Raw genomic sequence first — 72,089 nt, forward strand, 5'->3', positions numbered from 1 at the left:
TCGTAGATGACTGAGCATCTCACCATCGATATTTATTCCTTTATTATCCCATTCCAGTGATTTCAAAGCATGTTCAAGTACAGTAATGAACAACTTAGGCGACATAGTATCTCCCTGTCGAATACCTCTCCTGATATATATCTTATTGGTAGGACCGTGCAGATTTATAGTTGTAGCATTTCTGTATATATTTTCTATAATATTGGTGTACCTATTATCAATTCAACACTCTTCCAATGCCTTAAGTAGTGCGGGTAATTCGATAGTATCAAACGCTTTATGGAAGTCTATAAACGTTAGAACTAGAGGTCTATTGTATTCAATTGATTTTTCAATCAAGACTTTGATGCACTGTAGGTGGTCATTTGTACCGTAGTTGGGGCGAAAACCAGCCTGTTCTTTTGGTTGGTACAGCTCAAATTTTGCTTCCAATCGATTGGTTATTATTCTGGTGTACAGTTTGTATAAATGGTTGAGTAGAGAAATTGGCCTGTAATTCTCTAGGTTCATGTTGTCACCCTTTTTATGCATAAGAATTGTAATTGAGTTATTCCAAGCTATAGGAATTTTTTGACTATACAAGCAGATATTGAAGAGGTCTTGTATTTTTTTCAGAAGAGAAGTTCCGCCAAGTTTTATAGCTTCTGTAACTATTCCATCATCTCCCGGAGCCTTGTTGTTTTTCATTTTTTGGAGTGCATATTGTATCTCATCTTGAGTAATTTCTGGAATATCCTCAGATCCCTGGTTTTGTACCTTGTGTCTATTTTCTGGATTTATGACATTGTTAACTTGGTTTGTGTATATAGTGTAGAACTCTTCGACTATTCCTAGTATTTTCTGTCTGTCTGTTGCTATCTCACCATTTTTATCCCTAAGCTGGAAAATTTCTTTTATACTTGTGGTCATTTTTCGTCTCATTACCTTCATGCTCCGGTTTTGCCCTATAGTCTGTACTATTTTTTCATGTTTAAATTTCCTAATATCTCTTCTCACAGCTTTCGATATGTCTTTATTGAGTGCCCTAATGGTTTGTGGATCAATCTCCCTTTCACTTTTTAACTGTCTTCTTTCTGTTATTTTGTGTTGTGTTTCTAAAGTGATCTTTTCATCTCGTTTGGTCTTTGGGCAAAAACGTGCTTGTGCCAGTTTAAGTGTATCAACTATTTGTTTGTTCAATTCATCGACATCGTTTGATATTATGGTGTGATCAAGAGTGTTATTAATGTAGTTGGTTCTATACTTTATCCCAACTCTGTATTATTTATTTATAATAAATTCAGTGCTCGATGTCTGTGTTTTATTTCCATAAAATTCATACATTCGAGCATTCAACCATTTCTTATTTTTTGAATGAAGAAGAACCGAGAGGTACTGACCACCATCACCATCAAATCTCGAAGGCTACAATAATTCGGACACATTATGAGAAATGGATCCAGATATTGCTTTCTGCAAGGAAAAATATTTAGAAAGCGAGAAGAAGAACGAAGAAGCGAGGTCCAGCAAGAAGAAGAACATCCTGGTTAAAGAACTTCAGAACCTGCGCAATTTTTTCGGGCTACTACAGAAAAAGATTGCCATGATTATCGCCAACATTCGTCACGGATAGGCACATCAAGAAGAAGAATCTGTCTAATTTGATGATACATACATACTGCATACTACTCGTCTACATACTACATGTAAATGAATCGTCTAACTATTGTATTCTACTTGGATTTGTATGGTTGAAAAAATCTCATAAATAACACATAAAGTAAAATAATCTGAGTGAAAGCTAAGAAAGTAAATACAAAAACAAACAATACGGCACAAAGTAGGTATAAGCACATAAGCATTGATTATAAACAATGGTATAATAGACCAGGGCGCATCTGTAAAAATATTAGTACATTTGGACTTTGAGAGGTGACTCAAATTTTTTTGAAGAAATTGCTTGAAAATGTGTAACTGAAATAATAATATTTAACTTATCCTCCCTCTCAAAAAGGTCCGGAACATTGTTTAAATAATCAAAATGTCAAAAAATGAAGGAAAAATTCGATTTTTTTCTTCGTTTTTTGATTATAACTTTAAAAGTATTCATTTTCGAGAAAAGTTGTACTGACATAAAAGTTGCGTAATTGAATTTCCTACAATATAAAATTGGTTAAAAATTTAAAACCTAGTCACCCTTGTTGCAGAATAGCAATAATTGCGAAAAAACCATACAAAAACAAGTATTCGCATTTTATGTTTTTTAACCATTTATGCTACACTTAGGGCCTTTATATTTCACCCAGAAACTTTATTGTTACATTAAAACAATACTGCTTTCGTTAATAGCCCAATAAATGACCGTTTTGGAGTGTAATTTCCAGGGGCAACTCCGAATTGCATGAAAATTTGGATTTAGGTTCTACTTACCCTCCACTTCAAAGTTGAATTTGTGCCGTTGGTTGCCTTTACTTGGGGGGTGACATTTACCCCTTCTCGGGGGGTGAAACACGCGTTTTTAAAATAATGTCGGAAATGGATCAACTGACTTATTTTAAGCACCTTTTGTTCTATAAAGTTTTTTACGTAAGTCAATACTTTTCCAGTTATTCGCGATTTAAAATTATGATTTTTCGACAAAAAAACTACGTTTTCAGTCCGTTTTTCCCAAATAACTCAAAAAGTAAATATTTTATCGAAAAAAATATTTTTAGCAAAAGTGTAGCCTACAGAAAAACGAAAAAAATGGTGTACCAGTAAAGTCTACAAATTGAGTAGAAGCAAAGTTGTAGCTCATGAAAAATACATTCTTATTCGTCTAATTCCAAATCGAATAATTCAACACGAAATCACCGAAGAAAGAAGCGTTTTTCGGGAAAACCTTATTAACATTTTTAAATTATCGAAAAAGGCTTATTATTTGTTTTTTACAAAAGTTTACAGCATCAAAAATAAACGAGTTACACTGAAGAAAAAGTTGGCCCTTTTTTTTGGTAAAAAAAATCGTGAAATCCTCCCTATATTTAGCACCCTAAATGAAATTAATCGTTTGGCTTTACAATTTATTTTAACTGTATGTGTATTGTTTATATGATCTGTAAGTTTGATTGGTTTGAAGGGCTTATTTTTGAAAACATTTGGTTTTATAATAAAATAAAATTTTCTAAAAATTTTTGAAAAATTTAATTTTTTCAAAATAACTTAAAATGTATTAGTGATAAGAAAAATCTTAAAGAGTAAAAAAACGTAGAATTTGCTATTATAAATATGCTAGTTTTATTTTGTTTCTCCGTAAGACAAAAATTGGTTACGATATAGCTGTTCAAAATGTGCATATGCTCGTGATTAGTGACCCATTCAAGCTTTCTCAATTATAACCCTTTCAAAAATAAACACTTTAAACCGGTGAGACTGACAGATCATGTAAAAAATAAATAGGAACGTAAATTGTTTGTAAAGTGGTAGCGATTAATTTCATTTGGGGAGCTAAACACGGAGAGATTTTCATGATGTTTTACAAAAAAAAAGAGGGCCAACTTTATTTTGAGCTTAACTCGCTTATTTTTAATGCTAAAACTTTTCTTTAAAAATTACAACAAAGCTTTTTATAAACACTTTAAAAAAGTTTAAATGGGTTTTTCCCGAAACGTGCTTAATATTTCGGTGATTTCACCTTGAAATATTCGATTTGGAATAAGACGAATAAGAATGTATTTTTCATGAGCTACAACTTTGTTTTTATTTGATTGATAGACTTTACTGATACACCATTTTTTGGGGATTTTTATAAGCTACACTTTTTCTAAGGACATTTTTTCGATTAAATATTTACTTTTTGAGTTATTTGCGAAAAACCGTCTGAAAACGTAGTTTTTTTGTCGAAAAATCAACATTTTCAATGGCAAATAACTCGAAAAGTATTGACTTAAGTAAAAAGCTCTATAGAACAAAAGTTGCTTAAAATCAGTCAGTTTATCCATTTCCGGTCTTATCTTGAACGTATGTTTTTTCACCCCCGAGAAGGGGTGACTGTCACCCCCCAAGTACAAGCAACCAACGACACAATTTCAACTTTGAAGTGGAGGGTAAGTAGAACCTAAATCCAAATTTTCATGCAATTCGGAGTTGCCCCTGAAAATTAAACGGTATCGCCGAATTTCCCGTTCATTTACTGGGCTATAAGATCGGTTTAATAGATTTTGCAAAATAAATTTTGCAATCCAGCTTTCGCAAAAAAAATTCATTTTTTCAAAATGTTACAAGACTGAAAATAAAGCAGATAGCACGTTGAAATTTTTTTTCCTTATATAATTGTACTGTGCCTTTCATTTGCAATTTGCATAAGTAAAATCGATTAACTACCACGGCGTCAGGAATTTTTTTAAATAAACATTAATTATTGGTGCTATGCGCAGGATAGCGGATAGTTTGCTCTGATTGGGCATTCCAACGACCTTTGATAATGATTGATACATTTTAATTTTTATTACATTTCGATATAAATAAATAAATGTGTTTATTGCAAAATAAAAACACATACTCTATTCTTTGAAATAACACTTTTTTAGCAAAAACTTTCTTTGTTCATATATTTTAACTTAGAGAATAAAAGTTTATTATTTTTAAACATATGCAATTGTGTAAACAATATTTCACAAACAATAATAAAATTAGTTTGATTTTTGTGGAATTAAAATAATAAAATACAACAAAATATAGAGTAAGAAAATAATATATTAGATAAAGATTGGAAGAAATTTTGGTGGAAATTAACTTGTGTGAATCGAACACCGCTGTCCCGCGCGTAGCACTAAAAATTATTGTTTATTTAAAAAATTTCCTGACGCCGTGGTAATTAATAGATTTTAATTTTGCAAATTGCAAATGAAGGGTACAGTACACTACTATAAGCAAAACAAAATTTAACTTGCTATCTGCTTTATTTTAAGTCCTACAACATTTTGAAAAAATGAATTTCTTTTTGCGAAAGCTGGATTGAAAAATTTATTTTTTAAAATCTGTTAAACCGATCTTAATGAGATTTACTGTGTTATTTTACTACATCATAAAGTTTTTCTTGGTAAAACATGAAGGTCCTAAGTGTAGCATAAATGGTTGAAAAACGTAAAATGCGAATAGTTGTTTTTGTATGTTTTTTTTCGCAATTATTGCTATTTTGCAACAAGGGTGACCATTTCTTAAATTTTTAACCAATTTTATATTGTAGGAACTTTAATTATACAACTTTTATGGCAGTACAATTTTTGTCAGAAATAAATAGTTTTAAAGTTGGTTATAATAAAAAAACCAATATAAAAATCGAATTTCTCCTTCATATTTTGATTATTTAAACAATGTTCCGGACCATTTTGAGTGGGAGGATAACTCAAACATTATTATTTGAGTTATTGAGTCACCTCTCAACGTCCATCTCAAAACAGATGCGCCCTGGACTATAAGTATAAAGATTTCTGGAAATGATAAATTATGCAAAAACTTCTATGGAAAAAACTATCTTTTTCAGAACTAGGTAACTTTACAATAAATCCTATACCTGCAATATTCTTTATTATTCTTATCTACATCTAAGTATTCCTTATCTAGGTACTTACATCCTTAATGACTATTCTACCTTCGGCCAACAATAGAACATAGAACAAACAAACAAATTTTTATTAATTCCATTTTTTAAATAGTATTTAGGGGAGTGCATATAGATTTTCACTTCGGAAAAAATCAAACAAGATAGAACTTTTTGTAATTTCATTAAGAAATGTTTAATAAACAACATATCAAAAAGTTCTACTAGAGAAGTGGGTGCTTCATTTTTTATTAAACAAATGAACTGCGAAATTAGATGTTTTTTTAAATAACTCCGAAAATATAAATTTTAGAAAAAAACTGACTTGACCATTGAAAAATTCAGAAAATTTTACAAAATAAACCTTATATAAAGATTTTTCGAAAATTAAATCTGTAGCTTCTATGATTTTTTATTTATAAAGCTAAAGTCACCCTTCTCACAAACATTGGCGCACTGTAAACTAGCGTACGGCGAAGTGCACGGTTGAGTTATTTTAATGTAATTCTTTAACTGATCAATCAAATGAAATTTTAGAAATTGGACATGAAAGAAGAATAATTAAGCTATCTTATGGTTATAATAAAAAGAAATAAAATGTATGGGCATAAATACGGTGTGGGCTGAAAGTGAGACTTACATGAATTTTGTTTAAAAATGATTTAAAAATGTGTAACTAATACAATTTTTCTTACAAAACTCTCAATTATGCACAACTTACCTTTCAAATATATACTACTAAACGGTGATTCATTAAAAAAAATCTCAAAAATGTAATTCAAATGATACGACATCTCAAAAAATGTAATTTTTGAAAGCTTCATAGTTTTACAGAATTAACACCATTTTAAGACGGTATTACTCTAGTTTGAACAGGTCTATTACAGTTTTATAGGTTTTTTTTAAGCTTAGGATGTAGTCTTTAAAACGCACTAAATTATTTTACTTTAAAAATGAAATACACTATTTCTATTTGAGAAAATTAAGAAAGATAACAAAAATGTAATACAAAAACCGAAAATTACCTGCTAAAAAAATGTTTTTATACAAAGTGATCAAAACTTTTTTCTGTAAAACTTACCTAAAATACATTTAATAATAAGCTTCAACAATAATAAATGTTCAACAAAAAAATTTTTTTTTAGCTCTTATACAGTATGTTTGCGTAACTTGGAACCTATTGATAACTTTTTTATTATCAGTCTTACAAAAAAAGTTATTCTTTATAAAATACTCTGCATCTTATATGATCTACGATGCAACCATCAAATATAAAATTTTTTAAATTTTATACGTGGTATGTCAAAAAATATGAATTTCACTCAAGAGTAAAGTATCTTTACAATTCACAATATCGAAAATTGTTATAAAGAAAAGTTGTTTGGAATTAAAAAATATGTTTCAGTGTTCAATTACATCCTTCTAATTGTGAATAATAAAGGCACTTAACTCAAGAAAAATTCATATTTTTTACATACCTCGTACAAAACTAAAAAAGTTTGATATCTGATGGTTGTATCTTATATTGTAGACCAGGTAGAGCATTTTATGAGGATTAACTTTTTTTCGTAAAATTGATAATAACATAGTTACAATAATTGAAATAAAATGATGATGGGTATTCGTAATTTGATAAATAATTGAATTTTTTTTTCGATTAGAATGATGTAATTGTATATTAAAATATAGTTTTCAATTTCAAACAACTTTTCATAATAGCATTTTTTGATATTCTGGAATATAAAGGTACTTTACTCTTTAAAGAATTCATATTTTTGATTTTGACATAACTCGTATAAAATTGATAAAATTTAATATCTGATGGTTGAGTTTTAGATTTTTGACTATCCAGTATATTTTATGAAGAATAACTTTTTTCCGTAAAATTGATAATAAAATAGTTTTCCATGTGGTTCCTAGCTACGCAAACATACTGTATAAGAGCTTCTGTATAAGAATTTTCAAATTGTAATGCCATATTCGGATTCAGTATAACCAAAAACAAAATAGAAACATATTTGATCAAAATAAAATGATGAATTCAACGATATTTTTAAAATTATTTATACAAAACAATTGTTATTGTTTAAACAATTAATAAACAATTAGCGGCCAAATTTGCGAGTAGAACTTTTTACTTTAACATGTAAAAAGTTTTAGAAAAATATAAGCTTATTTGAATTATTCCGAAACACTGCATGTTTTCGTTCTAATTGCACTCCCCTAAATCTCAAAAATAAACTCATAAACATCTTGAAAAAAGTAGATGATAGAGACTTGAGAATCATATACAATTTGTATTAAAACAAAACTGCCAATATTAAAGTGGATGACCAATAATTGGCAGAGGCAGTCTCCATAGATAGAGGAGTGAGGCAAGGATGCATCCTGTCCCCGGTGCTGTTTAATATATACTCTGAATGTATCTTCGAGCAAGCGCTGGGATAACTACAGGAAGGCGTATTAATCAATGGAGTGCGTCTGAACAACATTAGATATGCCGACGACGCTGTAGTTTTTGCAGACAGTCTAGAGTCTAGATGGTTTGCAAAGAATAATGTCGCGCATATCAGATATAATAAAGTAGAGAATACGGACTTGATCTCAATACGAAAAAAACAAAGTACATGGTAGTCAGTAAGCGCGAAATATTAAGGTGATACAGTAGCCATCAACAGGTAGCAAAAACGCGTTCCAAGATTGCGGCTGTAATTTTGAATATTTTTTCGAGATATTTGGCACACGTATTCGTACTATAATAAAGAATGGCGGTACAGAGCCCAATTTGAAAAAATATATTAATATGTGGAAATTACTCTGTAATTAAATACAATATTAAAAAAGCGAGCCTGTACCGCCATTAAGAAGAACAAAAAAATATACTTTCTTCAAATAAACTTTTTTATCCGATGCCTAGATTTTGTGTCATTTTGGAACTACTAAAATTTTTTATTGTGTCATTTTGGAACTACTAAAATTTTTTATTTCATTAGTAGTTCCAAAATGACACAAAATCTAGGCATCGGATAAAAAAGTTTATTTGAAGAAACTGTATTTTTTTGTTCTTCTTAATGGCGGTACAGGCTCGTTTTTTTAATATTGTATTTAATTACAGAGTAATTTGCACATACTAACATATTTCTGAAATTGGGCTCTGTACCGCCATTCTTTATTATATTAAGAATAAGTGTGCCAAATATCTCGAAAAAATATTCAAAATTACAGCCGCAGTCTTAGAACGCGTTTTCACTACCTGTTGATCGCTACTGTTTCCTCTTAAATACACAGCTATATTGGTTAACCAACAACTAATTGACAGGGTCGACAGCTACACATACCTTGGTATCAACATAAACAGCCACTGGGACCACTCAAGTGAAATAAAACAACGCATAGGAAAAGAGAGATCAGCGTTCATAATGATGAAGTCTCTTTTCAGACGCCACGATTTACCAATTTTCTTGTTACCTGTAGAGGTCTGGAGTAGAGGCCTGGACACTTTCCGAGGTTTCTTTGAGAAAACTCGAGTCATTCGAGATGTGGTGTTACAGGCGCATTTTGAAAATTTCGTGGGTGGATCGTGTGACTAATGTTGAGTTTCTGCGTAGAATAGGCAAGGAATGCGAGATTATTAACACAATCAAAGAGCGCAAACTAGAATATCTTGGCCATGTTATGAGGAATGAACGGAGATATGGCTTGTTGCAACTCATTCTTCATGGCAAGGTATTTGGAAAGAGAGGACCAGGGAGAAGAAGAATATCTTGGCTTCAAAACCTGAGAAAGTGGTTTAATACATCGACAACCGGACTATTCAAAATAGCAGCAAGCAAAGTTAGGATAGTCATGCTGATCGCCAACATCCGGAACGGATAGGCACCTTAAGAAGAGAAGAAGATTCTCAAAAAGATTTCTGTTATTTGTAAAAAACAGTAGATACCTATAACAGCAATCCAATTTACTACAGTAGGTATATATCCGAATTAAAATTGATGATAAATTTTTGAATACTCTTCTTCCTACGTTACCACCCAGTATGTTAACAATATGCAAATACCTACATGTACATACATTGTGTAATGCGTCTTAACGTTATGAAAAGACGGCCAGGAAATTATTATCTTACGATTTGTGCAATTGCCCTTCGACCTTAGTAAAGGACACACATTTCCCTCGCAACATCCCCTACGGGTCCGGGATGGCCCGGAGCAAGTCGGTTGCGCAACCACCTTGCGCATCCACGCCCCCGGTCATCAAGATCGTCATCTGTTTCTCCTAGGCGACGCCGCAATCTCAGCCAACTCAGTTATTAGTGCATCGTTTAAGTGTCGAGTTTGTCGAGTAGTCCACGATGATGGCATCTTCGGTTCCACTACATCAGTATCATCAAGGTGGCACGGCGCAGCCGCATCAGGTGCGTGATTTTAATCATAGTAATCTTGGAAACGGAATAACCCCTCATTAGTGTGTTGTTTATTGTTGGTTTATTTTGTTCTTTGATTAACATTTGAAGGGATTCGGTCAGAAGGTGGTTGTTGATTTCGTTCAGTAGCTGTTCCGACTTGTTGCGTGCGCTTTGACTTACCAAAAAAAAAACAATAATTATTATAATTTGTTGATTAATTGACACACACTTCACTATACCGTATAAGTAATCATGTTAATTAACTCCAATTTCCAAAAACTTTACTTTTTACTGTACTTATAGGTAACTTATATATTATCATCTCTACATGGCTAAGTTGAGTAAACCGTGATTACTATTCTTTTTATTTTTAATCTTAATTCTTGTGTTTTTTCTTGTGATCTTATTGTTTTTAGCCACCCTTTTCTTGTGCCGGATTTTAAGAAACATATTTAATTTTATTTCTCTTTTCTTGTTTTATTTGAATGTTTAAAAAGGTCTAATCTAATTAAAAAATATTAGGTATAGATAAATTCGTAATTATCGACGTTTTTAATGATTTTTTAATTTCCCGTTGCTTAAGCATTTTTTGTTTTGCCTATAGCATTCTAGTTTTAGTTACTAAAAAAGGAACTTAGCTGTTTTTAAGATGACTGCATATCTACTTTAACTATGAATGACGCTTATAATATAACTTATACTTACTTAATATTATTTATCATTGTGTAGTTTAAACATGTTTATCCCTTGAATTGTTAATTAATTGCTTTTTCTTAAATTTGCTCAAGTTTGTCTCGTGGAGGTATATTGTTTGCAAGAAGTCGATTGACGGTATTTGATGCAATTTTTGCTTCAATCTGAATTGGGATTCATTTTTCAGTTCAGTACGTCTCTAATTTCTTCTAAAGAGCAACTTAGAGTTTTCGATTGTAATCTATCACGCATCTAGACATTGTTTTGTATAATTTTGAATATGTGAGGTTTTTATCTTTTTGTGATTTTTATTTCGAATATTATATGCGAGGGTTTGAAGTTGAATAAACGAATACTTTATTTTCCTAACACGTTCGCTGCCCATCTTGAACAAGTGCCACTTGGCTGGTACCACGTACTTAAATCGGTCTATTAGGTATGTCTTCATCTCATGTCTGTTTTGGTCTTTCCTCTTTCTGTGTTTCAATAATTTTGCTTCCCACACTCTTCTCACTTGTATGGTATCTTCATCCAGTGCAAATGACTTCACCAACTCAGCTGTCTCTGTTCTATAAACTCCAATGTGGATTGTATTCTATTTTGGTAGGACCTTTAACTCTTTTTAAAAACCTTATCTCTGTAGCCTGTATCTGGTTCTTTTGATATTCCGTTAGTATCCATGATTCGATGCCAAAAGTTAGAACAGATCTGAAAACTTTCAGTTTTGTATTCCTTGATATTTTTTTCTACATATAGAGTTTTTGTTCATTGTATGATACAGTTGTAGCATTTTCTCTATTGTGCTATTGATTTCTGCTTCTAAAGATCCTGTTTTTTATATTATTACTCCTAACTATGTAATAACTTATTCTATTTTTGTTCCTTAAATTTCTCGTGGTTCATCTATCTGCATAACTTTTGTTTTATTAACATTTATCTCCATTCCGTTTTCGGTGAGCACTTGTTTCCATATTTCCAAATTATGTTCTTTTTCAGTTTTTGTAATAAGCACCAAATCGTCTGCAAATACTCCTTCCGAGATTTCAACTATTTGTATTTCTATATCCTACATTCTGCTTTTTACTCCTTGTTGTGCATGCATTAATAATTTCGTCCACAAATGTTAGGAAATAATGTTGGGCTAAATAACACTTCCTCACTTTTATTATTAATTATCCATGTTTTCTATGTTGATAACGATGTCCCACGTGGAAATTGAACTATCAAAAAAACTTAATTTTAAAGTAATATTGTGGATTATTCCTACCAAAAATAGTAAATTGCTTTAAGATCCCACAAGAAAATAGCTTCAGAACAATATTAAAAATAACGTTAGGTGTAAATATTGTTTTCGCATATTCATTTAAAATGTTAATACATTTTGTTTAATCAACTACTTTTTAACATCAACATATTGTAGATGTAACATTAGACCTGGATCCCGCGTACCAAAAAAGTTGATTAATAGCAAGCTGGAAATTTGTTAATAGCTTAATGGCGTCTAGTCGGACAAACTTTGATGTACAAAAACACTGGAACACGTTCCATGTATTTTGTTGGACAGAACTTCCAATTGATTTGTTACCATTTCATTAAACTTTCATGCAAAAATCAGACTGGTGTTTATCACCAACTGGGCATTTTAATGAGTGGAACACGAAGAACATGTTAAATGACAGGAATCATGTTGGTTAGTAATAGCAGTCTGTCTTGCATGAGAGTTTAATGAAAGGGTAACAAATCAATTGGATGTTATGTCCGTCAAAATACATGGGACGTTTTCGTAATCTGACGTTCCAAATTTTTTAAATTATTCCACAATTAAAACTTCCCCTGTTCCAGTGTTTCCGTACATCGAAGTTTGTCCGACTAGGCACCGTTAAGGTATTAACAAATTTTCAGCTTGCTATTAATCAACTTTTTTTTGGTACGCAGGATCCAGGCCTATATCGCTTAAACCTTAAAATACTCTAATTCAGCATCAACTTTTTTTACTCTTGGTCTGTTGTCAATTCAGATATTTTATATTCATTTGTTTTCTGTTTTCGTTTTTTCATTTGGAAAACCTGAGTAGGTACATATCAGGTTAATATTACTGTTTTTTATTTTTCCCAAAAGAATGAAAAATTAGACAAGATCAACCCTAACTTCCGTGTATTTAGCAGTCGAGCCTTTGTATGAATCTTTCTTGTGACTTCCACACCGTTTATTAATAGGTATGGATATGGAGAAAGTCTGAAAGAAATTAACCAATTGTATGGAGGCAAACACTTACTGAACTGGTTATCTTTTTAAAACCTTTTTATATACTTGGCTTGGTTGGTGTCACGGACTCCGCAAATTTTGTAATCCATTTTAAAAATAGTTCTAGGCTACCTAGACACCTGAAATTTTCAAGGTAGTTTAGAACTAGCTAACAATGCAATATTTAAGTGCTATTATACAGGGTGATTAATTAGTGGGGTGAAGAAGCTCCGTAGATTCGTTATAGTAATGTATAGCGATAAAACTTAATAACAAAAATTGTAGCGAACTTTGAGCTTCATATTACAAAATTAGTTAGAATGTTACAGGGTGTTCGATAACATAGTGGCAGACCAAACTTATGTTTTTTTTAAATAGAACACCCTGTATTTTATTTTATATTCGAAATCTTCGTAACTTTTCGATTACAAAAATATAAAGGTTTGGTACGTTATACGGGGTATTTACAAAGTTATAACCAATTTTATATGAAAATCGTCACAACAAGTTTAACTACCTGTATAAATAAAAGCAAGCACAAGGTCAATGGTTTGTTGACGTCATATTTTTTTATTTATTGTTAAAATTTTCGTAAATGTTTGTTTTGCTAATTTTCTTTGTATTGAATACACAGTGAGTCAAAACGCAAGTACATTATTTTCTCAGTAATTTTAAATAGAACACCCTGTATTTTATATCAATATTGAAAAGTACCATTGCCATACTATAATTTTTGTTTAACATTCTCTATGTGTAAATTTACTAGTTTTCGAGATATTTTCATTTTTCAGAGCAAAATTATTAACAATTACGGGTCTAAATCTTTCCAAATTTTAAGTAAGCCATGACTGAATAATTGTCTAAAACTTACAATTTACGATTACTGATTATCAATCTGTAATCAAAGTTGGCTACAATTTTTGTTATTAACTTTTATTACTATCTATTACTTATAACGGATCTACAAAGCTTTACCCCATTGACCAATCACACTGTATGGATTAATCGATTTTTTTTTAATTTCAAACTATTTTAAAAATGTGACTAACGCAATGATATTTTAATGTACGTTAATAAATCGATATCTACAAATTGATGGTGCCTCAGTGGCATTAGACTGCAGATCGAGAGGTCCCCAGTTGGAACCCGGCTGTTGCGTATCTTTTTTTAATTGTTTTCATAAATAATTAAGTTTATATACTTAAAATTATATATACCATTTTAAGCAACCGTGGTATTATAAAAAATACTATTTTATACTAGTGTAATTTTTGGAATCATAATTATAAATAACAGTTAATACACCTACTAAAAATTCATATTTTATAAGTTAATTATTCTTTCTAAACATGTTGTGTCCTACATAATGTACATGTACAATAACAAAACCGTGATATTATAAAAAGTACTTTATCTACTCTATGTCATATTATGTATAAGTTTTTAGTTTGTGAAAACTGTCAGTATAGATAGCAGTGCGTGAAGAGTGAAGAAAGGCATGGATGACAGAAGAAATTCTTAATTTAATGGATGAGAGACGTGCCTATAAGAACAAAAACAAACAACAATATGATGCAATAAATCGAACCATAAAGAGAATGATCAAAGAGGAAAAAGAAAAGTGGCTGTCAGAACAATGCAAGGATATTGAGGAATGTGAGAGAAAGTACGATAGTTTCGGCATGCATAAGAAGATCAGAGAAATGACTGGTACAAAGAAGAAGACTCATAGTGGAATGGTGAATGATTCAGAAGGCAAGATTATAATAGATTTCAAACAAAAACTCACAAGATGGAAAGAATACGTAAAAGAACTTTTTGACGACGAAAGAGAATTAATAACAGTGAAACGAGAAGAAATGAAGGGTTTAAGGATACTTAAACAAGAACTGGAATATGCTTTAAAAAACACCAAGGATGGTAAGACACCAGGGCCTGATGAAATACCGGTTGAAGTATTAAAACTTATTGATGGAGAAGTGATGAACATGATACTCGAGTTATTTAACAACATATATGATACTGGAATAATACCACAAGACTGGTTAAGGTCCACATTCATTTTAATACCTAAAAAATCAAATGTAAAAGAGTGCTCGGATTACAGAACGATTGCCTTGATGAGTCATATGCTTAAAGTTTTTCTAAAAATCATTCATAATAGAATTTTCCGCAAACTTGAAGAAGATATAAGTGAAACACAAATGGGCTTCAGGAACGGCCTTGGTACGAGGGAAGCGCTCTTTGGTGTGGGCGTACTATTTCAACGGTGTTTGGATATCAATCAGGATGTATACGCCTGCTTTATAGACTTTGAGAAGGCCTTCGATAGAGTCCGACACGACCGACTGAGACAACTTCTAGTCGAAAAGAACATTGATGAAAAAGATATTAGAATAATAACTAATTTGTATTGGAATCAAACAGCAAGAGTCAAGGTAGATGATGAAATGACTGAGGAGATCAAAATATGTAGAGGAGTAAGACAGGGGTGTATTCTGTCTCCTCTTTTGTTTAATTTTTATAGCGAAGTCATATTTAAAGAAGCTCTGTCGGACGTTAGTTGTGGTGTAGTGATCAACGGAAATACAATCAATAATTTGAGATACGCTGACGACACAGTGATATTAGCAGACAATCTTACAGATCTGCAACGACTGATGGAACGCACTAACCACTACTGCAACAGCTACGGACTTACATTAAACCTCAGAAAAACTAAATGGATGGTAATAACAAAAGATCCACACGCCAGGAATGATTTGGTTGTCAATAACACGGTTATAGAAAGGGTATCCTCCTATAAATACCTTGGAGCTTGCCTGGATCATACAGGCGATCAAACAAAAGAAATAAGAGCAAGAATAGAAATAGCTAGATCAGCATTTAACAAGATGAAAATATTTCTCTGTAGTCGTGACATAAATCTTGATCTGAGAGTGCGTATGCTGCGGTGTTATATCTTCTCCACTTTATTATACGGAGTTGAGTCATGGACCATCAAGATGGGCAGCATTAAAAACATTGAAGCTTTTGAGATGTGGTGTTACCGTAGAATGCTACGTGTATCTTGGGTGGACCACGTGACGAATGCCGAAATTTTACGTCGGATCGGAAAAGGATGTGAAGTTGTACTTACTGTTAAAAGAAGAAAGCTTGAATACTTTGGCCATGTTATGAGAGGTGACAAATACTCGCTGCTGAGACTGATCATTCAGGGTAAAATCAGGGGTAAGAGAAGTATCGGTAGGCGCAGAATATCTTGGTTAAGAAATCTGAGGGAATGGTTCGGCTGCAGTTTCATCGACCTATTTAGGGCAGCCGCCAGTAAAATAAGAATAGCTGTGATGATTTCCAACCTCCGATAGGAGACGGACTTGAAGAAGAAGAAGAGTTTAAAGTGTGCGTGAAGTAACAATGTATTTTAAATGTGATTTACTTTTTCGCACACTTTCAATGGGTTTTTGGCACACTTTCATATAATCAAATATCCTTAACTTTCGCGTTGTTATGGTGATGACAATATGAGCAATGACTTACAACAAAATTTTTGACAGTTTTGTGGTTTGAAAGTAGTTAGGATTTTTAAATGTCAAAGTTCTAAAAATTGTAGAATAGAAATTAATTCCAATGACGAAGAGTTACAGTTTTTATATTTGTTTATCGTAGATAAAATATTGTATGAAACTGTGCGTGAAGTACTTTTTGCGAACTTACGCGATGTATAGCATTCGCTCCGTTGTGGCTCGTGCTCTAAAAATCGCGTGCGTTCGCAAAAAGCATACTTCACGAACTGTTTCATAAATAACTATTTTTATTAGAGTGTAATTTTTGGAATAATTTTAAGCATTTTATCGTTTATCGTTAAATTATTTTATATTCTTTCGTATAAATAATAAAAAGGTTTTATTATAAAAAAGTTCTTTTTTATAAAAGTGTAATTATTACTATTTTTACTGGGATCTTACCACAATTTTAGCTGAAAATATGTTTATTTTGACATAGTGATGACATATTGTGATGTCACAGGAAACAAGGTATAGATTCAGATTATGGTTTTTTTTTGTTTGATCTTTTGCTAATTCCTTTTTGTTTTGTGCATTAATCTATGGTTTGAGGGAATGTGTGCGTGTGTGTTTTTATTTGTTATTTTTTACCGTGATCTATTAGTTCGTTATATCTATATTGGTTTCGTTTAAATGACAATGTTTATTTTTTCAAATAGTCAATCAGTAATTTAATTATTCTCATGTCATGGAAACTATTATACCGGCATGTTTTTTGCCCATATAAATACCACTTCCGTTTTGGACAAATTAATTTGTATATTAAGTATATAAAATTGTAGATTTTTTTATTTAGCTTAATGCCTCGACAACTATGGCATGGTTTATTTATACAGTTGATTTTGCAGATACCCAGTGTAGTGTGTCTGTTGAGAAAATGTCTTATTACTTTGGAAGGTCGACTTCATTGTCTTTACAAAGAGACGCTAATCGCATACAAACGTTTGCTGTCCTTTCGGTGAGTACCGATCCCACAAGGATAGAAACTATTTTCATTTATTATTTTTAATAAATAAATAGGCGGAGACAAGACCTGACACATCTAAACGAGACGACTACCAGAATCGACAGAGATGAAAATACTTCGACAAATATCAGGGAAAAGTTCGTTGAATAGGGAGAGAAGCGAAAATATAAGAATATCATGGAACAACGGAAACAGGAGTGGAACGAACATATTAGTAGAATGGCAGAGGATAAGGATAGTACGAATAGCACGACATGTCACCAAATGGACGAAGAAGTATTGGCAGACCAGGAAAAAGATGGTGCGATAATTTAAACAATTTAGGAGGCTCAATATTGAAGAAGAAACAGGCTTTTTAACGCCTATATACAAGAAGGAAGAAGAAAAAGATTTTTAATAAATGGTAAATTTCCTACCCAGCTGAGATTCGAACTCACGACCCCTGAATCCAAAGGTAGGCTCTCTTACAACTGAGCTACAGAAGGGGAAATTGTAGATTTGTACGAACTGAAATTTATGTTTTTAATTGCATATCTATTATTTTGGAGATCTTGAAACCTGGATCGAATGTGATTTTTCGTTTATTTATCCGCTTAATGTACCTACTAGCTCTGTGTTGTTAGATGTTTTACAAAATATTGTTTGAAGTTTAACTGATTTTCCCAACACCTCTCGTCCTTCTGAAAGCCATATTTTTCTTTTTGATTATTTTCTCTCATTGTAAAATTACAATATTAAAATTAGAAATTTCCTTTCACTTCTTGGTAGGTATTATCGCATATACCTAGCTTTAAGTGATTTATATGTGATATATATCGATACACTCACCTACTAACTATAATTTTGTAATTAAAAATTTGATTTGTGGCATAACACTGCTGACGTGAGTGCCAGGAGAAATTATAAAAGTAGTAGTCAATTATAAAATACATCCTTTCTCACTTATCACTTTTATAGATACACATAAATCAATAATCTCAGATTACAAAGTAGATATTATTCTTAAGAAGGCCGCACCTACATTGGATCCGATTTTCTCCGATCAGATCAGATCCGACGTCGGCCGACGTCGGAATAGAAAATAAACCCATAGTATTAAATGGGGGTGCCTACATTGGATCCGTTTTTCTCCGATCCGATCAGATCAGATCAGATCCGACGTCGGCCGACGTCGGAATAAAAAATAAACCCATAGTTTTAAATGGGAGTGCCTACATTGGATCCGTTTTTCTCCGATCCGATCAGATCAGATCAGATCCGATATCGGCCGACGTCGGGAGTAGCTTCTCCTATTCTCATCGAGAAGTGTTTGGTTTCATTCCGATTGGTTGCAAGTCGAGTTGCAATTTTAGTTGCAAGTTGGTTGCAAGTTGGTTGCAAATTGGTTGCAAATTGGTTGCAAGTTGGTTGCAAACTGGTTGCAAGTTGGTTGCAAACTGGTTGCATACTGGTTTCAAACTGGTTGCAAACTGGTTTCAAACTGGTTGCAAACTGGTTGCAAGTTGGGGGTTGCAAGCTAACATGTTTAAATATACTCAATTCATCATCTCCTTAACACATCTTCATCGGAACTCATTGTCGGTGGTCGGTGGTCGGAAGATTACTGAACCAATGTAGGCACCCTCGCCGGAAAACCGGTCTGATCGGATCTGATCTGATCGGAGAAAGACGGATCCAATGTAGGCACCGCCTGTCGGATCGGATCGGATCTGATCTGATCTGATCTGATCGGAGAAAATCGGATCCAATGTAGGTGTGCACTAATATGTAAATATTTTTGTGACATGTATAGTTAGCTGCTGTCGTTCCTGTTCATTGAAACTAAGGCCGCACCTACATTGGATCCGATTTTCTCCGATCAGATCAGATCCGACGTCGGCCGACGTCGGAATAGAAAATAAACCCATAGTATTAAATGGGGGTGCCTACATTGGATCCGTTTTTCTCCGATCCGATCAGATCAGATCAGATCCGACGTCGGCCGACGTCGGAATAAAAAATAAACCCATAGTATTAAATGGGAGTGCCTACATTGGATCCGTTTTTCTCCGATCCGATCAGATCCGATATCGGCCGACGTCGGGAGTAGCTTCTCCTATTCTCATCGAGAAGTGTTTGGTTTCATTCCGATTGGTTGCAAGTTGAGTTGCAATTTTAGTTGCAAGTTGGTTGCAAGTTGGTTGCAAACTGGTTGCAAACTGGTTGCAAACTGGTTGCAAACTGGTTTCAAACTGGTTTCAAACTGGTTTCAAACTGGTTTCAAACTGGTTGCAAACTGGTTGCAAGTTGGGGGTTGCAAGCTAACATGTTTAAATATATTCAATTATTCATCATCTCAACACATCTTCATCGGAACTCATTGTCGGTGGTCGGTGGTCGGAAGATTACTGAACCAATGTAGGCACCCTCGCCGGAAAACCGGTCTGATCGGATCTGATCTAATCGGAGAAAGACGGATCCAATGTAGGCACCGCCTGTCGGATCGGATCGGATCTGATCTGATCTGATCTGATCGGAGAAAATCGGATCCAATGTAGGTGTGCACTTAAATGGGAGTGCCTACATTGGATCCGTTTTTCTCCGATCCGATCAGATCAGATCAGATCCGATATCGGCCGACGTTGGGAGTAGCTTCTCCTATTCTCATCGAGAAGTGTTTGGTTTCATTCCGATTGGTTGCAAGTTGAGTTGCAATTTTAGTTGCAAGTTGGTTGCAAGTTGGTTGCAAATTGGTTGCAAGTTGGTTGCAAAATGGTTGCAAAATGGTTGCAAACTGGTTGCAAACTGGTTGCAAACCGGTTTCAAACTGGTTTCAAACTGGTTGCAAGTTGGGGGTTGCAAGCTAACATGTTTAAATATATTAAATTCATCATCTCCTTAACACATCTTCATCGGAACTCATTGTCGGTGGTCGGTGGTCGGAAGATTACTGAACCAATGTAGGCACCCTCGCCGGAAAACCGGTCTGATCGGATCTGATCTGATCGGAGAAAGACGGATCCAATGTAGGCACCGCCTGTCGGATCGGATCGGATCTGGTCTGATCTGATCTGATCGGAGAAAATCGGATCCAATGTAGGTGTGCACTAAGTCCGATTAAAATAAACATGCACACACCGCAAAGCAGAGATGGGGGAGGTAGGTATATTATATCCCAATATGTACTGAGTAAAACACAAGAAGGAAGAAGATATGATAACATTATGGTAATGGATTTTGGGAAGAGCTAAGACCTTGAAAATTTCACATAAACATAAACTACGTACTAAATCGGCTTAATTCATAGCCCTTGGCAAAATCCAATACCTTAAGGGGGTATTAGTACGCTATGGTCAAAATAGGTGGCCAATTTTTAAACTAACGTTTAACAGTTCTTTGAATAGATGGCAGCACGTACATATATTTTATTATTAAATTTAGTTCTCTGAACGACACCGCATTGATGCCATGTATTGCAACTTAGGCTCGGCACATCTCGATCTTAATCGTACTTTGTATTTACAGACGACAGTTGTTAATCCTTTCTTTACCTGCCTAGGGAAATTCTCATTAATAGATACTAAACGTTCATTCATTTGGATATAGTTTATTATTTAATATTGTATTATACGGCAATTCGTAATTCTTTACCTGCTCAAAAGGATTTATTTCAAACTAAAGAAATTTGCAATTATTTGAAATACAAGTAAGGCCGATGCCACATTATGCGTTTTGACCGGATGCAGTGAAAACGCATCCGTTTCCAACGCAACCGGACCGACCTGTCACACTATGCGTTTAGTCGGGTGCAGTTTGTAAGCGCGTACCGATGACTCAAAACGCATCCGTTTCCAACGCAACCGGACCGATCTGTCACACTATGCGTTTTCACCGGATGCGGCGGAAACGCATCCGGTCAAAACGCATAATGTGGCATCGGCCTAAGTGCCTATCTAAATGACCAAAAAAGAATTATGCTAATTCTCAGAATGAAGATCGAGTATAAAATTAGTATTTTTAATAAATGTAAAATACGTAAGTCAATTGAAAAACAGGGTCACTACAATAACTTTTTTCATATTGAATGTTTTTTCAACAGGGACAGTTTTTTCCTCGGAAAATTTAACATTTTCATTTCATTTCTCATTTCAACATGCGAGGCAGAATAATAATTAGCCTAATGAACCACTTACTTAAAACATTTTTAAAAGTAATATACTGCAGAATACCTATATAAAAAATGCGAAGAACAAGTATCACGGACAAAGATTTGATTCCGCAATGCCTTGCCCTTAGGCACCCGAGAGGCTCTATTGACTGTCTAAGTGCTATATATTTGTTTTATCGACTACAAAAAGGCATTTGATAGAGTACAACATGATAAGCTGCACATACTCATAAATTATCTTGGAGGAAACTGGATTAGATGATAGATCTAAACAACATTAGATATGCCGACGACGCAGTAGTTTTTGCAGATAGCCTAGATGATTTGCAAAGAATAATGTCGCGCATATAAGACATAAGTAGTGAACATGGAATTTCAATACGAAAAAAAAAGAAAGTAATGGTAGTCATTAAGAGCGAAATATATTACATATACGGCTTTTGGTTAACCAACAACCAATTGGCAGAGTGGACAGCTACACATACCTTGGTACCTACATAAACAGTCAATGAGACCACTCTAGTGAAATAAAACAGCGCATAGGAAAAGCGAGATCAGCGTTCATAATGATGAAGTCTCGTTTCAGGAGTCACATTTACCACTTGTTAACAAAATTTCTATTATCAGATCCTATGTATTTTCTAGATTATTATACTGAGTAGAAGCCTGGACTCTTTCCGAAACTTCTTTAAGAAAACTCAAGGCATTCAAGATGTGGTATTACAGTCGCATTTTAAGAATTTCGTGGATGGGTCGTGTGACTAATGTTGAGGTCTTACGTAGAATGGGCAAGGAATGCGAGATTATTAACACACATTATTATCAAAGAGCGCAAAGTAGAATATCTTGGCCATGTTATGAGGAATGAATAGAGATTGCCGCTACTCATTCTTCAGGGCAAGGTATTGGGAAGAGAGGACCAGGGAGAAGAAGAATATATCTGAGAAACTGGTTCAATACCTACATCGACAAACAGACTATTCCGAATAGCAGCATGCAAAGTTAGGATAGCCATGCTGATCGCCAACATTCGGAACGAATAAGCACCGTGAGAAGAAGAATATCTCATTTTAAATTCTTCTTCTTCTTCTTCATGTGCCTCGTCCGTTGCGGACATTGGCACGTTAGTCCAAACCATTGGCGTAGTTTTGAAGCCATGAGTGTCTTCTTCTTCTGGGTCCACATTTGCTCTCTATTTTACTCTGTATTGTCAGTGGCAGTATACGATATTTATCATGTCTCATAATATGATCGAGGTATTCAGGTTTCCGTTTCTATTGTGAAACAGATTTCTCATTTTTGTTTTCTCCTCAGCGCAATACCTCTACGTTGGTAGTGTGAGTCGTCCAGGACATTTTGAGGATAAGTCGGTACACCCACATTTCGAATACCTCTAGCCTTTTCGATAATGTTTCCGTTATTGTCCAGGTCTCTGCTCCATACAACAAGACTGGAAATACATAGCATTTTAGCAGCCGTATTTTTAGTGGGACAGATATGTCGCAATGATTGAATATATTTCTCATGTTAAATGTAGCTCTGGCCTTTTCAATTCTACATCGTATTTCGGTTGTTTGATCCCATTTCTAGTTGACGACTGTTCCAAGGTATACATATACTTCTACGTGTTGAATTGGTTTTTTATTTTCAATTGTCTGGCAGGTTTTTGAGTTTTGCTCACCAGTGTCCATTTTTGTTTTATTTATGTTGATGGTTAAAATCTCTTTTTTCACTCGCTCTTTGTAGGTACCCGGGTATGACAGGCCTGTCGATACTGCTAGCAACCACAACTGTATCGTCTGCATATCGGTTTATCTAATTATTACTCCAGTAAATTTCAATATTTTTTTTCACTTACGGAAATATTTGACATAAATTAATCAATGATTATACAATATTGTTTTGTCTACAATTTTTTTATTAGGATAATGCCTCAACAAATACTAATGGCCATTGGCATGTGTAATGTGTGTAAAAATGTCGACGTCATCGTCTTTACAAAGAGACGCTAATTGTATCCGAACAATGCATTATTTATTGCGGCCCTATAAAAATTAAATTTGCCAGAAAGTTAATAAAACTGAAATTGTTTTTAGATCCGCCCCACCTAACATACTAGAGCTTACTTATGTTATTTATGTATTATGTCAAAACTAGTATAATCCCCCAGTAAACACTTTGAGTCATTTTGAACCTCGTTTAACTTTCAACCATTCGTATAACGTCACGGTTTCAAGCATAAAAAATGTATATTTGTATTGTTAAGACACTGTGACGTTATACAATCATGATTGAAAGTGAAAGTCAAACAAGGTCAAAATGCGTACTGGGAGGGGGTGGGGCCACTTTTCTAAACAAAACCGCGTGATTCATCGTATTTCCATGGTTACAAAACTCGTTTTCAATTGTTTGTAGATTTTCTTAAAATCCGGCAAACGCGCATCTGTCTCCATTTAATACATCACTGCTGCCATCTACTAAATGACACGTGAACTCATCTTCTCATCTATGAAGTGACAGCGGAACTAATTTATCACTAGAAAAATGCCAACTTATTGCTGTAATTTCAACAAAATCCCCAGATTGCAGCTTTTAACTAAAATTTTTACTTTTAGGTACAGTTAATTTAAAAATTATGGCAGTATGGACAATGAAATTTTGTTTAAAATAAAGCTTTTTGCATAGTTAATCGTTTCTGGTAGTTATTTTCCACCCAAGTTCAAAAATTATTATGCAAAACGAATTTTTATAGCAAGTTACTAAGTAAGTTATAACATGGACTCCTTTAAGTACAGTTATAAAAAATATACTGCTTTCTTTGGAAATTTTAACTAGATACTATTAAAATAGAAAGTCTACAGTTCACGTACATACCCCTAAGTTGAAGATTGGTTTTGAAATAGTGACGGTAACTGTACCTAAAAACTATATAAATTTTAACATTGTGTCATACCACCTTAATAATACATATAACTAAATATTTTCGATTCTAAAATATTGTAAAAGACTTTTTTTTTCTTTTCCTTACATTACGCATCAACCACGCAGGGTTATTAGCGTGTATGGATTGTGTTACAAAATTATAACTTAAAAATAGATTTTAAACATAACAATAAGAAATTATAAAAAGCTCTAAATCTATACAAAGTAAAGTAAAATACTATATTTTTGGTAAGAGGTTACAGTCTTTGAGGAATGTGAAGATGCTTTTTGTGTCACTGTCTTTTCCGAGTGCATTATTTAATGTTGGTGGTATTACTTTTTTCGTTGCACTTTATACTTCGGACACTGCAATAAACAATGCTTTACGGTAATGACACTTCTACACAAATCACACACAGGTTGATCGGCACGTTGGAGTATGTAGTCATGGGTTAATCGAGTATGGCCAATCCGGAGACGAGTGAAGATTACTTGCTCTCTTCTGTTTTTGAATTGTGGAATTTGATTGTGGTTAATGTCAACTTCGTATAGCTTGGTTGATGAGTCCCTCCATGTATCCTGCCATATTTTAAAAGTATTTACTTTGAAATATGCTTTCAGGTCGGTGTGTAGGGTTTTCATGTTCTCTTCTGCGTTTGGGTTATTAGGTGCATTCTTTGCTATTTTGTCCACAACCTCGTTACCTTCGATTCCAGTATGAGATGGTACCCAAATAAAATTAACTTTAATATTCATATTTTCTGCAATTTCAGTTCCTTTTTAATGAAAAGTAGTAGTGGATGATCAGAATAGAGTTGTTTTAATGCCAATATTGAGCTGAGAGAGTCTGTGATAATGATGTTTCTCTTATTATTTTTGTTAACTATCAGAGCCAATGCTTTTAGAATAGCAAACAGTTCAGCGGAGAACGTTGTTTTATATGAAGGTAACTTATAAGCTGCTGTGTAATCTGACGAGTAGATTGCTGCGCCAGTTCCGTCTTGGTTTTTGGAGGCATCGGTGTAAACTTTGAAGCAGCTACCATATTTGCTTAATATTTTAAGATGTAAAAGACTTTAAAAAGTCTGAGTAAGAAAAGAAATATTTCGATATATTCTTTATTCTTTAAGACATTTTCAAGGTCATAGCTCTTCCCAAAATCCATTACCAATACTTCGGATCCATTTTTCATTGTTTTGTCGTGCTATTACATTGTAATAGCATGAGAGTTGTTAGACATTTTTGAGTAGGTATTTTAGGCAACCTGAAAATTTTTCAGGTAACTCTTCCATGATAGTCTAATACAAAAATGCTGGTTTGGCTGGAAGGTAGCGGTTATTTTCCCCAAAAATCCCCCCAAATTTAAAAAAAGGGTAAAAATTATTGTTATTTCAAAAAATATCATTGACATGACTAAAGTAAATTTAAATATTAAGATATAAAAAAATAAACAGGCCATGCGATTTGCGAGAAACTTTAACTCTGCAAGATGCTTGCATAGGCGCCCCAGTATTATTTTCAGGGGGTGCATCTGAACTTCAGAAGATTGCATCTGAATCTGTACATACTATTAACCAGTATAAAATATACAACAATCCATGCATAGCTATGTACTTTATTTTCGGACAGGGGGGTGCAATTGGTATTTTGACAGGGTATTTTTTAATATTAAAAATAACTATTCTAAATTACGCGTGCATGTGAATAAAACGCGCTATAGGTAAGCAGCAGTGTGAGAAAGAGCGTATATCGATAGCTGTTTGCGTCCCTTATCGGAGCGAGTCCGTTCGCCCGAGCAAAATCACGTGACCTGGCGATACTAATGGTGTTGTGCCTCAAAACACTGGCGGATCCAGGGGGGATGTCACGGGGGTCATGACCCCCCCCCCCATAATTGTATACCCACGTATCCTAGGGTTGGTAAGACTAAGTGACCTTGCATCAGAGATAGGTAATTAAATCACCCTCAAGACCCATGACCCCCCCAAACAAAATTTCTGGATCCGCCACTGCCTCAAAATGTTAGAGTAATTATTATATATTTAAGATTTCTAAATAACCTTTTATTAATTAAAGCAAAATAAGACGTACTATATATACTCTTTTGCAAATATGACAGAAAAAAATAAATTTATTATTATAAATATATAGGCAGAAAAGTATAGAATATAAACTAAATTAATTCTGTGTCCGAATCTTGTATTTCTTAATATTCATTTTCTTCTTCTTCGCCAGACTCCCCTCGAGACTCAGATTCCTCTTCTATGTGATCTGTAAATAGTTGTAATATGTATGTGTTTAGAATTAATTAATTAATAAATAATCAATTGAATTATTATAGTAGGGGAGCCCAAGCGGGGATTTTTGCAGTTACTCGAGCGCGTCAGATTATCATATGGGGAGAAACGTGGTACCCTGCAGATGTACCTCTGCCATATATTGGCTCTTAACACAGGGGAGTTCGTTTAGGGGGGCCCGAAAAAAAAAATCTATACTTAAAAATACTCGAAATTGTCAGATTAAGATAAGGTAAGTTAAGTACATGCAAAACAGTGTATATTTAAAAAATCTGACGATTTGAGCGGGGCGTAAGGGAATTGGTGAGTCACAAAGTTTCACAAGAAAAAGGCGAATATTTCGCGAAATGAACGTCAGATCGAAAAACTAAAAACTACACGTTCAATATTTTTTAAAGATCTATCGATAGATACCAAACACGACACCTCACAGAGAGGGGTGGGGGGTAAATTTAAAATTTTAAATACAAATCCCGCGATATTTAGCAAAATAAACATCAGATCGAAAAACTGCAAAATACACTTATTTAATATTTTTGAAAAATATATCGAATGGTATCAAACGCGACCCACCACGGAGGTGGGGTGGGGGGTTACTTTAAAATATTAAATGGGAGCCCCCATTTTTTATTGCAGATTTGAATTCTCTGCATAAAAATAAGCAACTTTTATTCGAAACATTTTTTCGAATTATGGATAGATGGCGCTATATTCGGAAAAAACGATTAATGGAAATGGAAAATTAAATTAAAAAATGGCAAGCGCCCGCTAAAATGGAAAATTTTACTTAACTTTTTTTGGTTTTAGGACTTAATAATCACAACCCAATAGGTCCCCAAAGCGCTCGAGTGACTGCACATTTAGCATACTTTGCTCCCCTACCATTACGTATTCTCTGTCCTTTTATACGGAGTCTTAGCCTGGACAATCACGGACGCAACTGAAAAAAGACTGGCGTTTTTTTGAGATGTGGTGTTATCGAAGAATGTAAAACATATCATGGACACAACACGTAACAAACACGGAAACATTAAGAAAGATGAAAAAGGCAAAAGAAATACTCAGCACTATGAAAGAAGAAAAATGAGCTGCTTTGGTCACATACTAAAAAATACGAAACGTGATGTGATTGGTTATATAAGGAAAAGTGCAAGAAATAAGAGAACCGGGAAAACGATGCATATCCTGGTTGAAAAATTTAAAGTAATAGAGTGTTAAAACAACAATAAATCTCCTCAGAACCGCTGCAGACAGAACAAAACGGGCCGTGATGATCGCCAGTGTCCTGAAACGAAGCATACGAAGAAGAAGAAAATTGAATTAATTCAATAAACACATATAACTATTTATAGATCCTATAGAGAAATCCGAGTGTCGAAGGGAGTCTGAAGAAAATGAGTATTTTAGGTCAGATGAAGAGTTTGAAGAAGAAGTACAAGATTCGGATATATTTTTATACTTTTAAACCTTTATATTTAGAATAATAAATTTATCTTTTTACTGTCCTTTTTCGAATATTTATTTTGAATATTAAAAAATACCCTGGCAAAATAACAATTTCACCCCCCTGTCAGGAAAGAAAGTACATAGCTATGCATGTATAATTGAATATTGTATACTGGTTAATAGTATGTACAGATTCAGATGCAATCTCCTGAAGTTCAGATGCACCCCCTGAAAATAATCCTGGGCGCCCATGCAAGCATCTTGCAGAGTTAAAATCTTTGGCAAATTGCCTGACCTGTTTATTTTCTTTATATTTAAATTCACTTTAAAGTCACGTCAATGATATTTTTTGTAATAACAATTTTTACCCTTTTTAAACTTTGGGTGGATTTTTGGGGAAAATAACCGCTACCCTTCAGCCAGACCGGCATTTTTGTATTAGGCTATCGTGGAAGAGTCATCTGAAACATTTTCAGATTGCCTAAAATACCTACTCAAAAATGTCTAACAGCTCTCGGACCATAATTTTTGACAGTAAATTTTGATTGTCTGTGATTAAATTAGTCTTGCTGATGTTGGGTACATTAGATACTGCTTCCAGATTACACTACTGATAAAGTTACTGATAATTGTAGTGAAACACTATGTAGGGCAAATCCGAAAGACGATTTGCTTTGCTATCGTTGGAGAAGTTTACGTTATTGTCTTATTTTTCTGTAGTTATTCTGTTATGATATATAATGGAAATTTAATCTTAGTTTAATCAAAAAAAGATTTCCGAACTTTCAAATAATCATATAGATACCTATTGGATAAATATAGGTACTGAGATCGTTTAAAAAAGGACCTACCCCCATTTAAAAAATGCGGAATATTGGATAGAAATGCCGAGATAGATAATAATGGTAGTGGAGCCCAAGCGGGGATTTTTGCAGTAACTCGAGCGCGTCAGATTATCATATGGGGAGAACGCTGGTACCCTGTAGATGTACCTCTACCATATATTGGCTCTAAACACAGGGGAGTTCGTTAAGGGGGGGCCGAAAAAAATATATCCTTAGAAAAACTCGAAATCCTCAGATTAAGATAAGGTAAGTTAAGTACAGTGAATCAGGACATATTTGCTTTATAAATTTTAAAAAGCTTTTGACAGAGTTCATCATGAAAAGCTTTTAAGTATTCTTAATACCAAAAACATAGATAGTAGAGATCTATAAATTATATCGAATCTGTATCAAAATCAGAAAGCAAGAGTAAGAGTCGAAGGAGAACTGACAGAGGAAGTAAGTATACTTAGAGGAGTTCGACAAGGGTGCATACTTTCACCACTCTTATTCAACGTCTACAGTGAAGTGATATTTCAAGAAGCTTTATTGGATATTGTGGAAGGTATTTTGGTCAACGGAAATCACATTAATACTATTAGATATGCATATGCGGACGATACGGTCATATTTGCAAGTGACATGGAAGATCTACAGTACATAATTCAACATGTATACAATGCATGTGAAAGGTACGGACTGCAAATGAATCTCAAGAAAACGAAATCAATGATATTCTCAAAAAAACCACAAAATGTAGATAACCTGATCATCAATAATACAACGATCGAAAGAGTAACAACATATAAATATTTAGGAACATGGCTAACCGAAGATGGAGATCAAACAAAAGAAATCAGATCTAGAATAGAAATGGCAAGAAACACGTTGATAAAATTGAAGAACTTACTTTGCAACCGTAACCTTAATCTAGAGATCCGCCCAAGAATGCTACGTTGTTACGTTTTTCTACTTTACAATACGGCATGGAAGCGTGGACAATAAAACAGTCTGAAATCAAAAAATTAAACTCCTTTGAGATGTGGTGCTACAGGAGAATCCACATAATATCGTGGACTGAAAAAGTAACTAATATAGAGGTGTTACAAAGAATGAAGAAAGAATGTGAAATCATAAAAACTGTTAAAATTAGAAAGATTCAATATCTGGGTCATATAATGAGGGGCGAGAAGTACGTATTACTTAGGTTAATTATGCAAGGGAGGAGAAACCCAGGACTACGCAAAATACTCTGGCTAAGAAATTTGAGAGAGTGGTTCGGAAGTGCGGCCAATAAAATTAAGATAGCGATGATGATTTCCAACCTCCGATAGAGGAAGGAACCTGAAGAAGAAGAAGTTAAGTACATGCAAAACAGTGTATATTTCAAAAATCTGACGATTTGGGCAGTAATCTAACGATTTGGGGTAAGGAGATGGGTGAGTCACAAAGTTTCACAAGAAAAAAGCAAATATTTCGCGAAATGAACGATAGATCTAAGAACTACAAATACGTGCTCAATATTTGTCAAAAATCTATCGAACGATATCAAACGCGACTGCCCACGGAGAGGGGTGGGGGGTTTATTTAAAATTTTAAATACGAATTCCGCGATATTTCGCGAAATGAACATCAGATCGAAAAACTGAAAAATACACTTATTCAATATGTTTGAAAAATCTATCGAATGGCACCAAACACGACCCCCACGGAGGTGGGGTGGGGGGTTACTTAAAAATTTTAAATAGGAGCCCCCATTTTTATTGCAGATTCGGATTCTTTACGTAAAAATAAGTAACTTTTATTTGAAAATTTTTTTCGAATTATGGATAGATCACGCTATAATCGAAAAAAACGATTGTTGGAAATGGAAAATTAAATTAAAAATAGAAAGTCCCCACTAAAATGGAAAACTTTACTTAACTTTTTTTGGTTTTAGAACCTACTCTTCACAACCCAATAGGTCCCCAAAGCGCTCGAGTGACTGCACATTTAGCGTTCTTTCCTCCCCTACTATAACAACTTTGATGACATCACCATGACACCCATTTGTTTGTTTTAATGTAAACCAATAAGTTTGTTCTAGCATCAGTTTCAAACAGAGACATGTAAAGAAAATAGACTTGCTAGGGATATGCAACTCAATGCATGGGGGTGTAACGTCGATATCAAGTACGGTGGTCTGGCTATCTTTGTCTGTCGTGCGAGTGTGAGCGTATCTACCAAGAGGTGGGAGTAACGGAACGACAGTGACACAGAGGCGGCAGCCATCATATGCTAGAGAGAGAAACTTAAGCGCCGGTAGAGAGAGATAGATAGACAACCGACCAGAACTGCTCCGCGTTACGCTATTTTTCGGAGTTGGCCAAATCTAGGTGTATAAGATCTTTAATAAACAATTAGTTTCAAGAAGCTGTGTAATTACATTTTTGTTTATGCTGTTAAAAATTAAACATACTTTTTTGAAACTGTTGAACTAATTATTTGATTTTTAACGCCTTGTATATCACACACTACTAACTTTAGGGCAGTGGTTCACAATGTTTTTGAGTCATGTATCAGAAAATTCTTTTTGTTATTTTTGGTACCACCTAACTGAAATACTTATGTAGCTAAGTAATCTAATTAACTATAATAGTGGTGTTGATTTTGGCTGTTTTTGCGTTTTGTGTACCACCGCAAATAATGATATGTACCACCAGTGGTAACTACATGTACCACATATTGAGAACCGCTGCTTTAGGGCATTAGTGATACCCACGGTTATTAGACTTTATACGGTTGCCTTGACCGACGGTGGTGGGGAGACTTATATTTTTGACTTTACGTCACAAGAGTACACAATCCCGTATTTTTAAATGATTTTCGATCATTGAATGTGTGTTATTGTGTATATATGTGTATTATTTGTGTTATTGTTAAATAATATGACAAATAATACACATTTTATCTTATACCGGGTGGTGAATCGTAAAACGGGCCATAGGAAACTCAATGTAAAATTCTAAATTGTTGAATTCCTGCTTTCCTAATTATTTTACATCAAAAGTCATGAAAGAATACTTGTAGAGAATTGAAATCTGTATTAAAATCAAAAGTTAAAATTGGTCTACGATTTAAATGCATTCCAAAATTTTGAAAAATATGATACATTTGCCACAATAGGTGTGCGTGTAAAAGTTAGGCCACACGTTACTATTTAACTGACAGTGCTCACACCATTCACTGAATATAAAATCTTTATTATTACTTTCTCCGCAACTGAGGGTATCTTATCATCTGTATTGTTTTTAAACAATAAATGATAAAATAAAAATATTGACAGTTCAAAAATGTGAACATTATTGTGTGCGGCCTAATTTTGGGCTGAAAAACTGAAATGTATTACACTTTTACAAAATTTTGGAATAGGTATGTCTAATTCGTAGACCAACTTTAACAGTTGTTTTCAATACAGATTTCAATCCTCTACAAATAGTTTCTAATGTCTTTTGATGTAAAATAATTAGGGAAACTGGAATTCAACAGTTAAGAATTTTACATTGAGTTAATGAAAAATTTTGACGCATGTCAAAATTCTCAAAATTGTATTCATTTTTTTCTAATCCTGAGAAAACTAATAAATATTTTTGAAAAATTTAAACTCAGAATGAAAGACTACATTATTACCGAGAGCCGAAAGTCCCTGAAAACTTCTATAATCTTTATTTTAATAAGTTATAGGGCTGAAAATAAAAGAGAAGTGTGATATTTAATTTCAAATATTTCATTCAATAGAAACTGCTTGTTTATTCTAAGGGGCTTTCCACCCTCGGTAATAATGTAATATTTCATCCTGCGTTTAAATTTTTCTAAAATACTTAGTTTTCTCAGGATTAAAAAAAAAATCATATTACGATTCAAATCACAGTACACTCTAGTGACGTAATCGCACCCTTAATGTTCATTGGTTAGTCGATCTAGGCAACCATAGTAATGTCTAAGAACCGTGAGTGATACCTACATATTGACGTTCTTAGAGTTCATTGTCTATTTAATTTTGACAGAAAAATGTAGGTTTTCTATTAAAAAATAGGATGACGTCATCACAGTTGTCATTATGCAAAATTAAAGTAAAACTAAATTTAAAAATCGACTTTTTTCGCCATTTCTTTCTATATGCTATATTTCTGAAATGAGTTTTTCTATACTTTGGCGGATTCGCCAGATGCACTACTTCGCTTATTTTCTATTGGTGATATAACGTTTTAAGATGGAATTTGGTTTTGGAATATAATAATTTATATTATGATATTAATAATAGTGTATACTGTATAGGATGTATTAGAAAAACATACACTGTATTTTCAAAAAACTTCTTTATGTTTTACCTAGTATAAAAGTGTTGAATAGATCTATTCTGATATTTTTCTTGTGAAAAATTGATTATTTCAACTATAGTCCTTTAAATATTAAATGGGTATATCTTTTATTCTATCTATTATACTTGTACTTACAACGTTTTTGTTTAATTCATTCTTTAAAATTGTCATGAAATTTTTAGTGTAGGTAATCTGAATTTACTCATTTCATTTTTCATTCATTTTAATCTGTATTTCCAAAAACAATATTTTATAAGGTAAAATAACATCAGCTCATTAAATATGTGTTTAAACTCTTCGTCTTTTTTCTCTTCTTCTTCTTTTTGTATAAACATGACTCTGTTTTTTCAATGTGCCTCCAGTTTTCTCTCCTCTCGTTTTCGTGGTCTTCCCACTGATCATCTTCGTATTGGAAAACCGTCCTTCGCCGTCTTTACAATATTTGTTGGCATTCGCCTTATTTGGACATTCCATTCTACTCTTCTCTTTTTCACCCAATTATTAATGTTGTCCACCTTGCATGTCCGTCGTATGTCTATCTGTACTTCTAGCTCTGTCCCATAGTGTCTTACCATCGATTTTTCGAAGGGCTTTTATCTCTGCTGTTTCTAGCATTCTTTTTGTCCTGTCTGTGTTAGGTCGTGTTTCTGCCGCATATACCATTATTGGCCTGATGAATGTATTGTAAATTATGCCTTTCCCGTTATTTTTATTCCTCTATATTGTTGTATTCATACAATCTGCGGCTCTGTTAGCTCTATTAACTTGATCTTCCCATTCTGTTTCCAGCTTTCCGGAACTAGATATAGACGAGGCAACGAAGCATTAAACCTAGGAATTTTGTGCAGTAAGATGAATCGTCATGCAACTTTTTGCATTCGATTCGTGAGAGTGTCAGGCAATTTTGTAAACTAAATTGATCTACGGCAAAAAAATTTGTGCATGAGAAAAAGCATTTTTAAAGTGCATTTCGAAGAGATGGAAAATAAAAAATTTAGGACTCTGGAAATATTGACGAAAATGAGTTCAATTTTTATACTTGGGTGTTTAGGAGGTCATTGAACACGAATTTCATGACGGCGATGGTCTCCGAGGTATTCTTTTCGTCAAGATATAAGAAATTTGACCTGACGCTGGTGGGATGTCCCTACCGATTTAGTATCATAATAAATAGTTGACGTTACTAATCCCTCAATTGTCTTTGCGACGGGTGGCAATAGTTTTGGAACAGCTACTAGGGCCGTACTTTATATTATTTACAGAACTGACTCGTTACCTATCAATGCCAATAAATTATTAAAATTAAAATTTCTAGACAATGTATTAAAAATTTTGTTTACTGTAGACGAATTCGTTTAGTCATCTGAAATTAACTTGCTTGGAATCAATTACAAACGATCATAAACAATTTTTATGTCAAATGCGCTCATTACGTGAATTTTATGGAGTTAGATTATAATGTGTTTTATATCGTTTTCACTTTAAACAAAATGGACTTCAGATAATGCAGATTTCTATCTTTAAATAAAAAAATTAAAGAATCATTAGAAAGAGCATTAGTTAAAGATAAGATATACCTCTAATTATTATTCTATAGCTTTACACATAATTCTCGTGCTTATAGGTATTTAGGTAAAATTAAGTATCATTTATTTATCCAGAAAACATACATTATGGAACATTATGAAAGGGGGGCAAACATATTTAAGTTTGACATTTGCACATTCAGGCAGTTATTTTCTTGCATTTAGATGGAAGGTTAGATCGCGAGTATTCAAGTAAAATGTCTGAAGTCGGTGAAGCTAGTGCTAGTCGGTGAAGTGTAAAACACGTGTACATTTATCTGATAATGCCAAAGAAATTATTAGGAATGTTTATCAAACTGTGAAAGAAGATAATCCAAATGCAGAAGACGGTAAATTCCTCATCAAGACAACATCTCGAATGACAAGGATGCCATATACAACAGTGTGGAAAATTGTTACGAATAGAATTCAACCTCGTAAAAAGCGGAGTGACTTTTCTACACATAAAGCAGTAAATGAAAAAGATGCTGAGGTAATTAGAAGAGCAATTTACAATTTCTATTCAAATAACCTAGTTCCAACGCTTAGTTATGATCTACGATCAACTTGTTAAAGACTATTCCATTACGTATTCGCCTTCAACTTTATCAAGATTTTTGAATCACATTGGTTTTCGATACAAGAAAATTAATAAGCGATCATCAATAATGGATTCTCCTCGTCTAATTAAATGGAGAAATGAATACTTGGATACTATATTTAAATTTAGAGATGAAGGAAGACCGATATTTTATCTAGATGAAACATGGTTCGATACCCACGATACTGCTCAAAAAGGTTGGACAGACGATTCTATTAAATGTGCACCCAATTATCCAATTAATAGAGGCCAGCGAATAATTATTCTGAACATTGGATCCAAAAATGGCTGGCCTGGAGGGGAAAGTTTTTTACTATCGACAAAAAACATTAAAGATTCAAAGCTGGACTACCATGAAAATATGACGAGTAGCTTGTTTAAGGAATGGTTTGAAAAGAAGGTGTTGCCAAATTTGCCTCCAAAAAGTGTAATTGTAATGGATGACGCAACGTATCACAGCGAACAAATTAGAAAAATCCCCGGTGTAGGTTCGACAAAAAAACAAATATCTGATTTTTTGTATGACAATGATTTGTACTTTGAAGAAACATATACAAAAAAAGAAATGTTGGAAGTTCTTCACACAAAAGTGTTTGAGAAACAATTTGTTATAGACGAATTAGCCAAACGTGATGGTCATAATGTATTGCGATTGCCTCCTTACTACTGTGTCTTCAACCCCATTGAATTAATCTGGAGCCAACTTAAGGAAAGTTTACGGCGAAACAACTGCTGTCCCAAATTTAGTCGCGAATTGGTGTCGCATGTTGTAGAAGAAATAAAAAAGATTTCCCCAACACTGTGGCAAAATTGTGTTTCACATGTTATAAAAACGCAAGATCATTACAGAACATTAACCTCACATATTAAACCAATAATTATAACATTAGATAACGATTCTAGCGAAGATGACAGCGATAGTGACATAGAGTTGTAATTTGTATTTATTTTTTTCCGTCTTAAACTTCAAATTTTATTTTTCTATGTTATTTTCTATGTTATTTTTTATTATGTTATCTTTTTAATTCTAATTTTGGCTACCACTCTTTTAATCTTTTATTGTTATTATCATTAATTTCCTTAATTTCTTTAATTTGTTCATTTCTCTTATTTTATTGTACATAATAATATACCTATAACTACATAGATATAAATACGTAATAAATATAATGATATGATATTTAAATTTATATTTATTATTCCAACCCCATTAAAATATTATATCTACTTGAAGACTTGATTTTTTTTTGTTAAGGGGATGGGTACGAACTTTCGGCTTTAAGCCGTTACGTTATTACCGAGGGCCGAAAGTCCCTGAAAACTTCTATAATGTTTATTTTAATTAGTTACAGGGGTGAAAAACTAAGAGAAAATTTAGTGTGATTTTTAATTTCAAATATCTCATTCAAAAGAAACTTTTAATTCATTCCAAGGGACTTTCGGCCCTCGGTAATAAAGTAATTTTTCATTCTGCGTTTAAATTTTTCAAAAATACTTACATATTAGTTTTCTCAGGATTCGAAAAAAATGATTACATTTAAAACACATTGAAAATTTTGACAGGCGTCAAAATTTTGCATTTGTTCCTTTCCCCTTAATTTTAGCGAATCCGCTCCTGGAGGGTTTGTTGTTTGTTATTATGATACTAAATCGGTAGGGACATCCCACCAGCGCCAGGCCAAATTTCTTATATCTTGACGCAAAGAATACCTGGTGCCCAGGGTGGAACTCGTCGCCTGGGACGACCGAATAATTAGTGGGACGATCGAATAATTCGCGAAATGAAGATTGGATCGAAAAATTGAAAAATAAGTGTTTAATATTTTTCAAAAATCTATCGAATGACATTAAACACGACCACCCCACTCCATCCCTTGGAGGTGGGGTGGGGGTAACTTTAAAACCTTAAATAGAAACCCCATTTGTTATTGCAGGTTTGGATTTCTTACGTAAAAGTAAGCAACTCTTATTCGAGACATTTTTTAGAATTGTGGATAGATGGCAATATAATGGGAAAAACGATTTTTTCGTGCTACCATAGGTAAATTATAGAAACGGTCTAATTACTCGAGAAATACACTTCCAAATAAAAAACCAAAAAATACGTCTTATATTTTTTAAGAACCTATCGAATAACATAAAACACGACCCTCCACTCCACCCCTGGAGGTGGAATAAGGTGTAACTTTAAAATCATAAATAGGAGCCCCCATTTTTTATTGCAGATTTGGATTCCTTACTTAAAAATAAGTAACTTTTATTTGAGACATTTTTTAGAATTATGGTTAGATGGCGCTATAATCGGAAAAACACTATTTATTAGCGCCATCTATTAACAATTCTAAAAAATGTTATGAATAAATATTACTTATTTTTTTATGAGGAATCCAAATCTGCAATAAAACATGCGTATTCCGATTTAAGATTTTAAAGTTAACCCCCACCCCACCTCCAGGTGTTGGAGTGGAGAGTCGTGTTTGATGTTATTCGACAGGTTCTTGAAAAATATTAAATACGTATTTTTTAGTCTTTTATTTGGAAGTGCATTTCTCGAGATATTAGACCGTTTCTATAATTTACCTATGGTATCACGATAAATCGTTTTTCCGATTATAGCGCCATCTATCCACAATTCGAAAAATTTTCTCGAATAAAAGTTGCTTATTTTTACGTAAGCAATCCAAATCTGTAATAACAAATGGGCGTTTTCGTTTAAGATTTTAAAGTTACCCCCACCCCACCTCCTGGGGATGGAGTGGGAGGTCGTGTTTAGTGTCATTTGATAGATTTTTAAAAAATATTAAACGCGCATTTTTCAGTTTTTCGATCCAATCTTCATTTCGCGAATTATTCGATCGTCCCAGGCGACGAGCTCCACCCTGGGCACCAGGTACCTTGGAGACCATCGCCGTCATGAAATTTGTATTTACTGACCTCCCAAAATAAAAATTGAACTCATTTCCGTCAATATTTCAAAATTTTTCATTTTCCACCTCTTCGAGATTCACTTTGAAAATGCATTTTCTCATGCACAACATTTTTTACCGGAGATCAATTTAGTTTACAAAATTGCCTGACACTCTCTCGAATTGAATGCAAAAAGTTGCATGACGATTAATCTTACTGCACAAAATTCCTAGGTTTTGGGCTTTTTAGTGCTGCGATGCTTCGTCTAATAGTGCAATGTCTAGATATTTAAACTTAACCACTTGTTCCACTCTGTCCATCTAGCTCTAAAATTTACATATTAGTAGATTTGCTGTTATCACTATGCACTTTGTCTTTTTTGGAGAAATAAAATGTTAAATTTTCTGGAGGTTTTATTAAATTGGTGTAGCAAATCATGTCCACTTTTAGAGATTAGTATTGCATTGTTTGCATAGCAGATCATTTAAAGTTGTTTTTCTCCTATTTGGTATTCCTTTTAGTGCTTACTTTTTTATAATTTCATCCACGATCATGTTAAGCAATAGAGGACTCAGGGAATCTAATGGTCTTATCCCATTGGCAGCTTCAATTAGGCAGTTAGTTCTTCTTCCACTTTTATTTTCATTGTGTTGTTCTGGTAAATATTTTTGATGGTTTTTATTATTCCTAGAGGTATCTTCTTTGCGTACAGTAATTTCATAAAGTCCTTTAATTTATACCTGTCAAATGCCTTCTAGAGGTCCACGAAACGTAAATATGACAGTTTGTCGTATTTTAATGATTTCTCTTGCACTTACCTCATTATAAATATAGCGTTGCTGCATGATCTTCTCGGCCTTGTCAACCCTTGTTGTTCTCTGTGAACTATTAACCTATAATATACCTTTAATAATATGTAAATATTTTAATTCTTTTTTTTTGTTGCAGATAAATCCACTTAATCTTCTGGCAGCTACCTGTAATCGAATATACACCCACCAAACTTACCCACACACGCAGCTTTCTCCTGCCTCCACAACATCATGCAGCAGCGATGGCTACGTTTCTCAAATCCCTATGGAACCCTCTCGATCTCCATTGGAGTATTCTCCGCATTACCAGCCAAGTTATACTCATGCTTACAGCAACCAATATTGGTTCCAACATTCTCCTCCACACGGCGATATTGCAACCAGTGGGTATCAACCGAATCATCAAAGTATTAATCAGCAGTACCAGTGGCCGCCGCAGACTAATTATATGCCATTCACGTCCAAGATGATGGTGAAACCCGAGATAGGATTTTCCTCCAAGGCCAGGCGGTGTATCAAGTGTCAGTGTCCTAATTGTATAAACGAAGAAAATGGACTTAAGAAACCCAGTGCTAAGAAGGTTCATATTTGCCATTACCCCGGCTGTGATAAAGTATACGGAAAAACGTCACACCTTCAAGCACATTTAAGATGGCATACAGGAGAACGGCCTTTTGTGTGCAATTGGTTGTTTTGTGGTAAAAGGTTTACACGATCAGACGAACTTCAAAGACATTTGCGAACACATACCGGTGAGAAAAGATTCGCTTGTTCTATTTGTTCCAAACGGTTTATGCGATCAGACCATTTAACTAAGCACGTAAAGACACATAAAAATGGTACTTCTCCTACAACCAAGAAGGGCGAAAAGGAATCATCTAAAGAAGAAACAGAGTTAAAGTCTGAACCAGAACCACAGTTCAAACTCCAGTCAGTGTCCAGTGTACCTCCAGTTCAAATTTCACATTACGAAGCTCAGGTAGTGCATCATCCCATGCCTCCATCGTATAGTAATAACATGTATCTACATAATTACAACGAACAATGATAATAGTGATTTTTATATTAGCTGTATCATATTAGGGACCATTGTAGTTATTTTGTATATATGTATATAATTGAAAAATTGTAAATTTTATTTTTATTAATAAATGCCATATTATTTATAGTAAATATTAGGTTTTAAATTATTTTTTCTTGTTTTTACTTGCTGCGGGCAGGTACCCAAATAGGGTATTACCGAAATATACACACAGCCAAATTCGTAAAAAAATTATAGCGCTGGAGGAGATCTGGATGAGTACTTACGCTTTGAACCGAGGCTGAAAACCTATATAAACTCCGCGACAGCTTCAACCTCTACAGGAAAATTAAGGATATCTTCAACAAAAAACACGTCACTGGTATACATGATGACCAAGATGAACTAATAATGGAACTTTATGATATACTGAATACTTGGAAAATGTACACAGCTAATTTGTTCAACGATCACAGGTAGGGGAACCCAAGCGGGGATTTTTGCAGTTACTCGAGTGCGTCAGATTACTACATGGGAAGAAACCTTGTACAATGGAACCCCGATAAGTCGGCCCCCGATAACCCGGAAGTCCGGCTAACCCGGACCGATTTTCATCAGACAAAAATTTAACAAATAAACAATTTAACAATTTTATCAAATAAAAATGTATGTAGGCCAAATAATATTTCAGAGATAATGTGTATTTGTGTAATTTGAACACATAAGTACAATAGTAAAAATGATTCATGCACACGGCGGCAGCCAGAGCGACCGTCTCAGCTTATCGGAAAGAACAGACACCTGTCTGTATTCCTTTTTCTTTATTTATGTCAAACTGTCTTAGCATTGTTTAAAAAAGACGTGACTATTTAAAAATTCTTGTATTGTGTGTAGTACAGCCTATTAATCACTTCCGTTCTGTAATGTAATCGTGCTTCAGATTGTGTTTGCTTTGTCTACGTAATGGTAACAAAACGTAAAAATGTTGCAGTGACAATGGAAAAGAAACTAGAAACATTAGGTAGGATTGATAAAGACGAATCTTTAAAATAAATTTATTGCAGCATCATAATATGATATTATGCTACCATAGGTCTGGATCCCGCGTATGAAAAAAAAGTTGATTAATAGCAAGCTAAAAATTTATTAATAGCTTAAGGGTGTCTAGTCGGATAAACTTTGATATATGAGAACACTGGAACAGGGGCAGTTTTAATTGTGGAACAGGTCAAAAATTTGGAACGGTCAGAACACGAAAATGGCACATTTGTTTTGTCCGACAGAACAGACATAAACTCTCCGAACAGAGATTAAACTCTCATGCAAAAATCAGACTGCTATTTATCACCTGTCATAATTCCTGTCATTTGACATATTCTACATGTTCCACTCATTAAAACGCCAATTTGGTGATAAATAGCAGTCTGATTTTTGCATGAGAGTTTAATCTCTGTTCGGAGAGTTTAAGTCTGTTCTGTCGGAAAAAATACATGTGCCGTTTTCGTGGTCTGACCGTTCCAAATTTTTAACCTGTTCCACAGTTAAAACTTCCCCTGTTCCAGTGTTCCCATATATTAATGTTTGTCCGACTAGACACCCTTAAGCTAATAACAAATTTTCAGCTTGCTATTTATCAATTTTTTTTTGTACGCAGGATCCAGACCTACCATATTATGGTGTCGGTACATCTCTACAGTATGACTGAGTTTTTTACCAAGAAATGAACAAAACTCTACACTCTATACAACTATACGTAATTTAGATGTGTACTGTGCATATGTGTTTCATGTTTTTGTAATTGTAATGGAGGTTATTTATTAATTTTTACTATATTCTCCGTCTAACCCGGATTTTCGATAACCCGGATCGGCCGCGGTCCCGATTAATCCGAGTTATCGAGGTTCCACTGTACCTTGAAAATCTACCTCTACCATATATTGGTTCTTAATACAGGGGGTTCATTAAGGTGGGCCGAAAAAAAATTATCCTTAGAAAAACTCGAAATCATCAGATTAATATAATGTAAGTTAAGTACATGCAAAACAATGTATATTTCACTAAGGACGTAAGGAAATGAGTGAATCGCAAAGTTTCACAAGAAGATAGCGAAAATTTCGCGAAATGAATGACAGATCAAAAAACTAAAAAATACGTGCTCAATATTTTTTAAAAATCTATCGAATGATACCAAACACGACTTCCCACAGAGAGGGGTTGGGGGTAAATTTTAAATACGAATCCCGCGATATTTCGCGAAATGAACATCAGATCGAAAAACTGAAAAATACACCTATGTATTCAATATTTTTGAAAAATCTATCGAATGGCATCAAACCGACCCCACACGGAGGTGGGTGGAGGGAGGGTTACTTTAAAATCTTAAATGGGAGCCCGGACTTTTTATTGCAGATTTGGATTCCTTACGTAAACATAAGTAACATTTATTCGACAGATTTTTTCGAATTATGGATATATGGCGCTATAATCTAAAAAAAACATTGTTGGAAATGGAAAATTAGATTAAAAATGGAAAGTCCCACTAAAATGGAAAACTTTATTTAACTTTTTTTGGTTTTAGGACCTACTCGTCCCAACCAAATAGGTCCTCATAACGCTCGAGTGACTGCACGTTTAGCATACTTTGCTCCCCTACCAAATTGTATGGCCCAAATATTTTGAAACATGACGTTGTACATGCTTCAAACTATTAAAACGGAACAAAGCCATAGAACTATGTAGATGACATCTATGCAGAAATAATCAAGATACTAAATAAAGAAAAAAGTAAATCTAGACATTATTGTGAAGCTCTTTAACGACATCTACGACACAAGCCAGATTCCAAAAGATTGGCTTCGCTCTACATTTATCGCCCTACTCAAAACACCTCGTGCTAATTTCTGCAAGAAGCACTGACTAATAAGCGTAATGAGCCACTTTTTAAAACTTTTTTTGAGAATACGACACACAAGATTATTTGAGAAATGTGAAGAGGTCAGTTGCTGAAGTTAGTTTATTTTCAAAAATGTACTTGGCACTAGAGAAGCGATCTTTAGATTAGAAAAATTAATACAAGATAGTGAACTTGCACATTTTTGTTTTATTACATATACATAATAATAATGTTCAGTTCCGTTTAAAAAGAAGATTTCCAAAATTTCAAGCCTAGAAACCTCATAATAACTTAACTCGAAAAATCATAATAAGTACATATATACAAATTTAAAATCTGTGTATTATAAGCAGAGATAAAAAAAGAAAATACAACGAAGAAAAACTCAAAGTGATAGAGGAGAAAAGAGGAAAAATGGAAAAAGGATATCAGAAGCATAACCCATATATGAAAAATGAGGAAGGAATATTAATAAATGTACCAGGGGAAATATTTAAAAATTGGCAAACTTACTTTACACAACTTCTAAACAAAAACGAAGAAAGGAAAACAATCCAGGAAATTGAAGATGACCATATAGTAATACCCACGAAGGAAGAAATAGAAAATAGTCTAGTAAAATAAGATTACACTACATGTAAATCAAAATACAGGTTGGAACAAATTTTATATCAAAGTTTAGGTGAGTACAAAAGATATTTTCTAAAAAGTATCCAAATCATATAAGGGGATCATTGTTTAAATAATTAAAAAGGGGTCATTTTTTAACTGCTGAGAAAATTTACATTTTCATGAAGGTCTTTAGGGTCTTTTTTCTACAAAGCTGAGGGACAAAACTTTCACCTAAGACTTACTAGATTAAATTTGACCCCCTCTTTTATTTAAATAATTATATATGAAATTTAAAAATCAAATTTGCAAAAAAAATTTACGTTTTAAATAAACACTATAAATTATTTTATTTAATAGGAGAAGTTGCGCTATATTACCAGTATTAAGCAAAAAAAATTGGTTAAAAAATATTTAATAATTTATTAGATATTTAATTTGTTTATTAAATGTTACTATATTTTCAATTGCAAAAACGCCGTTGTTACCAAAAGAATATAAACCTGTTTAAAATATCATTATTTTTATTTTATGTATGTTTTCCATAAATGTTTTTTTTTCTCTGATTCTGGCTTTGGTTTAGAACTAGAACCTTTAGCCACGTAATTGTATAACTTATCACTAAGTCAGTGGAGTAATGTGTAGTGTGTGTGTTAAGTAAGTGTCTTGTTACTTTGCAAAGTCGACGTCATTGTCTTTGCAAAGAGACGCTAATTGTATCCGAACGTCTGCGGCCCCTCCGGTGAGTATTTCCATAAATGTATTGATAAATTTAAATTTCAATTTAACTCCCCTCTAAAATGACATTTGAAAATTGTTCTAACTTGTTTATAATTTGTTATTTTTAATAACGTCGCGGGGATTAAACATTTTGAAATGCTATTCCGATAATCAGGTTACTGGAAATTTTTCAGTAGATAATTAACAAATTTTTTTGTTGTTTCTTCTTCTTCTTTTTTTTCCTTATAGTAAAAAATATAGTGTTGCTTATAGAGGGGATTTCATTAAGAATGTCCAATCTCTGAGTTGTCGATTCTAGACCTCAAAATATTAAGATTTAACCAAAATCACTTGAAAATAAATTGAGTGCTCCTTATTGAGTTATATTTAAAAATTATTTTTGCTCAGTATTTTAAAACGATTCGACGTATCCCTTCATACTTGGTAGAAAGTGTAGGTACTATACACCCTATGAAATTATGTTAAATACAGGTTTCCGGCTATTACCAGAGGCGTACGACAGGGGAAAGCAAATAGTTGACCCTTCCCAAATTCTACGTCACTGGCGAAATTACTATTCTAGCGCAATTTTTAGATTCTCCAATACTCTCTATGTAAATAACTTATTCCTCACTCGTAACGGTAAAGTCATTAGTTTTCGAGATATTTGAAGTGTGATGTTGGGGGTTGCTGGACGAAGACACTCCCGAACAAACAAACTTAAACTTTTTACATATCTTTATTCTTACAAGGTTAAAGGTACAGTTACAACTACGTCGACCGACATTATAGTTAGGATAGGTCAAGGTGACCCATATCTCGGTAACTATATCCCCTGACCACGCGCCAGCAGAGTTCAGCGAACACACTGATACAACAATGAATGTCTCAGGTACTCGACCTTCCCACTTATATCTTATTATATTAAAAACAATGCCCATATGTATTACCATATATGGTTATGCTATACGTATTTCAATAATGACGTGTGCTGTGTTTGCAGTCTTGCGAATGAGTTGAATACTTTGAACTTTGCTACTATCGTAATAAATTATACAAATTGCAACTATAATATTGACCTTATTCTTATAACAAATAAATTAGGAAAATTCCGTGAGGGTTGTCGTGTACCATCACATCTCTCTGGGCGGGGAAAAGATGAAAGGGAATTTCAGTAACAATTTCCTTTCATCTCTATTTTATATTATTTATGCTGACTGACGTCTCTCCTTTATAAGAAAATTAAACAAACATATTAAAGAAAATGAGAAAAGAAAAAAAATGAGATATATAAATATTTACACTGAACCTTAAGTACTAGTAAAAGTCTTATGGTGGACTATTATTACACTTTTACACTATAACACTTTTCAGTACTTATTCTTTTTATATATTATACAGCTTAACGTTATTCTTATGTATGACTACTTGTTTACCCTTTTTCTCAATAATTACGTTAGGCGTTTCATCTTTAATTACGGTATATGGACCCGAAAACAAACAGTTAAGTTTTGTGTTTGGCTCATTTTTTATTAATATCTTATCTCCTGGTTTATAAGTTATTTTACTCGTTTTGGCATCATATATTTTTTTTCTGCTGTGTTTTGTATGTGTTAGTGTTTCTCTGGCCTCCTTTGCGGCTACTTGTAGTCTGTATTTCAGTTCCATGGGATAGTCGTCAAAATTATACAGGGGTTCTATTTCGTTTTGAACATTTGTCGGCAGTCTACATATTTTTCCGAACACTAATTCGAACGGAGTATAACCCGTTGCTGAGTGTACTGAAATGTTATACGAAAAACAGAAATATTGCACCCATGTACTCCAATTTGTAGGGAATTTTGATAGTTGTATCCTAAGGTACGCATTTAAATGTTTGTGAGTATTTTCTAAAGCTCCTATTGTTTCGTGGTGATATGCTGTTGAGTTTAGTTTCTCTATTTGCAATAATGAGCATGTTTCCTTAAATGTTCTTGCCATAAACTCTGAGCCTTGGTCTGTGACTATTTTTCTGGGTACTCCATACCTCAGAATAAAATTTTCTACCAATGCCTTGGCTACTGTTTCGGCTTCTTTGTTCTTTATTACATATCCTTCTATGTATTTACTTAGCTCACATTGCAGTGTCAATATATATCTATTCCCACTGTCATCCATCTCAAATGGTCCTACTAGATCTATAAATATTGTGTCGAATGCGCAGGTGGCAGTCGATGTGATAGTTAGAGGTTGTTTGGTTATGATAGAATGCTTATGTCTTTGACAATCGTCGCATCTCTTCACAAATTCCTCGATATCTTTTCGTAAACTATTCCAAAAATAATATTTCCTTATATTTTTGTACATTCTATTTATTCCGGCATGCCCTCCTGTTGGTAACATGTGAAAATCATTAATTATAATTCTTCTTAATTTTTCATCTGCTATATTCTGTTTGTCTTGTACTATACATATTTTGATATCTCTTTCTTTAAATATTTTAGGATCCTTTCTTATCTCTTCAATAATTGGCTGATTCTTATTATTCTTTACTAGTACTAGTTCCTTTATATTCTTTTGTGCGCACATTTGAATCAAGGCTCTCAACGATGCTCGTAGCGCAGACGTTGATCGAGGTTCTTGATATGTCGAGTTTCTCAACGACGCTCGTAGTGCAGACGTTGATCGAAAATCTCGAATCAGATAAATAATATCGTCTTCTTCATTGTACAATATACTACTATTTGTATTTTCTTCAGCCGAATCTAGCTTCATTGTTTTGCAATCGTCCTTGTCTATCAGTTTTACCTCTACCGCACTTTTCGGGAATTTCAACAATTCGACTACGTCTGGTTGATCAGTCCATTCGTTCTTCGAATCGGTGATTTCCTCCTGCTTTTTCGTTTGTGCTCTCGTCATCACTAATATACTTTTCTCTGAGTCCTTATTTAGTTGCTTTAGTTCTTCTGATGTAACTTCTATTCGTGATAAGGCGTCAGCTGTTACATTTTCAGCTCCTTTCACGTATTTAATTGTAAAGTCGTATTCTTCTAACTTCAATCTAAATTTGGTTAATCTGCTGGAAGGGTTTGTCATACCAAATAGGTACACCAATGGTCGGTGGTCTGTCAAAATAATAAATTCTTTCTGTAGAAGGTAATGTCTCCATTTAGCAATGCTCCATACTATTGCCAGTAATTCTTTTTCTATCGTAGGATAATTCATTTCCGCTTTATTAAGTGTTCTACTGGCATATGCTACCGGTTTGTCATTCCCGTTTGACAAAGTTGCTCCTAGTGCGATGCCAGATGCATCTGTCCGTAGAATAAACGTGTTCTCCTCCGATAAATCTGGGAATTCCATTACGGGGGGGTTTGATAATGACGTCTTGAGGCTTTCAAAAGCTTTTTGGCATTCTGTTGTCCACTCAAATTTTACATTTTTCCTTGATAGTCTATTTAGAGGTGCGGCTATTTCTGCAAAATGATTGATATGTTTTCTGTAATAATTTGCAAAGGCTACGAATCTTTTTGCTTCTTTTGCATTTTGTGGTATTGGATATTGTTCCAATGCGGTGATCTTTTCCGGATCTGGTGCTACACCTTTATTCGAAATCTTGTGTCCTAAATATAATAGTTCTTTTTTCATAAACTCGCATTTAATTGGATTTAATTTCAGATTTACTTTCCTTAGTCTCTCTAATACCTTCACTAAATTCTGATTATGCTGTTGTAGACTGTTGCCAAAGACTATCAAATCATCAAGATATATAAACATGTTTTCATAATTTAAACCTGACATTGCCATAGTCATGGCTCGTGAGAAACATCCTGGGCTTGTCTTTAACCCCATCGGAAGTCGTGTCATTTGATATTGACCTCTATCGGTTGCGAATGCTGTGTACGGTCTGGACTTAGAATCGAGTTCTATTTGGTAATATCCTTGGTATAAATCTAAATGTGAAAAATATGTTGCTCCTGATAAAGCGTCTAGGATTTCTTCTATGCATGGTAATGGAAATCTGTCATTCTCAATTTTGTTGTTTAGTTGTCTGTAATCTATCACAACTCTCCATTTCTTGTTTCCATTTTCATCGTTTTTCTTTGGCACTATAAGTAGTGGAGATGAGAATTCTGATATTGCATTTTCAATAATCCCGTCTTTTAACATTTTGTCTACTTGTCTATTTATTTCCGTTTTTTGTCCGTGTGGTAATCTATACGGTTTTGTATAAGCAGGTGATACTCCTTTTTGCAATTTTATTTTTGCTTTGTATACGTCCGTCGTTGTGTATGGATCGTTTTCTAAGAAAAACACATCGGAATATTTTACACATATTTTTTCTATTGCTCTTTTTTCCTCTAGCGATAAATTTTTTGTGTTTATTATATTCAAAAGTCTTTCGGCACGACTCACCGATTGTTTTGATTCTCCCATGTGGAAAACGTCGAACTTGTCTAATCTTTTGACCTTCGGTCTAAAATTCTTAACAATTATTTCTCTATCATTGATATTTAATATCCTTATTGGTATTTTTCCGTCGACTGGTTTTGAGACTGTTCCTGCCGAGAAAATTCCTTCCGCTATCTCCTGTGGTATAGTTACAAAATCTCCGTAGTGTGTCCCGATCTCGAAAAAAAATAATTTTTCACATCTCCTAGGTATTATTATCGTATAAATTTCTCCCATAGATAGCATTTTAAAATCTCTTCTCATTCCTTCTACATGTAACGATAATTTTAAGGATTCGTAATCTATTGTAGCAAAATATTGGTATAAAAAATCGCTACCAATAACCCCATCGACTTTATTTGTGAAACTCTTCATAACTGCAAATTCCTGTGTCAACGTTATCTTCTCTGAGTTATCTAATATTTCAAGGTCACACAATAAGGTTCCCCTTGTATATATAGTTTTTCCGGTAACACCTCGCAAGCTAATACGTCGGGTTTTGTTTATGTCGGTGTAGTTTTTATCTAAACATTCTTCAAATAAAACGCTGACTGTTGCGCCAGTGTCAATTAATAGTTTTTTGCGTTTTCCTCTGTAATAAACATTAATATAATTTAATCCACTTGCTGTGGAATTATCTGCCTCCATTTGATGGGCCACGAAAAAAATCTACTTCTTGTATTGTGCTTGTGTGTGGCTGCTCTTGGCGGGGCTGCTCCTCTGTTGCGAAATATGCTCCTGGTGAATTTCTGTTGCTGGGGTTTCTACCTTGCGACCAATTATTATTTCTCCCTCGATGACCATGTCCTGCTCCTCTGTTTCTTTGAGACCTACCTCTGTTATGATATTGTCTTACTTCGTTTCCATTTGTATTTCTATTATTATATGTCTTGTTACCTTCTTTTCTCCTGTCAAAACTATTTTTGTATCCGTTTGTTGTATTTCTTCTTCCGCCTCTATATGTTTTATTCATGTGGTACATTCCTGCAGTTTCCGTTCGAGTTAGCGATTCTTCGTTCTTTGCGCTTGTTATCGCTTCCGCTAAAGTGCTAAAGTTCTTGGCTTTCAAAATTGTCTTTATCTTGTCATTTTTTAAACCGTTAGTAAACACGCTTATTGCAATTTTTTCGTTTACTTTGGCCAGCACTTCTTCTGCATCTCTGTTTCCCTCTGCTTGTGCTATTGTTAATTTAGCCATGAGCTCCTCTAAACTTCTTCCAAATTTTTCTATTGACCTATTCTCTTGTTTCGCTGAGTTGATCTCCGCTGACAGAACAGGGATAGATTGTTTTACTAGAAACTTTTCTTTAATATCGGTTATTAGTGCCGCGTTTGAGTTGTAAGTGGTCTTCAGTCGTAATTTTGCTGCTTGCGTTAGTTTCACCTTCAACAGGTACTTTGTTAGTTGCGGTTTTCCTTCATCATCTAAAAATTCATCGTACAGTTCAATTGCGTCTATGAATGCTCTAATTGATTCTTCGGTGTTTCCTATGTGAGGGATCAGGTTCCCTGCTGTTTTCAGTTCGAATTTCTCTCCCATCTTGTCGTTGTTATGTTCAACTTGTCTTTTCCGTAGTTCTGTTTGGACTTTTCCGATCTTTTCTCCAATTTTTGCAATAATATCTGCAATGAATTTGTCTTCTGCTGCCTTACAGCTGTCACCTTTGTATATTTTATGCACCGTCCTAAACTGTTCCGTGATAGTCCTGAGTTTTTCCACCCATTTATCTGTGATTAGCTTATTTTTCCTTCGTTCTATAGTGTCTTTTGTGAGATTCCTATTTAATATAGTTATATCTTCCAGAATACGTTGAAATCTTTCCTCGAACATAAATTCGGCTTGGCCTGACTACGTTACTCAATAGTATATGGCCTAGTGTCTCGAAGTCTCAATTACTTCGTAAAGCTTATCATTGCCGTTAAGTTTATCAAATATAACAAAATGTAACATATAAAATAATATAATAAAACATAAATGTAAGTAAAATAAAAGGATCAATAATATTGGATAACCGTCAATATTTAAAGTGTCAGTAAATAAGTAAGTGAGTAATTATATAATAAAAAAAAAATCAAAATTTCAATATGAAAATAAAAAAAATAGTCATCAAACTTACTTCATAAGCAGTTAAACTGTATTGTATTAAAAAGAAAAATTACTCACGAATATGGGTTCATGTGTCTATGCATTTGGTCCTGGATTCTGGGCGTCTAACCTCAGCATCTCCATTGATTTAGATACTTCCTGTCGGATGTGGCGTCGAAGCTGCTTCTTCCATCGTCGATACAGTAGCCATCCGACGATGATTATGGCCAGGCTGAACGATACAATTCCCAAAACTCCCGGGATTGATAGCTTCTCGTTTTCGCCGGTTTCAGCTGTCACACCTCCGCTGTTGCCTGCTTGGTTTATGAAGATCTGTTCCTCTTTTTCTTTATTCTGGTTGTTTCCCATCTTACGTGTAGAGCTGCATACCTCAATCTATATGCGAACCAGAAAACTCCATTCTTTAACTTAAGGCACGGGTCGCCATGTGATGTTGGGGGTTGCTGGACGAAGACACTCCCGAACAAACAAACTTAAACTTTTTACATATCTTTATTCTTACAAGGTTAAAGGTACAGTTACAACTACGTCGACCGACATTATAGTTAGGATAGGTCAAGGTGACCCATATCTCGGTAACTATATCCCCTGACCACGCGCCAGCAGAGTTCAGCGAACACACTGATACAACAATGAATGTCTCAGGTACTCGACCTTCCCACTTATATCTTATTATATTAAAAACAATGCCCATATGTATTACCATATATGGTTATGCTATACGTATTTCAATAATGACGTGTGCTGTGTTTGCAGTCTTGCGAATGAGTTGAATACTTTGAACTTTGCTACTATCGTAATAAATTATACAAATTGCAACTATAATATTGACCTTATTCTTATAACAAATAAATTAGGAAAATTCCGTGAGGGTTGTCGTGTACCATCACAGAAGTTAAACATGTAACGGCACATTTATTTTGATTAATGTTTTGTGCCGCTTAATTTTTAATTTCAAATAGCACGAAAGCTAATGATTTTATCGTTACAAGTAAAGAGGATGATATTGACATAAGAGTATTTCAAAACGTTTGGGAAGTGTCAACCATTTACTGTCCCCTGTCGTACGCCTCTGGTAATAGCCGGAAACTTGTATTGAACATAATTTCACAGGTTGTATAGTACTTACACTTTCTATCAGGTATAAAAATACTGAGCAAAAATATTTTTTTAAATTTTTAAATAAAACACCTTGTAACTCAATAAGGAGCCATATTTTATTTAAGCAATTTTTTTTAAATCCCAATATTTTGAGGTCTAGAATCTACAACTCAGGGATTGGACATTCTTAATGAAACCCCCTTTATAAGCAAAACTATATCTTGTAATATAAGGAAAAAAAAGAAGAAGAAAAAACGACAAAAAACTTTGTTTATGAGTTAAAAATTCCCAGGAACCCGATTATTGCAACAGCATTTCAAAATGTTTAATCCCCGCGACGTTATTAAAAAAACAAATTATAAACAAATTACAACAATTTTCAAATGCCATTTTACAGGGGAGTTAAATTGAAATTTGAATTTATCACTACATTTATCGAAAACATACATAAAAATAAAAGTAATCGGGTTTTACACTTTTGGTAACAACCGCGTAAAACATTTGATAAACAAATTAAATATCTCATAAATTATTAAATAATTTTTGTTTTTTTGCCTAATAGTGGTAACATAGCGCAACTTCTTTTATTAAATAAAATAATTTATAGTGCTTATTTAAAAAGCAAAAAATATTTTTTTTGCAAATTTGATTTTAAAATTTTATATATAATTATTTAAATAAATATTGGGCCGAATTTAATTTAGTAAGTCTTAGGTAAAATATTTATCCTTAAGCTTTGTAGAAAAAAATCCTAAAGACCTTCATTAAGATGTAAATTACCTCAGCAGTTAAAAAAGTAAATATTGTGCAAAAATGACCCCTTTTTGATTATTTAAATAATGATCCCTAATATGATTTGGATACTTTTTTTGAAAATATCTTTTGTATTTACCTAAACTTTGATATAAAATTTATTCCAACCTGTACGGAATTACATTTTGATTTTTTTAAAATTTTATTAGGCTAAAAAGTAAACAGTACAATATCAGTGTAAATACTGGATAGAAAAAGCTCAAAAGAGGCATTTTAAATCAAAGTTAATTAAAATTGTTCCAAAAAGATAAATGGAGATAATTATTACTATTAATACATTAATTAAAATGAAAATTTGTTAGTAGATTATATTCAAAGTTAACCAAAACTGTTATAAAAAGGAAGATCAACTACTGATAAATGAAGATAAACTGTATATAAATTTTGTTCAGACTGTTCAACTTTTGTTCAGTCTATCTCTATAATTTAAATGTTCTTATATAATCATATTATTCTTGTGCATTATACGATTAATTGAAATTATACAATAAATAAACAAATAAAGTATGGCAACACTGCAGATACCAAAGAAATGAAGGTTATTAGATCCACTCCTGAACTGGTCTGGATTTGTAATAAATAGGGTCGTCCGTAGTCGTACTTCCTGGGGACGTCCGATTAAGGTCCCATTATATTCTGACTTAGTGGGACCTGAAGCAGACGTCCTGGGGATATCCGTAATCGTACTTCATGGGGACGTCTGGATTTGCAATGCCTGGGGACGTCCGATTGAGGTCCCCGTACATTCGTACTTAATTGGGAAAAAAATCGAAGAGGTACAACAAGGTTATTTATTATTGTTAAAAATCATAAAAGGACGCGTTTCGGCTTTTACAAGCCATCATCAGCTTAAATACAGGACATGGAAAACAACGGACTGACCTACAATGTAAAAATATCCAACATTACACATGAGAATAAAGCAAGTGGTGACAACGCCCACCTCAGTTAACGAACTTACCAGAAAACAGGAAGGAGGAAGAATCAGCTAGTTTACATTATATAGTATAGAGATGCACACACTTCATCATTAATATGTAGCTATTTATAGCATTTTGTTCTTATTGTATTGTAAAATCTTGAAGAAGTTCAGCATGTAGAGGAAGCATCATGTGAGCCGGTCAAGTGTAAAAACCTTCCGGTGAAAAGTCAAATTACTGTCAATGATGACATAGAGTACTCAACAATGAAGTGTCATTAATGGTGGTAAACTTTGTAACTAGTAGACCGCTCGAACTAAGAAAAGAAAAAGAAGAAGATAAACGTTAGAATTAATTTAAGTGGATTGAACCGAGTGGAAAGGAAACTGAGACTGTATTAAAGTGTGACAGAAATGGAAACAACGAGAGAATGTCTGAAATAATGTTGAATAGCCAATACCTTTATGTAAGTAACTACTGAGGTGGACGCATAGAGGTATATATTGACATAGAGGGAGCCTACCTTCCGCGCTTCCTGACGACAAGATCTCATGGACTGGTTTGCTGCATCTCTTTCTAACACATTGTATCGAAAATCTATGATGACATTCAGTGTGAATATAGGCACGGAAGAGGAGGACAACTGTAGCAGCTTTACTATGCGTAAGAGCGAAACAGCACTAATCCAAATAAAAAAGATGGTGTCGTCACTTCGCTCTGAATGACACTCTCTCTATGCTAATATATAACTCTATGGGTGGACGAGACCAAGCAAGGTTGGATAAAAGTAGGCCAGTTAACAAAAATATTCAATCAGGACAAAAATATTACGGTAGCACCAAATAAATTACAATAAGATAATACTCCGAATTAGGTATCACAGTCAGGGATGAAAAAGTAAAATAAATAATATAAATATAGGTATTACAATATCTGTTTAGGTAAAATGGTTTAAAAACCGTAATAACACCCAGTACACTCACAAGTGTTTGAACTAAAAGAGTACATAGACTAAATGTAAAAGGTTATTTGGTGAGAGTATGGGTGTTACAACAGTTCTATCACAAGAAGTTACAAAAGTGATGAACTACAATAATTACGAGAAAAAATATAATATTGTACAAAAAATCATGAGTGTATTTGAACATGTTACTTGGCAGTGACACCATGAGAATTATGTGAAATAAATTTTTTTTAAATTGATATTAATTGATTATTTTAACAAAATTGATATGGAAAAGAAGGCAAGTTGAAAAAGTGGGATTTAAATGATAAAAGATTCTTTAAGAACACCAGATCAGGTCACAACAAAAACAAAACCCAACTCTCAGTCAACGCCACAAACAATCTTTAAAGTATATTGAAATAAAAGGAAGGGTTTACCTGGCTGAAAGGAAGAGGTGAAGATTGGGATCAATGAGAGGATATATCTAGATCCCTAATAACACAAAACATTCCAGGAATGTTCCTAGAAGGTACACATAGGACATTGAAAACATTCCTGGAATGTCCCCAAAAGCACACGAACGTCCCTGGAAAGTCCTAGGAAAGTGCTGTGTCAGCATTTTAAACATTCCTTGAATGTCTTGTTGGAACATTCCATGAATGTCTACGAATGTTCTTTGAACATTCACAGTATATTGTTTAGACTGAATGTCTTGTTGAAACATTCCATGAATGTTCTTAGGACATTCAATGTATATTTTTTTAGACATTCTCTGAAATATATCATCAGTGATGTGACAATACCTCCTATATGTTTTTTCATGAGTTTTGCAGGAGACGAAAAACACTTTTTACGGTCACCTCCTGTTTTCATACGTAAGTTTTGACTTGTTTTGTAGTAAATAGATAGTTGAATTTACTACAAAACAAATCAAAAAATATATGAAAACACGAGGTGGCCCAAACAAGTTTTTCATCTCCTACAAAATTCATGAAAAAGCAGATAGGAGGTATTGTCACATCACCGACGATATACCAGAAGTACAGTAGGAAAAATGAAAGAATACCCATGAACGAACATATAAAACACGCTGTATTTTCCTGTCACCGTGTCACACAATAAACTGGTCAGCACAAGTACATGTAATAATTATTGTTACTTGCACTGGACAATTTTCTTTGTGACACGGTGACAGGAAAATACAGCGTGTTTTATATGTTCATTCATGGGTATTCTTTCATTTTTCCGACTATATGTAGCCATACCAAATAATACATCCTTGATAAATATAAACATTTTTATTGCACAAAATCTTGTCATATATTTTTTTCCATAATCATCACTACGATGACGATTCATTGTATTGAATTGTTCATTAGAATTACAATCTGGTCATAACTCTGACCAATGAGCAATTTTAATTTAACCTAAATTACTACTGTTCCTTAAAATGAAGAGCTTACCCATAGCGTCTCTTACCTAATCTAACAGGCACACAAGCACTATGCTCTGCTTTTCTAACCGCACTATTCTAACATACACATGCACACAAGCATTATGCTCTGCTTTTCACTATCACTCAAACTAGTTCAAAAGGCTTTGTCCTCTTCAATCTTCTAGTTTGCCCAGTAGTATCCAGGAGCTGGATTTCCTCAATATTCTTGTAGGTACTTACGAAATTGTTGCTTGTGACTTCCAACTTTAAAAACAAATCCAGCTGTAAAATATTTATGTGCCTGAAGGCTTTTGTATGCTTTCATCTATAATATCTATAATAGTAATTTGGTGGAATGCACTTTATGGTAAAATCCAATTCTGACTGAATTGTATATGGATCTAAATCCCCAATTATTTTCAGCTTCAATAAATATCTAAAACAATAAAAGAAATAATGTTATTGCTTGCAAAATTCATCAATATTGATAAATATCAGAGAAAAATTAACATTGATAAAAATTGTTTGCCCTACCTTTCTCCAAACATCTGGTGTCTCCAATAATAATTTCCTTAAATAATCACTTTGCAGTGTGGTAAAGTTTATAGTTCACAAAATACAGCAAACGAAATCCAAATGAATCCAAAATATGACGATAAACAGTGAAATGATGAAATGAAATGATATTACAAACATAACCTCTGTAACCTGTATGCCATGCCAACCAGAACCAGAAGTCACGTGGTTTGGATTGCCTAAATACATATAGACGCGCAGCAAATTTGAAAATGAATTCAAATTGAATAGTAAATGGCCTCTCTTAAAATATAGGACATTGGTAGTATGTTCATAGAATGTCTTGTGGTAACATTCCACGAATAACTTAATCAGATATTCACCGAATGTTCCTTGAATGTCCAGTACATTCAAACATTAATAGAACTTTGATAGTACATTCCTGGAATGTTTTGTGTTGTTAGGGATGTGTGTATTATGAATAGGTGATTAGTGTAAGAGATTTTATGAAAAAATGTTCTATAGGAGGAAGCATCCTGTAAGTCTGTTTAATGAAAAGAGAAAAGAGACAGATTATGTTAAAATCAATAATGAGAGAATATTAACTGAGAATATGGGTACCCATATTCTCAGTTAATATTCTCAAATTTTTCTTACAAACTGATTATTTATCTATTGATCTAAAACCGGTTGGGATATGCAAATGAAATTTGGTGGGTTATAAAAATAACCCACAACTGACAAATGACATACAACTAAGAATTTTATATTGGCCATTGGCGCGCATGCGGGTATTGATATGAAATTTTCTAAAGAAAAAAATAGTACGCCACTAAGATATTTCAAATTAAAAATTATTTTTAAATTAATTGTTCAATTTGTGACAAAAAATATATCTTTCCTTTTTTTCATACGACGCTCCATTATCCAAAAAATATCTTAACGCTTACAAAGTATAAGTTTCTTTACATTCATATAGAAACTTACGCCGAATAATTTGTTAGCGTTAAGATATTTTATTTTTACATGAAAACGGCGCATCGCATGAAAAAAGGGAATATACGTTTTTTGTCACAAATTGAACTAGGAATTCAAAGTTTTTTTATTTGATATATCTTAGTGGCGTACTATTTTTTTACCATTACCCATATGCGCAGAGCCTATTATACTTCAAATTAGGGCCGAGGCACTACACAATTTTCGGGCCCCTAAATATAATTTTTAATAATAATTATAATAACTTTTTCAAATGTATTAATTATATTTAATAGAAATAGAGTTGCACCAGAAATTGAAATTTTTATTAACAATAATAGTATGGTATACCTAGTTAGACCCAAACCCAGACATCCAAAGTGAAAGTTATCCTCCAACACCAAATTGTTCTACATGGTCCACATAATGTTCAGAAAAAAGTCACACCATTTTGAGCGTCGGGTTTGCGGGGGAGAGGGGGGAGAAATCTGCAAATTCGTAGTTTTTTTACGTTTTTCGTCAATATTTCTAAATCTAAGCGGTTTAGCATGAACAACCCTCTACACAAAATTGTTCTACATTAAATTTGAAATAAAAAAGGTTCTATGCATAACCAGGGCCGTGCCGTGCTATGATGCGACGAGGCAGTCGCATCAGGCGGCATCACAAGTGGGGCGGCATATAATCAGTTAAATAAAAAAAATTGTCAGATTGGGTAAAAATGTTGTCAGAAACTATAGAAAAAATGAAAAGTTACAGACAATATGGCTAATGACCAAATGAAAATTTAATGAAATTGCAGAAAATTTTGACAGTTCCGAATTTCCAGCTGAAAATGAAATTCGAGTCAGGAGTAAAAAGCGTTTATTTGACTACGAAAAATCTTTGGACGAGCTCTTAACAGATGAAGCTAAATTTCAAATAAATTTATTCATCTATATTTTAGACATTGCCGTTAATTATTTGATTGATCCTTTTTCGCTTCTAGAGACTTATACCTAATAAAAATTTAAATTTTTATATTTTTAAATTGAGGGAAATAGATGATGAAATACTAGAAAAATATTGTATGAATTTTCATTAGATACTTTCAATAAAAAAAGAAAAAAAATCTGATGATATAATGATTTAGAAGAATTGCGTGATATATTTCAAATGATCCCATACTCCATGAAACCTTTAGAGGTTTTGGACTATTTGTGCCAAAATGACCTAATTTCTTTATACCCAAATCTAGTTGTAAACTAAGAATTTTATTAACACTCCCTGTCTCGTAGTTAGTGGGGAAATAAATTTTTCGAAATTAAAAGCTATTTACGAAGCTCCATAAGACGAACAAAACTAAAAAATTTAGCACTTATTTCAAGAGTTCTGACTAGCTGCTACACTTATCTATCCCCACTAGACTACACCAATCTGATTGACGAGTTTGCCAAAATTAAATTCAGAAGGGTAAAGTTATAATTTTGTAAATGTTACTTAAGAGGATAGGCGCAAAATTTGCTTGCAATGCTTTTTAAAAGCATTCATTTTTTTTCGAATGCTGAAAAAACTAATAAATATTTTTGAAAAACTTAAACGCAAATTGAAAACTTACATTATTACCGAGGACAGAAAGTCCCTTAGAATAAACAAAATGTTTCTTTTGAATAAGATATTTAAAATTAAACATTACACTCAATTTCCTCTTTTTTTTTTTCACCCTGTAACTGATTCAAATAAACATTATAGAGATTTTCAGGGACCTCCGTAATAATGTAGTCTTTTATTCTGCATTTAAATTTTTCAAAAATATTAATAAGTTTTCTTAGGATTCGAAAAAAAAATGAATGCATTTAACAAGAATTACAAGCAAATTTTGCACCTACCCACTTAATGTAGTGTTAATACATATTTCATTTAATTTAGAGTATGTTTTGTTTTTAAAATAAAAGTTTTCGTTCATTTTGTGTAGGTAGTTCATTTTAATAAAAATAAAAGTTATTTTCAATAATTTACAATAAAAATTTAAATTTTTATATTTTTAAATTGAGAGAAATAGATGATGAAACCAGTGGCGGCTCGTATAACTTTAGGAAGGTAGTGCCAGAATCCGGGCAGCTGCCTAAATTTTTTGTGGCGGTTTTACGATATGGTCAAAAAGGATATAAAATATAAATAGAGTATCACGATAAGCTGAATTTAATTGGGTTTTTATATTTAACTTACCAAGCATTGAAAAGCTAAAAACGTTATTCATGTGCACTTTAGATTTTTCATGGGATTTCAATTTCTCCCATATATGTACAAGATCATCGGTGCCTTTGTTTGACCAAGTCTCGTCACCTCCAAACAAAACGCATACAAAACAGAAGAGTTTATTAGTTTGTTCGCAACCACACAACCAGATATTTTTATCATAAATAATTTTATTAAACTTAAGACAGCGAAGTTTTTGTCCATTTCCACTTTGTTTTTCAATTTTTAAATCGGGTAAAGGCCGACCGAGTTCTTTAATTTGTAGTTTTTTTTTCTAACGAAAAACCACCAAAAGAGTTTTTTAATATACTAATTTGATTCATTATCAATAAATAAATTAAACGTAGAAAATAATCAAAATATTATTTTTATACCTACGACACCCACGATCACAACGCACTAACTAATAATTACAAATTAAAAAATATAGTAGAGTATAAACACAAATATACAATACAGTAGTAGACAATAAACACAATAGCGTCAAGCGAACGCGTAAAGAAACTAGAAATATGTAGATCTAAAACATTGTATCTTAAGATCCACTAACTTCCTTTTCGAGATTTCGATCCTGGCACGGAGACTCCAATTTAAACGTATGTTAAAAGTGCAATACCGCTCTCTCTCTGTCACTTACACAGGATGCTCATACAATCTTTCTCTTTTCTCACGAGCCACTATGCCGTTCGGCACTGGGATTTTTATGATTTTCATCCTTTATCCGGTCAGCTGTGGGTGGCCAGAGTCGGTAGATTTGCATTGCGCTACACAGTTGCCAGATTTGATATAATTTATAAAAATAAAGAGAAATATTCACAAAAAAATAAACAGGCATTAAAATGTTTTTAAGATAAAAAATATGTTTCTGCATAGTTAGCAAGGTAGTGCCATGGCTCTATGGCACTACCTCACGGGCCGCCACTGGATGAAACACTAGAAAAATATTGTATGAATTTTCATTAGATACTTTCAATAAAAAAAGAAAAAAAATCTGATGATATAATGATTTAGAAGAATTGCGTGATATATTTCAAATGATCCCATACTCCATGAAACCTTTAGAGGTTTTGGACTATTTGTGCCAAAATGACCTAATTTCTTTATACCCAAATCTAGTTGTAAACTAAGAATTTTATTAACACTCCCTGTCTCGTAGCTAGTGGGGAAATAAATTTTTCGAAATTAAAAGCTATTTACGAAGCTCCATAAGACGAACAAAACTAAAAAATTTAGCACTTATTTCAAGAGTTCTGACTAGCTGCTACACTTATCTATCCACACTAGACTACACCAATCTGATTGACGAGTTTGCCAAAATTAAATTCAGGAGGGTAAAGTTATCATTTTTGTAAATGTTACTGAAGAGCATAGGCGCAAAATTTGCTTGCAATGCTTTTTAAAAGCATTAACTTTTTTTTCGAATGCTGAAAAAACTAATAAATATTTTTGAAAAACTTAAACGCAAATTGAAAACTTACATTATTACTGAGGACAGAAAGTCCCTTAGAATAAACAAAATGTTTCTTTTGAATAAGATATTTGAAATTAAAAATTACACTCAATTTTCTCTTTTTTTTTTCACCCTGTAACTGATTCAAATAAACATTATAGAGATTTTCAGGGACCTCCGTAATAATGTAGTCTTTTATTCTGCATTTAAATTTTTCAAAAATACTAATAAGTTTTCTCAGGATTCGAAAAAAAAATGAATGCATTTAACAAGAATTACAAGCAAATTTTGCACCTACCCAGTTAATGTAGTGTTAATACATATTTCATTTAATTTAGAGTATGTTTTGTTTTTAAAATAAAAGTTTTCGTTCATTTTGTGTAGGTAGTTCCTTTTAATAAAAATAAAAGTTATTTTCAATAATATCTAAGGGGCGGAATTTCGAAGACTTGCATCATATTGAGAAGATGTACCGCACGGCTCTGTGCATAATCCTTCTAAAATGAACGGTTCCAAAGTTACGGAGGTAGTATAATATAATTGGTATAAAAAAAGGCCTAACCCAGACATCCTAAGAAAAAGTTTTCCTTCAACACCAAATTGTTCTATATGGTCCACATATTGTTCAGTAAAAAGTTACACCATTTTGAGCGTCCGGTTTGGGGGGGGGGGGGGGGAGATGGGGGAGAAATCGGTAAATTAGTAGTTTTTTTACGTTTTTCGTCAATATTTCTAAAACTATGCTTTAGCGTAAGGAATGTTCTATAGAAAAATGTTCTACATAAAATTTAAAACAAAAAAGGTTCTATACATAATTGTAATAAAATCAACGGTTCCAGAGTTACGGAGGGTGTAAAGTGGAGGTTTTCGATACTTTTTATATTTACCGATTTCTCCCCCCTCTCCCCCCAAACCCGACGCTCAAAATGGTGTGACTTTTTTCTGAACATTATGTGGACCATACAGAACAATTTGATGTTGGAGGATAACTTTCACTTAGGATGTCTGGGTTTTTGGTATAGTTATATCATAAATATTGCCCAAAAAATATAAAAAGTATCGATAACCTCGACTTTTCACCCTCCGTAACTCTGGAACCGTTGATTTTATAACAATTATGTATAGACCATTTTTTGTTTTAAATTTCATGTAGAACATTTTTGTATATAACATTGTTTACGCTAAAGAATAGTTTTAGAAATATTGACGAAGAACGTAAAAAAACTACTAATTTACCGGCTTCTCTCCCATCTCCCTCCCAAACCGGACGCTCAAAATGGTGTAACTTTTTACTGAACAATATGTGGACCGTATAGAACATTTTGGTGTTGGAGGAAAACTTTTACGTTTGATGTTTGGGTTAGGCCTTTTTTATGCATAGGGCATTTTTTATTTCAAATTTAATGTAGAACAATTTTGTATAGAGGGTTATTCATACTAAACCGCATAGTTTTAGAAATATTGGCGAAAAACTTAAAAAACTACGAATTTACCGATTTCTCCCCCTCTCCCCCCCAAACCCGACGTTCAAAATGGTGTGACTTTTCTGGACATTGTGTGGACCATATAAAACAATTTGGCGTTGAAAAATAACTTTCACTTTGGATGTCTGGGTTATCCCATCTTTTGGATCAACTATACTATACTATAAATAAAATCACTAAAGTTAACTGATAGATATGTGAAATATCGGGTGTAGAGTCTATAATAAGAGAAAAGTATTTTGCCACTTTTACTTCTTCTGTTATAACATTTTGAAATAGTTTTCCCAGTACAACAATAAATTCGTTACATATAGATGATACGAGGTAGTTGACGTTTCCACTGCCAACGTCATTATATTTTTGTAAATGATTAGAAAAATGGGTCAAATTCGCTTAAGGGGGTAGGCGTAAAATCTTTCTGCAATGCTATTTAAATGCATTAATTTTTTTAGAATCCTGAGAAAACGAACAATGAAAGATTACATTATTACCGGGGGTCGAAAGTCCCTCAGAATAAACAAAAAGTTACTTTTGAATGAAATATTTGAAATTAAAAATAACACTAAATTTTCTATCCTTTTTTTCATCCTGTAACCTATTAAATAAACATTATATAAGTTTTCAGGGACTTTCAGCTCTCAATAATAATGTAATCTTTCATTCTGCGTTTAAATTTTCCAAAAATAATTATTAGTTCTCAGGATTCGAAAAAAATGAATGCATTTAAATAGCATTGGACCAAGATTTTGCGCCAACCCCCAGTGGGGTCATTATTTTCTTTAATTGCAACTCGTCCTTCATCACATAATTTATTTTCACTATTACTATTACACAGTCACCACAGATTGATCGGCAACAGGATGGGAGGATGAATTTCCTTTTTTAGCACTATTGTGGGGTGTAAAAAATTATAATATTGCGACTTTTTGTGCTTCTTGTAATTTTTGATTTTTTCGTTTTTCACTGTCACTTAAATGTTTGTAACTCATGATAATAACGAAACGATTAGTTAAGAAATATAAATGTTTAAAGAAATTTCATAAAACGACTAATGATTAATGAATAGATTATTAGTTGAACTTAAGAAGCACAGCACTGAAAAATTAATACAAGCAAGCAAGACCTTATTTTTGCAGAAATCGGCATCAAACTCAATATTAAATTTAAAAGTGCATTTTGAGTAAATATTATGCGTAGTATTTTTATACTTAAAGATAATAGTGAAGATGCCTCTTGCTAATCCTTTGGAGTGGTGTCTAACAATTTTATTTATATTATTGATGCGGACAAAGCAATCTACCTACTACTGTTATTGTAGTTTAAGAAAATAACACTTATTGTTATCATTTATCATTGATTTTGAAAATTTAATTTGTTATTTCAATAAAAATTTTTTGGTGATCTTTCCGGGCCCCATTAAAATGTGGGCCCGAGGCAGGTGCCTCACGGGCCTAGTGGTAAAATAGGCCCTGCATATGCGCGCCAATGGTGAATAGTTGTATGTCAAAAAATGCGCAATAATTACTGCTTAAAACCCACCAAATTATATATGCATATCTCAATCGATTTTAGAACACTAAATACATCATTCGTTTGTAAGAAATATTTCAACAATCCGTATCTCAGAAACGCATTTACGGACATTTTATAAATTAAACTTTCATTATTTTTTAATGTAGAATTACCCCTTAAAGTTTGTCATACTTATTTAGAAACACTCTGTAGAAACTTATGTCTAACGCTTAGGTATTAAATATATCTAAGCCGTAAATCTATATTATAATGTAAGCTTCCTAAATAAAAAAATATTGAAAACATAATAGAGTTAAACATTTTTAAAATAAAATCTTTATACAATATAAAAAAACTGCTCCTAAAGAAATAGGATAAGTTCAAGAAATATAGAAAAAAATGTCTGCCAAAAGCTGATAAATACACTTCAAGTGTACATATCTGCTTTTGGCATGCGCAATATTTTATGACTTACAACTGACAAAGGTACATATCAGCTTTTGACAAACGTTGATTTGGTCATGTGGACATCTGTCTGTCTGTAGAGTAGGGAGTGTGAGTCAAGTCCCACAGCACTTAGGCCACAATTGACCCATTGTACATCCTCCCAGGGGGTTGTCGTCCTTAGATCATTATCCATCCTGCCATTTCCAGGAAGGTGGACAAATCACCTGGTGACATCTCCCCTATATCGGCAGGTGTAGGCCAAGGCTCGCCGAACGCATACTCTCGTATTGACGATAACTCCGGACATTCACATAGGACATGCTCGACAGTTTCGTCATCTCGTTCACACCTCCTGCATAGAGATGTGTCTACTAGCCCCAGTGTGTGGAGGTGTTTTCTTAATTGACAATGGCCAGTTAAAAAACCAACGGTCAAGCGTAGGTTCTTCCTGGTCATTCTCAAGTACTTTTTTGATGCTGACTTCCCAAGGTTCCTTAGTGTTACCTTGGCACGTCTACATCCTGGCCCTTCTTCCCATCTTCTTACGGTTTGCGTATGGGAGTGACATTTGACAGTTTCCGCGATTGTTGTAGTCGACAAGCCAAAAAGATCACAAGGTCCTAAGAGTCTTAGGCCTGCTGCCCTTCTAGCCAGCTGATCAGCAATGCGGTTGCCTTTATTTCTGTTGTGTCCTTTAACCCACCTCAGGATGATGTTGTTACCATCCGAAGCTTGGGCTAGTGATTCATGACACTCCATTACTAGCCCTGATATGACGCGTGGTCTGTTCAGGGTTAGTAGCGCTTGTCTGCTGTCTGTGCAGATTATTACAGTTTTGCCGGCTATACCTTTCCCGATTATCTCTTTTGCGGCTATGGAGATACCAGCCAGTTCAGTCTGAACTACGCTGGCATTTTTGCCCATGCCCCATTTTATACTAAGGTTCAATGATCTGGAGTATATTCCACATCCTGAGCCTTCTTTCGTTTTGGAGCGATCGGTGTAGATGCAATATGCATTTGCCACGTTTGACTCCCTATGTTGTCTTGTTTCGATTTTGTAGGGTTTGTCGAAGACAAACGTAGGTTTAATTGAGTCGCATCCATGGCCCGCATGCAGCTGGGGCAGTGCCTCCAGCTCACCCCGCCAGAAACGACATCTCAATTGTCCCATTCCTACATCAAGGTTTGCACCCACTGAGCGTAACCTCATCATCGTCATCAGCGCCACCTCTCTGACATATATGTCTAAAGGGGTAATGCCAATGAGCAACTCCATTGCAGCAGTTGGTGTTGTTTTCATGGCACCTGTTATATTTAGGCAAGCCATCCGTTGAATATGGTTTAGTTTGTTGATCGCTGTTGCCTGTAGCACTTTTGGTACCCAAGCAATGGCTCCGTCATGTGGACATATCCAGATTTAAAAGTGGAGGGTAAACTACATTTCACTGTACATTGGACATATCTGCTTTGGGCAGATGGAGCATATAGTCACACACTATCAACTGGCATGAAAAAGTGCAAATCACAAAAAGTGGACATATCAGCTTTTGGCAAACGGCCACAGAATTTAATTTTCCATTTCCAACAATGATTTTTTTAGATTATACCGCCATCTATCCATAATTCGAAAAAATGTGTCGAATAAAAGTTACTCATTTTTACGCAAGGAATCCAAATCTGCAATAAAAAGTGGGGGCTCCCATTTAAGATTTTAAAATAATCCCCACCCCACCTCCATGAGGGGTCGTGTTTGGTGCCATTCGATAGATTTTTCAAAAATATTGAAGACGCATTTTTCAGTTTCTCGATCTGACGTTCGTTTCGCGAAATATTCGCTTTTTTTCTGAAACTTTTTGACTATCCATTTCCTTACGTCTCAAATCGTCAGATTTTTGAAATATACACTCTGCATATACTTAACTTACCTTATCTTAATCTGACGATTTCGAGTATTTCTAAGGACAGATTTTTTTTTCCGGCCCCCCTTAATGAACTTCCCTGTGTTAAGAGCCAATATATGGTAGAGATACATCTGCAGGGTACCAGACTTCTCCCCATATGATAATCTGACGCGCTCGAGTAACTGCAAAAATCCCCGCTAGTGCTCTACTGCTAGCAAAACACTAAGTTTTCAATCCAATGGCATATAAAACAACATAATGTTATTCTACATCCCACCAGACTGAAAACAATGGGATCCTTTTCTGGTTACACCTCCGAGGCTTCTACAATTTGCAAGCCGTAACGGATGCTGAGACTAAGGAAGATGAGGGAATTTTACAATTTATAATTCAAGTCCTATCTGCTCAGCGCGGTAAAGTTCCAACAAGATTGGTTCCCTTCGTACTCCAATCAGCGTAAACATGTAAATCAATAATTAATAACCATTTTCAATTTCGTTGCAAAACGAAAATACAGCCGCATCATATTCTAGTCCAACCAGAGAGTGCAGCAAGCACCTCTACCGGTTTCGAAACTTATTAGTCTCTCATCAGAAGGCACATATGCTGCTCTCGCTCTGATTCAACCAATCTGCTATTAATCAACTAATAAATCAAGATATACTGTACATTTTGTTCAGACTATAAGTATCTCAATATTTTAAACGTTCTTATACAATCTTATTATTCTTGTACATTATACCATTGATTGAAATTATACAAGAAATTAACAAATAAAACATGGCAACACTGCAGATGCCAAATAAATGAACGTTATTAGATCCATTCCTGAACTGGTCTGGATTCGTAATTCCTCGGGACGTCCGTAATCGTATTTTCTTGGGGACGTCCGATTAAGATCCCATTACATTCTGACTTAGTGGGACCTGAAGCAGACGTCCTGAGGACGTCCGTAATCGTACTTCCTGGGGACGTCTGGATTTGTAATGCCTGGGGACGTCCGATTGAGGTCCCCGTACATTCGGACTTAATTGGGACCTGAAACGGACGTCCCCGTGACGTCCTGTGTTATCTGGGCATGTAGGAATATAATGATTGTAATTAATATGATAAGAATAAGAACTCACCCCAAGAGAATATCAAAGTCTGGAAATAGATAGCTATTACCAGCCCTGTAATTGGCTTTTACACCAAAATTATTTTTACACCACCATTTTGAGAATTGAGAGACAAATGCAAACAAGCTTATATTTTTCTAAAACTTTTTTTGTTAGTTTATATACATGTGAAAGTAAAAAGTTCTACTCGCAGATTTGGCCGCTAATTATTTATTAATTGTTTAAACAATAACAATTGTTTTGTATAAATACTGTTATAAATTTTAACTATTTATAATGGGAAATAAGCCACAATATTATTAAAAAATGATTTTTATTAACGTTTCGACGCCCAAATCGGGTGCCGTTGTCAAAATACAAAATACTACTAACATAAACAAAAATGTTGTTGCTTAGTAAAAAAAATCTTCTAATAATTTATTTAATTTGACTCATTTATATCGGCAATTCAGATACATATGACACATTTTAAAGTAGAAAACTTTAAAATGATATTGCCAATATTTATGAGTTGTGTTCCTGGGACGACTTTACTGAAAGATAGTTCATTCGATTACATGAAATCAACTCCAACTCAAGAATATCCGTCACAAAAAAATCATAACATGTGATCTATCTTTAAAAAGACAACCACATGCAACGGTGACATTAAAATTCTCGCGTTAGAGATCTCATAGTAAATCACGAGGGAAAACCAGGAAAAACCTCGTGATACTATCCCGACATCGTAAGTATTTGGTCTTACATTTAATTTATTCTCAAAATTAATACCAAATTCTGACGTTACTAAAATTTTGTTTAAATTATAAATAATATCCATAATACATGGATATATAAGTAATACTAAATTATAAAATATGTACTAACTCGACTATTGACTTACTAATTGTGGTATTTTCTTTCTATTGACTTCCTCTTTCAGTATGGGTATCCACATCCTACTGCATTCCACCGAGAAATTTGCGACACAATTGGTTTCGTTTAGCATAATTAGAACCCATAATTTAGCAACTCATAAATATTGGCAATATCATTTTAAAGTCTTCTACTTTAAAATGTTATCATATGTATCTGAATTGCCGATATAAATGAGTCAAATTAAATGAATTATTAGAAGATTTTTTTTTACTAAGCAACAACATTTTTGTTTATGTTAGTAGTATTTTGTATTTTGACAACGACACCCGATTTGGGCGTCGAAACGTTAATAAAAATCATTTTTTAATAATATTGTGGCTTATTTCCCATTATAAATAGTTAAAATTGTAAAAATGCCACAAGAAAATAGCTTCAGAAAAACATTAATGTTATAAATATCGATAAATTCATTATTTTACTTTCATCAAATATGTTTCTATTTTGTTTTTGATTATGCTGAGTCCGAATATGGCATTGCAATTTGAAAATTCTTATACAGAAGCTCTTATACCTGCGTAGCTAGGAACCACATGGAAAATTTTTTATTATCAATTTTATGAAAAAAAGTTATTCTTAATGAAATGCTCTGGATAGTCAAAAATCTAAAACTCAACCATCAGATATCAGATTTTATTAATTTTATACGAGTTATGTCAAAAATATGAATTTCGTTAAAGAGTAAAGTACCTTTATAATCCAGAATATCAAAAAATGCTATTATGAAAAGTTGTTTGAAATTAGAAACTATGTCTAAATATACAATTACATCATTCTAATCAAAAAAAAAATTTTTTTCTCAAATTGCGGAAACTTATTATTTTATTACAATTATGATAACTATGTACTTTATTATCACTTTTACGAAAAAAAGTTAATCTTCATAAAATGCTCTCCCTGGTCCAAAATCTAACATAAAAATCATCAGATATCAAACTTTTTTAATTTTATACGAGGTATGTAAAAAATATGAATTTTTCTTAAGAGTTAATTGCCTTTATTATTCACAATATTTTAATTAGAAGGATGTAATTAAACACTAAAACAAATTTTTTAATTCCAAACAACTTTTCTTAATAACAATTTTCGATATTGTGAAATGTAAAGGTACTTTACTCTTGAGTGAAATTCATATTTTTTGACATACCTCGTATAACATTATTTAAATTTGATATTTGATCATTGCATCTTAGATTATATACGATGCAGAGCATTTTATAAAGAAATACTTTTTTTCGTAAAACTGATAATAAAAAAGTTATCAATAGGGTCCAAGCTACGCAGACATACTGTATAAGAGCTAAAAAAAATTTTTTTGCTGAAATTTATTATTGTTGAAGCTTATTATTAAATGTATTTTAGGTAAGTTTTACAGAAAAAAGTTTTGATCACTTTGTATAAACATTTTTTTAGCTGGTAATTTTCGGTTTTTGTATTACATTTTTGTTATCTTTCTTAATTTTCTTAAAAAGAAATAGTTTATTTCATTTCAAAGTAAAATAATTTAATGCATTTTAAAGATTACATCCCAAGCTTTGAAAAAGCACTTAAAAACTGTAATAGATCTGTTTAAACTTGAGTAATACCGTCTTAAATTGGTGGTAATTCTATAAAACTACGAAGATTTCAAAAATTACAATTTTTGAGACGTCATATCATTTGAATTAAATTTTTGAGATTTTTTTTTTTTGAATAAAACGTCATTTAGTAGGATGCTTAAAAGGTAAGTTGTGCAAAATTGAGACCTTTATAAGAAAAATTGTATTAGTTACACATTTTTAAATCATTTTTAAACAAAATTCATGTAAGGGTCACTTTTCGCCCACACCGTATTTATGCCCATATATTTTATTTCTTTCTATTATAACCATAAGATAGCTTAATTTTTCTTCTTTCATGTTCAATTTGTAAAATTTTGTTTGATCAATTAGTTAAAGAATTACATTAAAATAACTCAACCGTGCACTTCGCCGTACGTTAGTTTACAGTGCGTCAATGTTTGTGAGAAGGGTGACTTTAGCGTAATAAATAAAAAATTATAGAAGATACAGATTTAATTTTAGAAAATTCTTTATATAAGATTTTTTTTGTAAAATTTTCTGAATTTTTCAATGGTCAAGTCAGTTTTTTCTAAAATTTATATTTTCCGAGTTATTTAAAAAACATCTAATTTCGTAGTTCATTTGTTTAATAAAAAATGAAGCACCCACTTCTCGAGTAGAACTTTTTGATATGTTGTTTATTAAACATTTCTTAATGAAATTACAAAAAGTTCTATCTTGTTTGATTTTTTCCGAAGTGAAAATCTATATGCACTCCCCTAAAGAACCAAACAAGTTTTTAACGAAGAAAACAGGTTAAAACGAATACAGAAGATAATTATTAATGAAATTTTAAAGAAAATTCCACACCTGTAATTTTGAACCAATCAAAATACGTTATTTTGACAGATCACCATGGCAACGGAGGTATTTTATCGGAAATTTTTTGCTCGTGGGGTACCCAACAGCGAATTATAGTGGAAATTTTTTGACGTTTACAATAACAGAACATTTTTGACAGACTGGTTTTTATTTGTTTACATAATTTAGTTTTGATTCATTTTCTATCACTTGTAGTTACTCAAAACTTATGTAAAATTGAAGAATATACTATTTTCTATCTTGAAATGGTATTCCCATGCAACTACAATGAGTAGAAATTACGAATTTGAAAGCCTAAATAATTGCTGACAAAGCTATGGCGCGCTATTAATCTGTTCATGCAGCTTTGGATTTTCAAATGCAAATTTGGTGTGGAATTTTCTTACCGAATACCACGCGAAGTCAAATTAATATCCGGAAATTTTTTTTTGATCATGAATATTTTTAGAAAATTTCCCTCGTCTGCGACTCGGGAAATTTTCAAAATATTCATGATCTCAAAAAAATTTCCGGAAATAATTTGACCTCTAGTGGTATTACTAGTGAAAATTCCACACCTGTAATTTTGAACCAATCAAAATACGTTATTTTGACAGATCACCATGGCAACGGAGGCATTTTATCGGAAATTTTTTGCTCGTGGGTACCCAACAGCGAATTATAGTGGAAATTTTTTGACGCTTACAATAACAGAACATTTTTGACAGACTGGTTTTTATTTGTTTACATAATTTAGTTTTGATTCATTTTAGTTACAAAGCTAAGATGTTTTCTATATTCTTCGGACACCTCCTC

The 72,089-nt window shown here is 33.4% G+C and overlaps 1 protein-coding gene across 1 annotated transcript; it reads left to right on the forward strand.

The window, feature by feature from the left end:
- The first annotated feature begins 9,857 nt into the window (after nucleotides 1–9,857).
- LOC126881528 (transcription factor Sp7-like) lies at nucleotides 9,858–40,490 on the forward strand. Its single transcript, XM_050645844.1, has 2 exons — nucleotides 9,858–9,974; nucleotides 39,454–40,490. The coding sequence occupies exons 1-2, from the start codon at nucleotides 9,912–9,914 to the stop codon at nucleotides 40,363–40,365; spliced, it is 975 nt and encodes a 324-aa protein (XP_050501801.1). The 5' UTR covers nucleotides 9,858–9,911; the 3' UTR covers nucleotides 40,366–40,490.
- The last annotated feature ends 31,599 nt before the right edge of the window (nucleotides 40,491–72,089 follow it).

This window comes from Diabrotica virgifera, chromosome 3 (genome assembly GCF_917563875.1).
Source record: "Diabrotica virgifera virgifera chromosome 3, PGI_DIABVI_V3a".
Classification (NCBI taxonomy): Eukaryota; Metazoa; Arthropoda; class Insecta; order Coleoptera; family Chrysomelidae; genus Diabrotica; species Diabrotica virgifera.

What these genes read in the sequence shown, in the direction of transcription:
- LOC126881528 (XM_050645844.1), top strand. Translation starts at nt 9,912, where the DNA reads ATGATGGCATCTTCGGTTCCACTACATCAGTATCATCAAGGTGGCACG. An exon ending in GCACGGCGCAGCCGCATCAG is followed by an intron (nt 9,975 to 39,453) that starts GTGCGTGATTTT and finishes TTTTTGTTGCAG; the next exon opens with ATAAATCCACTTAATCTTCT.